Genomic DNA, 72,089 nt, shown 5'->3' on the forward strand with positions numbered 1-72,089 from the left:
ATAGACAAATGTACAGTCACTAGTATAGCCATGCCATAAGAAGTGCAGCACCAAATTTGCAGTCCAGGGGGAGGGGGAATTATGTTGGCTTTAAGGTCCAGAAGCTGGAGGTGCCCCTTCAGGCCCATCTGTGTTACCACAGCCTCCTGTGACTGCCCTAGGGGCTGCACTGGTGCCTAGAATCGCCACAGTACTGTATTCTGCAGCTCTACCCCACCCACCCCTTCCCAACTCAGACCCACTGCTAGTATGACCCACACATCAGGGCATATGAGGGGGATGTCAGGAGGTAGCCTTGTAACAGACTGCACTAGTATCCTGGGAACTGCACTAGTATCCTGGGAATTCTTTTTCTGGATCAGTACGGTTTTTAGGATCTCTTTATGTTGCTCCAGCATGCTTAACCATGGTAAGGGGCCAGAGTGGTGGTGAGATTCCTGTTTGAAAATCTGTTATTCAGATTTACCTATATTTACTATACATATAATGCAAAATAACAAAGTCCCTTAGAATAATAATGAAAGTGGAAAACCATGCAATCTGATGCTTTAATTAATATTAGGCTCACTGTGGGAGGTTGACAATGTCAATTTCCATTGCCTCTATCTGAGCTGAGCTTGGAGTCTAGCCCACAGATACGTGAATTAGGTCACCAGAGAGTAAGGGTACATCTACACTACCCGCCGGATCGGCGAGTAGCAATCGATCTATTGGGGATCAATTTATTGCGTGTAGTGTAGACTCAATAAATTGATCCCCGGTTGCTCTCCCGTCGACTGTTGAACTCCAGCTCAGTGAGAGGCGGAAGCAAAGTCGACGGGGGAGCCGCGGCAATCAACCCCGCGCCATGAGGACGCGAGGTAAGTCAAACTAAGATATGTCGACTTCAGCTTCGCTATTTTCGTAGCTGAAGTTGCGGATCTTAGGTCGACCCCCGGCCCCTAGTGTAGACCAGGTCTAAGATATAGATATAGCTAAACAAATGCCACAAGAACTGTGGGTCAGATTCATTGTTTGATATTAGATTTGCACGTGAATTTGCATATATCGTATAATACTATTCTTCCCATTTTGGGAGGAAGATAAGCAAATCAAGCATCACCCATTCCTGACTAGTCCAATTCACATGCCTTATCCTGTATATATCTCACTTCCCATGTGCACACAGACGCCTCATTTCTACAACAAACTTTACATTTCCAAACTGCAACAGCCCATAACAGTCATATCCAATTTTGTGCACTCACTCACCTCCTTAATTCCAGAAATATTAAGATATCGTACTCATAGATACACTTATTTCAAGTCTAATTTGTTATTATTATTCCCAAATTGTGAATTGTGTATGTGAGAGAGATTTACAATCTATGTGTAGAGGAGAGCAGTTTTGGATGGGACATTTGATGATCAGCTAGACCTAATATGGTCCTTTATCCCATAAACTGTACAGAAGGGTCTTGACAGGACAACATCAAGCTGAATGTTTTGATAGAATAACATAGCCATACAAGAATAAAAATAACTGGATGCATTATCAAGGGCATTTGCTAGTTTCAATAAATTGCCTATTTCAATTATCAAAAAAATTTCCTCTGCTTCTTCAATCATGCCTTCCTAGCTACAGCAATACATTTGAACAAATGCAAAAAAGATGCCATTACAACTTGTCTAGGATGCCTTCACCAACATTGTTGAAAATCTCATCATAGCAAAAATATTAATATATGGTGACTTACTACAGTCAGTTTTTCAGGTTAGGCATTTAATGACATGACTAAATAGAAGTTGAGTCAAGCAAGTCTTTCGCTGAAGATGGTATCTTGCCTTTAGCAGTAACTAAACCTGATGCCATAAATTACCTTGAGACATTCTGCTGTTTTATTCCAGCAAAAAGCAATGCTGATATTTTTACAGTATTGTCTGCATTTTAAAACTTTTAAGCAGATTAAAAAATATATGAACTTTATCTGAGTAAAATCCACCTCTGTTTCTTTGATAATATTCTCAGCAATGAACTAAACTCATGAATCCTATTGTTGCTGTATTATTTACTGTTTTAACATAGTGACTATTTTTATTTTTGTGATCTTTTTTGCATGTTTTCTTTTTAATGAGCATTGTAAGTTTGTTTGTTTTGGTGGCTCAGAGCTTTACATGTCATTTAATAGATTACAAACTTTTCATTGTCTTTGTCCTCTGAATGTAAAGCACATTTTATTCTGTGCAACTGCAGCTTTCATTAAGTATATATTACAGCCAATTATTTCTCATTACAATATAGCTGTCTACTTATCTCAAAGCTCATCAGATATAAGGTCCTGGGCCCCAGGAGTTCAAAATAATTTAATACAAATGTAAGAAAAATAAATATTGAGTTTATTTTGTTTTACTTTTTAGCACAATTTCATCAGATCAGAATAAAAGAAGGCCAGGAACACACTGAGAAATTAGGATGCTGTTCTCATAAAATCAATTAGAATATAGTCATGTCTCATGTAACTTGATGCAGGACAGTTAGAATGTTGGGAGCATCATTCATCAAGCTAAGCATGGCGAGGCTTGTATTGGATGTAGAGTATAAAACAAAGCAATTAATCATGTTACATTTTAAAAGACATGCTATTTTGTGTCGTATATGCTTTACAGCCCATGTTGCCTAAAACTGTTGCTGGCCTACAAGGAGGATTCCGGGCTTTCAGGGGAATTTACACTGAGTTCCACTAAGTACCTTCAAAGCAGACAGTTACTGCAGGGTATAAATGCTTTTAGGCAACATGTTTTATATGTACCTTATGTAGGGCTAAATTGAGCCTACCCTTACTATGTCCATGGAGGGGAAAAGAGGAATAAAGGATTCCACCTTATTTTGCATTATCATGATTTTTGCATGATCATGTTTATATAATATATTAGATATTTAGATAATATATTAGATAATTTATTACATATCTAAATCTAATAAAGATATATATAATCAAGGATATAGCTATATATATATCCTTTATTCCCTGCATATATATATATGCAGGGAATAAAGGATTCCCCCACTATTTTATATTTATATATATATATATATATATTATTCCCTGCATAGCTATATCAGGGCTAGATTATGTGCATCCCTGATATAGCTATGCAGGGACTAAAGGATTCCCCACTATTTTGCAGGTCCATCAGGACTTCCCAGATCATGGCTCCCAGTATTCTAGGGAACACAGGAACTCTTCCAGAGATGCTCCTGTAGTGGGTCTAAAACAGTGGTGGGCAAACTAAGGCCCGTAGGCCGGATCCAGCCCATCAGGACTTTGGATCCGGCCCGCGGGATTGCCACCCCCATAGTGCTGCGGGTCCCGCACCGCTCCCAGAAGCGGCCGACACTACGTCCCTGTGGCACCTGGGAGACTGGGGGACAGAGGGCTCCGGGCACTGCCCTTGCATGCAGGCACTGTCCCCCACAGCTCCCATTGGCCAAGGAACCACAGCCCATGGGAGCTTCAGGGGAGGTACCCACAGGTGAAGGCAGTGCATGGAGCACGCTTCCTCGCCTCCCCCAAGGGCCACAGAGATGTGGTGCAGGGCCAGGGCAGGCAGGCAGGGAGCCTACCCTGACACCGGTGCATGCTGCTACCACCCTGGAGCTGCTCCAGGAAAGCAGCGCCGGGCCAGAGCCGCACCCTGAATCCCTGCTGCACCTTTTCTGCCCCCTACCCACAATCTCCTGCCCTGAACCCCCACCGTACCCTGCACCCTCCTGAACCCCAACCTCCTGTCCTGAGCCCCTTCCTGCACACCACATCCCCTCCTACACCCCACACTCCCTCCTGCACCCTGACCTCCTACCCCACCCCTACATGCAATTTCCTCACCCAGATGTGGCCCTCAGGCTAAAAAGTTTGCCCACTCCTGGTGTAAAGGGTGAAGAGTGAGTGGAGAGGGATGGGTAGTAGGTAGAGGTATGGGTTTTCCTCCCAATAAAGAGCAGGACTGACTGGGTGAATGGGAGACCGGAAGTATGCAGCACACCTTTAAGAGTGGTCGCAAATTATTCTCTCCCAGGTCAACAAGGGAGCCCTGGAAGGACTTGTGACTGTGAGGGTTGTCTCCAAGACATACTGTTGATACATGACCAGGTTGCTTATGCATCAGGCTGCGAATATTTCACAGAGGTCATGAAAGTCACAGATTCAGTGACTTTCTGGGACCTCCATGACTTCTTCAGCAGCTGGTGTGGCTGAGCCCCAGGCCTTGCCACACTGACTACTGCTTGGGCAGACCCAGGGCCAGCTGCATCGGCTGCTGCTCAGGTGGCCCTAGGCAGCTGGTGCCAGGTGCTGCCCTGGAGCAGAGGTCTGGAAGCAGTGGCAGGGCACCAGGCTGTCCCCCAATTGGAGTAGCAGGAGCAGTGGGGCCCCAGGCTTCCCCTCTCCTCTCTCCTCCCCCCAGGGGCAGCATCAGCATCTGCTGGAGCGCCTCCCTCCCCCCCAGCATCTAAGATTTAGTTAGGGATATTTATAGTACAAGTCATGGACTGGTCATGGGTCGTGACTTTCTGTTTATTACCTGTGCCCTGTCAATGACTTTTACTAAAAATACCCTTGACTAAATCATAGCCTTACTTATGAACAACCTAGTCCACAGTGGATAATAATTACAGATTGTACTTATATATTAGTGCTCATTTAATAATAAATTCAGTTTCACACTATCCTGGGAAGATTTTTTTTATCCTTATTGGTGGGGCTGGGACAGACAGATCCTAGGGTAATATTAGGTACTACAGTTTGAATTATGAAAACAGTACGTTAATATAACCAGATTCTAAATCAAGGTAGTTTAATATTATTTTAAAGTTTACCCTTCTTATTTATAGCTACTGGTTTATGAGTAACATAGTTATCTCTTGTCATTTGTACTGCTCCCTTTTCTGAAAACTAAGCCATCGTTTCCAGAACTGCTTACAGAACACAATACTTGTACAAATGGAATTACAGCATTTAATGAAGTACAGCATTAAAAGATACTTAATGGCACAACTTTCATATCTGGGGTTTTAAATGAGTAGTTTTAGGTATGATACTGATGATTTTTTCATACCTGGCCCAAACTTCTTACAGCATAACTGCTGTCCTGTCCGCCTCTCCCCGGGTGAACAACAACAGACAGACAAAAGGGGAGTCTTGTTTCAATTTTAGTAAATTCTAGCCTTCCCATTGGCTCTTTTGGCCAGGTGCCCACTCGCTTCCTTTTACCTATGCATAGCAGTGAGGCTTTTTAACCCTTTACAGGTTGAGCAATTAGAGAACAGCTTCTAAGAGGGATTTTATAGCTACTGGCTGGCTGGGTGTCCATAAAAGGGAGCTACCCCCTCCTCCTTTCATCTATCACACCCTGCCACAGTGGGGAAGGAGGAACGGGAGAAATGAGGGAGCACATACAGTTCCTGGCATGTGGTGGAGGGGAGAATGAGAGACACACACAGTCCCTGGCATGAAGGGGGATGCAGAAAGTGTATGAAATAGATGGAGGTGGAGGATAGCCACAGGGAGCTTGTGGGGTGGGATGGAGAAATACAGGGAGTTCCTGTTGTATACAATGACTTTAGCCTGCAGAAGCTATGAAGTGTAAAACTCCCTAATTACATATATTTATTATGTATTTTTAAGGAACAGATTAAAATCAATGGGAAACTAAGCTAAGAGATCTCAGTGTAGCCCTGATGTGGTGACGATTGATTGGCTGGTTATCGATTGCTTCACTTTGTTAGAGTTGTCTTGGCATTGCTCCAGCCAGAGAAAGCACGTTCCTCTACATCATTCACTAGTGGAAGAAAGTCGAGATTTACCCCATTATCTCCCTTGTGAATAAAAGTCATGAACATAGAAACATGAGATCTGTAGCAAGCTGTCTGCAACAAATTATTTCCTCCAGGCTCATATCTTTAGCTCTTATGCTCATGATGAAGGCTGAGCAAAAGTCAAAGCAAAATGCTAGAAAATGTCAAGTTGCTCCAAGCATGGAAGCCAGTGATGTTGCCAATGCAGAAAGGGGAGTACTATATGTGATAACATGCAGCAGCTGTGGAGGATTGGAATTGGTGACCTTGGGGGCGGGGGTTACCTCCTATGCTCAACTATTGTGATACAGAAGTGAATAGTGCAAACAAAATCCATACATCACTTCTGCATTCAAAGCAGGATTTCTGTTATGGAGTGTGATGCAAGCTCTACCCACACTGGTGTATGTCAGCAGAAAAAGAAGAAAGGGAAACACATGCTGTGAGCACCAAAACTCCCAAAATAGCACTTTCAAGTGCTGAAAGACAAAAAGGGTGGGAGGAAGATAACAGGAGAAGTAAGCACAGAAAATATCACACACAGTGCATAGTCAGAGGATAGACCTATAGTGAAGCACTTTGAATTTTAATGGGAAGCGAGTATGTACTTGTACACTATATCACATTAGTATCACTAGATTGGATATACATTGTACATCCATAGGCAGAAGCAAGTGTTAATTTGCTGTAATTCGTAGTGCTTTCTTTTTTTTTTTCCTTTTTAGCTGACATTATTTTTAAATTCCTCCTGGTTGTGTTCACTTATGTATGTCTTTCCCATGTCTTTCCTCTTCAGTCTCTCTTTCAGATGTTCTAGATATGGCAATCTTGTGGAAGTAGGGAGATGATGCTACTTTGGCATCTCTCAACAGCCAGCAATAAGCAGAACATTACTAGCAGTGTCAGGCAACACAGTGTTATATTTTTCTCAGGCATAATAATTTCATATTTGCTGCTGCTCTTAAATGTACATCACTGAGGCTGATCTGGCATTGCATTGCAACAGTAAAAAAATGCTCTCTCTATATCAGCAAGCAACTCCACAATGTTGTTGTTAGTGTATGTTTAGTGATCCAAAAGTGTCCATGGTGTCTCTCTATGCGGCTGTGTGTGCTGTTTCTTCGGAAATGCAGTAGCAGAGATGGAGAAAGTTCTAAGCAAAAGATCTACAGTAAAGCAGAAAATGAGAGAGAGACAGAGTACCTGAGGTGAAAAACCTATTGTTCTTGTTCTAATAAAGTTCCTTGTTCAGTGTTGGGAAAAAGTGATTCTTTCTGTGAATCTTTGGCACATGACAAAGTCCGTGCCTAGAAGAGTTTAAAATCCATGGACCCAATTCTGTCTCCCTTACTCACAACGAGAAGTATTTTAGGCTGTCAGTGATTTCAGCGGAACTACTTAAGGGGAAAGGATTACACAGCAAAACAAAGTGATTGAATGTTTATTGTTGGCTTGTTAGTTCCATGGCTTTTGCTATTATTTAGCAGGATTTTTTTTTTTTGTTTATTTGGTTTATGTTACAGTGTGACTGTAGACTCTCCATCTCCCACCTTACTCAGCCCTTATCATTCCTGCCTACTTGCCTATTGGTCCTGCAAGTTTTGTCAAGTATTTTGTATGTGCACATCATTTTTGTTTGCCTTTGACATACTTTATCTCCATTTGTATTTGGTTAACTCTGACATTTTTTGTCTTTATTTTCTTTATTCTAATTCTTTTATATAGCAGAGTCACCCATTCGACAACCAAGACTAGAAATCTCCATTACTCTGTGAGTTAATACTCCAAAAAGAGAAAAGATCGATAGTCACTCTGCTGCATCCCTCTGAGGTTATGTTTTGGCAAAGAACTCTCAAGGTGTTTGGGTAAGAAAGATGCTTTTTTCAATCAAATTTGCTCATGTTGTAACCAAAGCATTAGTGTGACTGTAAAGGTGTTAAAATGCATCTACATGGGTGTTGAGAGAGCTTTTCAGTCACATTCAGCTAACTTGATTGAATAAAGCACCTTTTTTTGGCCTGCGTGCATAGGCCGAGGACTCCCATATTTTCCTTAAAGTAAAAAATAATTACTTTGCAAAGAAGTGTAATATTTTATCTCCAGGAAGGAGAGATCCCTACCACATCATTCTTACAGCTTGCCTCATGCCTTTGCAGTACAATCCATAAAGCAACATTTTCCTTAATGTTTTCTGTGCTTTCATTGTCCGGCTATACCGAAAGAAGGACAGGAGACACTTACTCTTACTCTACTCAGAAATGGGTTTAATCAGGCTGCAACTTTATTATTAGATGTCTTGGACTACCCAGAAGATAAAAGTGTACAGTGCAGGTAACCCCCTGTTTATTCCTTAATTACCTGGGGTGGGGGGCTTCCACCAGCTCCCTCTCTTTTTCCATTCAGGTCCCTCCAGCACATCCATTGCTGGGCCCATACCATCCAGGGCCCTAAAGCCCCGCACTGTTCCATTCCGTTAACCAGTACCTCCTTTTTAAGTTCTTTATCAGGCCATTTATCTGGTCATTGGATGCCTTCCCTATGAAGTACCTGCACCTTTACAGGTACATGATAACATGTACCACTGCCATGTTGTCGCACCAGAAACACACCCTTTTATCCAGAGGGAGCTGTAATATGTCTGCCCTTGTGTCCCGTTCGATCCCCAGGTATGCTAATGTAGTGGAAGGGCCCTCTGTTTTGTCTTCTGTGAAGGGTGGTACCCCCAAATGTTTTGCCAGGGTATGTGGTCTATTCCACTGTTAACGGAGCTGCCTCGTGGGTATGAAAGATGATATATTAATCATCTTTAATCGTTAATCTGATACTTGATATATTAATCGATATTCCCCTGGGCTGCTGTTGGGGACTGAACCCAGGGAGGAAACACTTAGGGTTCCCTATAGGTAATTGGTTAATTGGCCCTGTCATCCTACCCTGCCTCTTTTGACATTACATGGGTTCTACTCCATGAAAAAGGTATCTGAAATCCCACAGTAATCCTCCTCACGCAAATATGCCACATGTGCTTTATTAGGGTAATCCCATAGGAAACTCTTAACACCGTAAGTCTAACTGCCAATGATGTCCATGCCCATTGGACCACCCTGAGCTTGACTTCCTCTCCTGTTCTGCACCCCATGAGCTGCTTCAGCTGAGCCAAACCTGCAGTTGGCATTCGATCCACCCCCAATCCTGTTTTCCCCTTGTGACCGTCTCCTACCGCTCTGGCAGGAATGGGCAAAATGGGTCGCAAAGCATATCTTGCATGTATGCTTGAATTTACAGGTGCTACAAAAACAACCATTGTTATTAAATGCCCAGGAAATATTATTATGTGACTCGTGCCTCTCCTCAGCTTGTAGTGGAAGGAACAGGTCACTATCCGTGTGAACGCCTGGTCCTCGCAGAGTCATCCACTCCAACCACAGTGTGTGATGAGGTATGTCCCACCGGATGCCAGTTTGTGTTACTGCCCTTAATCGAAACTGCTTGTCATAATTAAACCAAGACATGCCCCCAAACGTATTATATGCCCGCCTGATTATATCCATATACTTAAACAAGGCTGACCTTCTCTCTGGGTAAGCCTGTGCTATAACACCTGCATAGATAAGGAAAGCAGCCTCCCAATTTCCCCACATTCTAGGCACCCTTGGCTGCTTGGGTAATTCCCTATTCTGTGTGCTCTGTCCCAGCTTACTCTCTGTCAACACCTCTCTGTGCAAGAGGGGTAATATTTCCATGTATTCCCCTCTCAGAATTTTATCCTTAGTTGTACTGAGTAGGTGAACTCACATTGGGTCAGCCAGCCTGGCATAACTGTACTCGGGACTGACTGATGGGGCCTCCTCAGTGCCCTTTTCCTCCACAGCCCCACCAGGAAGCTCAACTCTGTTCCAGGAGGTCTTAATGACCTATCTTAATGACCGGTGAGTCAAAATGTGCCCAGGGGTTTCATCCACACTGCTGCCTGCCCCCCACCCATGCAGGAGGTCTGCCCCACCTGCCTGTCTCCCGAATCCCAAACTCGTGCCCATGCTGGGTCTTCCCTGGAACCCAGGCCAGACCCCTGACCACAGATGCCTGAAGCTGTTGCAACAACTGTAGATTAACTTGCAGCAGCTGCCCAACACCATTAATGTCCTCTGCAGGGGCGCACACTCCAGATGGGTCTGATACAGATTCTGGGACTCTCATTCCTAGCCCTGGCCTATTTATACCCCAAAAGGCCCACTCCCATCCCCCTCAAGCAAACTCTGAGAGGGACAATTTGAGCCTGGACTCTGCACCTCCCTGAGGCAACTGCCACCCATTGCCACACTGCAAGGCAGGATATCACCTGTGCCACCTGTCTCCCCAACCTCTGTTGCAGAGCACATCCACATCTGGAATCAGCCTCACCCCCATCTACTGGGTTCCGTGTAGAAGAACATCCTGGTTCTGGGCGACCCTGTACACTTTGGAAGCCCGGCAGTGCTGTAAAAACAACCTGACTGACCACTTGCTGCAAATGGCTGTTGACTAACCCACCAGCAACCACAGCCTGCTCACTTGCATGCGTGGTTGCTTCCCCTGGAGCATCCCCCTCCCCCAGTGCACGAGGCTGCCCTGGGTGATCTAACACACCACAATGGGCTTCTCTAATCCCTGTCCTGGTAACATCCCCTTACCCCTGGTGCGATGAGCCCACCCCTGGGCTACCATTTACCCTTCAACCCCATTAGAACTGTCCTGTGCAGTGTTTGTTACACCCCCTGCCCCCAGTGAAGGTACATTTCTGCCAGTGCTAATCTGGCCACAGCAGGAATGAAGTGAAGGCCAATTGGTTCCCCATGCCTCTGATAACAGCAGGATTGGGATGAGAGGGAGCTAAACTACCTCCCATCTCCCGCCCCCTCCCAATGACTGGCGATCTGATCTGATGCTGATCAATTGCACTAGCTGACTCACCCTCCCTGTGAGCTGCTTCTACCCTGACTGTGTCTGTCCCACTCTGGAGAAAGGGGGAGCTTCCTGCGACCACATGGAGCCATGCTACCTAGCGTGGCTGGATCCTCTGCTGCCTTGCCTACTGTGTGGAGAAAGGGGTTTCCAATGCCAGGGCTTGCACCTTTAAAGCATTCCGCCCCTTACATTCCCAGTGGGTGAGTCAGCACTGCAAAGCTGACCACCTTTTTGTAGCAGTTTCTGACCTTGTATTCCCTCCCCCACCCTCACCGCCATAAGGCACTACTGCCTTCCTCTGGCAAGCCTGCACAATGTCCCCTCCTGCTTTAGGTGCGGTGTGATCATTTGCATGCCTGTTTTGCCAATGGCTCTTGACAATGATCACCAATTTTTGAAAGCTATTGGGTCAATGAATGGCAATAAAAAGAGAGCCACAAAATAATTTATTACTGGCAACTCAACATCATTATGTACTATTGATGCAATGCCATGAACATAGTGTCAGTACATCTGTTAGATATTGGTTTGTAGTTCTTAGCAACCCTATTTGCCACTTTTATACTCCTACTCTCAGCTCCTTCACTCCTCCTGCTGCCTTCATTATTTATTCTCCCCCTTTCCAGCTCTTTGGAGGTATGGGAAAGAATCTTGGATTCCATCATCTGTTTGCTCAATGATACCTGAGCTGCCCCATCTGTGGAAGCAGAACTACAGGATGATCACCTTTGTGAATTATATTCAAAACATATACAACTGTAGAGCGTCAGATTGGGTATCACTGAATTAGATTTTGCTCAGTGTTTTCACAGGTATCTTAAATGATACATCTTATTGCCACTCTCCTTGCTGTAATCTTTGCATACCCAGTGTTAGTGGTTCTGTCTTTCCCAAAGCTATTTATTTGAATGTAAATAATATATTCAAAATAGTGTAAAAAGCCATATGTGAACTGAAAAATGTGAAAATCTTCACATTAGCCTCTCATTGTGAGAAGTTGACACATAACTTGATATAGGAGCGTTGCTGATGCAAAATGCATTAGCACCACAGCATGGGCTGTAGACAAGACAACAGCAAGGGGTTAAACTTTATGGACCAAATACTACATTCACTATCATGTGAAATTTGTTAGTAATACAGTGAAAGTTTGCTAATGTTTAATTGCTCTCACTGTTACCTACTGCTTTAAACATTTCATGTTCTCATCTATATTGAATTTTGGATTCCACTGAGACTAATTTACTGTTCATTTACAGTGAGTGAGGCATATGGTCCACCCATTAAGCAATTGTTTTTCCTACACTTATTGATATTGAATAATTTCCGTGCCCACTCATGCAGTAAATTAACAGCGCTAGTGGTGGATAACCTGTTAAGGGCATAATTTTCCTCTATGAAGATGATAGTAGTATTCTAATGTGGTAGTTATAATCTAATGTGATCTGTGTATTGCAATATAGCACATTTTATATAACCTGGAGAAGGGCCACCAATTCAGCTTTTTCTTGAAGGATTAAGAACTGGCATTTAAAAGATTTTTTTTAAATCTGATCAAATTTGTTCATATATTTCATAGTTTTCATACAATATATTTAAATAATTATTTAAATTCTTGCTTTTTCAATAGTTTGTAGTTTTATTACATAATTTTTTAAAAATAGGCTTAAAAACCTATATTCAAAGAGATTATCAAAGCTATAGATGCTTCTTTGTAACAATAAAGGATTGTTTATACCAAAGAATACCAAAGAAAGTGAGAGAGATTTTTGCCTTATAGGACCAATCCTGCAAGAGTCTGAGTGCCCTCAATTCCCATTGAAACTGTTATCAGTTCAATTTATAATTTCACTGGGGGATTCAGCATGTGGCCGGATTGGACCATATTATCAGTTATAGAGTTGCATGTTAATGCCTTCTTTAAAAGTAGCAAACTTGCTGATAAGGAGCATGTTACAAGAAGATAGCTTTAAATGAATAAAAAATTATAGAGAAGTTCTATGGAATCAATTTATGAAACAAAAAAATGTGACAAGTTTTTTCAGAATTTTTATTTGCAGTGCTGCAACCATGAAAAAGTTTCTTCTTACTTACATATGTTTACAAGAGATAATGTTGACAGCATTTATTATGGAAATTGAAGTGTTTCATACTGCATAATGCATTTGCAGTGCATTCACATGTCCATTTTAAAGAAAAGTCATCTTCATTTTCTGCTGCAGGGGAACCATATTAATCATGTCATGTAGTTGCCTAACATGACAAGAAGGTTAAGAATAAATAAATACATATACCACCATTCCAAAGTCTCTGTTTCAGACATGCCCTTCCCAAATAATATTAGTTTTAGCAGGAAGAGGAAACTGATACATAATATTTCGGATTAAAAATATGTTGGATTATGTTTGTAGAGCCTATCTTGCAATTCTAATCAGAACAGAAAATTGGAACAAAAACAGTTAACAGGTTTATGCATAAAGAACAGGAGTACTTGTGGCTTCTTAGAGACCAACAAATTTATTTGAGCATAAGCTTTCGTGGGCTACAGCCCACTTCATCAGATGCATAGAATGGAACACACAGAAAGAAGATATTTATACATACAGAGAACATGAAAAGATGGGAGTAGCCATACCAACTGTAAGAGGCTATCATTTGATGAGCTATCATCAGCAGGAGGGAGAAAAAAACTTTTGAAGTGATAATCGAGATGACCCATAGAAAGTGTGAGGATATTTTAACATGGGGAAATAGATTCAATTAGTGTAATGACCCAACCATTCCCTGTCTCTGTTCAAACCTAAGTTAATTGTATCTAATTTGCATATTAATTCAAGTTCAGCAGTTTATTCATGTTTGTTTGTTGGTTTGTTTGTTTAAAATAGGGCATTCATTGACTGTAGAGAACAGCCGTGGTAACAGAAAAAGCATCATAAAAATGGCCTCTGCTCATTATTTAAACTACTACATAGAAGGATTTTGAGCACTAGTAAAAATATTTCAGACAAAGATTTATAAAATAAAACTCTGAAAAGAATTGTTACCTTTTAAAAAAAATTCAAAATTATTAAAATATTCTCTCCTGTTGATCAGATAGAGGCTGGCATTATTGGTGAAGTGAAGGCAGGAATCAGCCTTGCACTGAGATAATAGGTAAAGGCTAAATTGTTCAGGGCTTTGACAGTAAGGAAAAGAAGTTTGCATTTGATGTGGTAGAATTGGGAGGACAATGAAGGGATTTAAAAGGGGGGTAATGAGCCAACCTGTGACAAGCGACGGAGATTTTTGCAGTAGAATTTTGAATGGACTTCAGAGGGACCAAGTTTGGAAGCATCAAGGCTATGCATAGCCAAGATGTGAGATGATCAGAGCTTGGACAGAATGTTGGCAGTGTGAGCAGAGAGGCAAGGTCTAATCTTGGGGATCTAGTACAGGCAAGATTTAGACAATTGTCTGAGGTGTAGTCAAAGGAGTGGGGTGAATCTAAGATAAAGTCAAGATAACCATCTGGAATGATTGGTAGGATGGTGGTGACAGCGAAAGAGTGGAAAGCCTTGTGGTAAAGATCAGGAACTCATTATAATCAATGTAAGATTTACTATTGACTTCAATGGAGCAGGACTGAGTTGTTCAAAAATAAGAGATTGACTTCTTTATGTTGTACTACATTGTAATTCTAGCCTGAGGCAATTGTTTGTCTTAGTATGTTGCTTATTACTGAGCACTCAGCCCTTCTCAAACTGGTTTGAGGACTTTTAAATCTGATTAGATATACCTTTCATCTCACATATTATTTATCTGTATGTAATGAACATGTAATCTGAAATTCCACATTTATAAAATAATGAAAAGGAATATGCAGATTAAACTGTTGGGATATACCTCATGGGCCTAGACCAGAGCATCTCTTTGGCAAATCACAAATTATTTGTCTACAAAAAGGTGTTAATGATACTTACACTGTAAATGTGCCTTTGTCTATTTTAATTTCTATATATTTTCAGATGTTTACTATGGAAAACAACATTTAACAGAAAACCAGGAGTGTGCTTGTGGAGAGGTGTGGGAGGGTGAAAAGGGCTTTTCACTATTTATATGTCTTACTGCAAAACAATTTTATTTTCCCCAAAATTAAATATAATAATAAAGTGTGTGAAATCAACTGGCTAAAAATTCCAATTGAGAATTTCACTAAATATTTTTCACCAAGTTTTGCCAATCCCAGGGTTGTCTTAATATAGAAAATTGGCCTTATTTACAATCAAAAGTTTGTGAAACATGTAAAGGTGAGGTAGGAAATAGGAAACTGTGAAGAGGTTAAAAGGTGGATGTGGCTGGTTTATTTTTTGTTTCTAGCATTGTTTATTGTCATGTCCTGTCATTTTAAATGTTCAGGGGGCTCTAAGCTCTCCCTATGATCCCCGGTGAAAAGCCTCACTTTTGTGTTAGTTTCAGTTTTGCAGCCAGAACAATAAAGCAAGCACACCAGACAGCTGTGTTTACATCAGCTACCTCTGTGTCTGTTTTTCTGTCTCCTCCTTTGCTGGCTCCAGAAATATAACACTGGCAGAGAGGACCTTCTATCCCATGAGTGTCCATTGCTCCCATTTACCTGAACAAAAAGAAGAAAAAGTAAGCAAATAATGCTATAATAAAAGGGGACTGAAGCTCATCTAGAGGCACAAGGTGACAGACTGCTGATTTTGCCGCTGGGACAGTGTCAAGGTTCCTTCCCCACTCTATACTCTGGGGTACAGATGCGGGGACCCACATGCAAGACCCCCTACGCGTATTTTTTACCAGCTTAGGTTAAAAACTTTCCCAAGGCACAAATTCCACCTTGCCTTGAAAGTATGCTGCCATCACCAAGTGATTTAGACAAAGAATCAGGGAAAGGACCACTTTGAGTCCTATTCCCCCAAAATATTCCCCCAAACCCTGCACCCCCTTTTCCGGGGAAGGCTTGAGAATAATATCCTCACCAATTGGTACAGGTGAACACAGATTCAAACCCTTGGATCTTAAGAACAATGAAAAATCAATTGGGTTGTTAAAAGAATAATTTTAATTAAAGAAAAGGTAAAAGAATCACTTCTGTAAAATCAGGATGGTAAGTACTTTACAGAATAACAAAAGATTCAAAAACACAGAGGATTTCCCCTCTAGGCAAAACTTTAAAGTTACAAAAATGGGGATAAACCTCTCTCTTAGCACAGGGAACATTCACAAGCTAAAACAAAAGATAACCTAACACATTTCTTTGCTATTACTTACTATTTCTGCAATATTAGATGCTTAGCTTAGATATGGCTTAGGGAAATGTATTTTCCCTGCCCTGGTTCCTTGTTGACTCCGGGAGACACAGACAAAAAACCTTCCCCCACAGATTTGAAAGTATCTTCTCCTCTTATTGGTCCTTTTGGCCAGGTGCCACCCAGGTTATCTGAGCTTCTTAACCATTTACAGGTAAAAGAGGAATTATCCCTTTATAGGGTAAAGAGGGATTTTATGCTACCCTTAGCTGTATGTTTATGACAGACAGTGTGAGACATTTGCCTATCTCCCCCATCTAGAAAGGGGGAGGTAGGCAAATAAAGCTAGAACAAAGGAATAGATGGCTGCCTGGAGCTTGTACAAGCAAAGCAGTGAAGTGGAAGCAAGAGCCACCTTCGTTGACCATGAGCAAACAGGCAGGCAAACAGACTTAACCTGCACTGAAGGCCTATAGCCAGCAGAGGGAGACCAAGTACATCCAAACAGTGCATAAGCACATAGGCAATAGAGGGTAATCCAGTGCAGATAGTCAAGTGCACAGTGAAAAGGAAAAAGAAAAGAATTTCCCTGTGGAACAAAAGGTGTCTAGGAGGCCTGAAGTCCAACAGGTTAACAGAGAAATGGCACCTTTTCTGGGCGTTAGTGAGTTCGACAAAAATTGCAAATCCTGGGTGGTATACCTTGATCAATTTGTAGCCTGCAACACCATTCGAGAGGGATGAGTTTCAACCCTGCTGACAGGTTCTGAAGGCATACAAACTGTTGCATCACCTATTGTCTCCAACTATGCCTGGAACTGCCATGTGTGCCACAATTACTGCAGTGATGCATGAACATTTTTCTTCAACCCCATCAACAACAGCAGCATGATATTGGTTTCATCATTGACATCAAGGAAATGGTGAGTTGGTAGCACAGTTTGTTGCTGCTTTAGGGAAGTTGTCAGAGCATTGTCAGTTTGGACAAACATTAAGTGATCCTCCTGAATGACCAGTTTGTCTGACACAGTAACCAGGTCTGGAAGAAGTTATTGACTATCAGTGCTTACATGGAAGAAGGCTGTTGAAGTAGTGTACAGGGAAATTTCGGCAAACCAGCAAAGTGCCTGAAACCACTATTGTTTATTGCTAAAAGCAGCCAAGTCAGCAGGCTGTAAATTGGCCATGCAGCAGCCTCAGCTTAACCAAGGCAGGAGGGGACGGGGGTTTGGGTGCTACAGAAAGGACAGCTTGACCCCACATCCTTCATGATAAGAATTGTGTTAAAGTTGCTGATACATGCATTTTAGAAGAGCAGGATGTGCCCTCAGGAATGTCTGTTAGGGCCTCAAGGCTTCAAACTCTGGGAAAAAAACACACCTGGTTAATCAATAATCAGAAGGAAACCTCTTGCTTGACTGCTGAAACTGCTTTCTTCACAGATTTCTCCATCTACCTATCACCAGATTTTATCACAAGTTCCTCTGGAAGAAACTTCCACAATTTTGAAGATTTATGCTGGAAAAAAGTTAGTTGCAAAAGGGATACTCCAGGTGAAAGTTCAACTAGATGGACAATCAGTCATTTTATTTTTGTGTGTGATTGAAGGAAAGTATCCAACATTATTTGGCAGATCTACATGTCAGCAAATTCAGCATGATACTGGCCCAGCTAGTCTACACCCTGGGTTAGGGCCTCAGACGTATTGATATTTTGATACCTCTCCTTGATATGTATTCATGTGGAATTTACTGGACTTTAGAAGGTTATATGTTTTTGGTTGTAGTCAGTGCCCATTCAAAATAGCCAGAAGTTTTCAGAATGACTTCTGCTTCAGCTACTAAGACCATCGGACATCTTCATACCTTGTTTAGCCAGTTTTGTTTCCGTTACAGTTGGTCAAGGACAATGGACCTCAATTCTGTTTTGAAGAATTTCAGAGGTTCCTAGCTTTAAATGGGATTCAGCACATATACTCAGCTCCTTACCATCCTGCTACAAATGGACTAGCAGGATGCTTTTACTTAAGCATGCCTTAAAAGCTAAGAAGTCTATTCTGAGTCATTAGCAAAAATTGGATAACACATGGAACACAACACATGCTACTATCCAGGAGCCACCTGCAACTCTTTTTTTAAAATGATCTTTGTGTACCTACTGGGACATGCTACATCCTGATATTGATTCACATTTAGCCAAATCCCAAGCTATGCAAATTAATCAATTACATGAAAATCATCATCATTCTTTTCAAGTCAGAAACTAGTGTGGATTTGTAACTGTGGTTCTGGAATTAAATGGGTACCTAAAGAGCTTGTAAAATACATGGGACCTGTTTCGTTCATGATAAAACTATTCCAATGGTATTTTATGGAAATACCATAAGAACCAGTAGTAGCCTTGACTACTACTGAAGTCCAGAAATGTTCCAGTAGGACTTTCTGTTCCTACAGTCGAACCTCCTTCCATTATAACTCCCAATTTTGATGATCTGGTGGAAGAAACTTTCGTACCAGATTCAGTTGATTCCTTACCACCGACTGTTCCCCTTGTTCAAGACACTGCCACGACATCATCACCACATTCTCTCAAGAGAGTGTGAAAACTAGTGTGCGCCTGACCTTATACATTTTTTAGTTAGCAAGTGTTATTCCAGGCAGAATAATCCATTGTAATTTACAAGTCTGCGGTAGTCCACCTACAACTTTTAGTTAGGTTATATTGTGTTTCATGTTAGCCATGCAAATGATAATGTATATGTGTTTGGAAAGTTTTTTAAAGTAGGGCGATGGAATGTAATTCTTGTCCCTTTAAATGTTCATGGACCTCTGTGCTGTCTCCCCCACCCTTGCAAAGCCTCACTTTTGTGATAGTTTCCGTTTTGAAGCCCAGGAGCACAACAGACAGCTGCGTTTCCGTCAGTTCCCTCTGCGTATGTCTGTCTATCTGCAGACTCCAGAAATATAACACTTATTATCTCAGATGGAAAAAATAAAATCAGAGCCCACCACAATAAAATATATAATGAACCTAAAAAGAGCAGCATGTTGTGTTTTTTTTAATCAAGTGCTCATTAAAATCTAACAGTGAAAAATGAATCTTTAAAACAAACTGTGACAATTGTTCAAATAGGTTCACAAAAACACCCCTCCTTCGTACGGAAAACACTTCTGATCATCACCCACTTTGCTGGAATCCTGATACAAAGAAACCATGAAAGCAAGTTCATTTCCAGTGGGCACAGCATCTGTATTGTTTAAAATTGCCTGAAATGAAAAAGTTACCCTTTATATGCTAATTGGCTCGGTTTAAAGAACAACTCCGTGGCTAAAAATTTGATCAAAGTGAAGAGAGGGGAAGGGAAGAATTATGAGAGAGACTTTGTATTAGGGAATAATAAAATATGTGGCAATAAAAAAAGGAGAAGTTGCCCAGCCCTCATTAGAAACCTCTTCTTTCAGCAACTCCTAGCTGGAGGGAGGGCAGCCAATGGAAGAAAACTAGATTACTTTTTGTCACCTCACTGATCATGTCTGACAGACTAGTTTGTCAATACAAAATGTGAAATAGTAAACATATTTTAAGGGCCATAAGCAATTTATAAATGGCTGCTGCAAACAATCTTTTACTCTCTGGGTGAGTCAGGAGGTTAATTTCCTGCAATCCTTGTTTTTGGATTTCCACTTAATGTATATACATTGGTTTAAGTATTTTACGTTTGCCTATGCAATACCTATCATCAGGGCAAATAAATCAGTGCAATTAGTCTCAGCTAACTTTTTTTAAAGTATTTTGAAAATTGTAATTCTTTTTTATGGGCCTTGAGATAACATATCCTGTTATATCTCCTGGAATGGAATACAACATAGTGAATGCAATCAGACAAAGCGTGGTGCTTTCCTGATTAGTATTGTTTTAAGAAAGACAGGTTTAAATGCTCTCTCCATTATATTTTACTAGCATTTACCAGTCCAAACTTGAGACTAAGGGGAGAATCCATGACTGCCACTGGAAAAAAAAGTCTCATTCCTCTTGCTTACTCAGGATTCCAGATTGTCACTGATCATTCGGTAGCACATTCAGGATGAAACAATTGTGTAATGATGACACTAGGCAGACTTAGGGCATGATCTTCCTGGATGCTGAGGGTCCATGATTTTAATGGGAGTTGTGGTAATTGTCACCATTCAGGACAGGGCCCTTTGATTTCAATGGAGCAAGGCTGATTGACCCCAGATGAAGATCTGGCCCAGACTCTGGGTATTAGGTTTCTGAACTGTTACCATGAGACTAGTTTTAAAGAGGATAGGGAAGTGGTGCTGTCCTTCCTAATTAGAATTCCAGCCATTTCACTGGAGTTGGTTTGTCACCCTGTGCCTGAACTAAAACTAAACGTATCATTAAAGTTACTGTGAGCTCCTTTACCCAGGCAAACAAGAGCACAGCTGGGGAGTGAGAATGGATGTTAAATTGGCAGCTTTTATGTAACCATGGTTAAGTATGCATATATAACATCCTTCCTTGCTGACTCCCATCAGTGGTACCCACTTGTAAAGTGTGACCAGACCATTTACTTCATTTTGTATGAACGAGGATTATGGTGAGGAATAGACCTTTTTTGGTCTATTTTAAAAAATGAAGTGTAATGTTGTTAATTTGGGGGTCCCTGTAGTCCCTTTCTTTTTGATAGGGAGAAGCCCAGCTTTGTCCAGGAAGTTGCATAGCAGAGTTAGGGTCTGATGCAGGTTTATAGGAGAGGGGACATAGGGGAACAACAGCTGCAGCACGTGGAATAAACATTGTCCTTTAGAGTCATCTTCTCACCGACAAGGTGTTTTATGCAAAAGGCCTTCAACAGGGGTGACACAAGGAGTTTTGCATATTCCTGTTACAGGATCAGGCCCATAATGGAGAAAGGAGAAGGAGGAATGCCTTTGTCTTAATACAAGTTGCAATGTTTAGTGCAGATGGTGCATTGTGGGCAAACAAATGCATTGTGTTGTCATTGAAAACATTTCATATTCCAGAGCTGCAAACTTCTTGAATGAAGTAGTTTATTCGTAGGAGTACTATAAATGTGCTATCAAAAAATGTAGCAGCACACTTGTAGAGGAAAAGAGGAGCATTCATCATCTTGCCTTAACATTATGTTGATATAAAACTACTAGGAGACCATAAATCTCTGAAAGAAAGGAGCCTGTTTTATCAGCTGGGAAATAATAAATGTCAACACATAAAATAACAAGGCAATTATATTTAACAGTCTGTTGACACTGATTGGCAGAAATAGTGGCAGAGATTCTTAAGCCATAATGACCTATGGGTTCATTTTGGAAAGCATCATTTCAAAGACTCATATTTGTCTCTTCAAACGATAGAGAGAGCAATAATGAAGTTCCTATTCCTTGTAATAGAATTAAACTGGGTACATGCTCAATGACTCATACACATATCTTTCTCCTTGGTGAAAGGTAATTGCAGCTGTGCCATGAAATTTCTACTTGATTTCACCTCACCACAAGAAACATTTTCTGTGTATATGTTTAGCTCCATATGGAGCTAAGAAACATTTTCTGTGGCTCCAAGATGATCACTAATAATTCTTTTCTATTTAGTGATTCTTCTGGCTAAATTCATTGCCCATTTATGAGAGGCATTATCTGTTATGGTAAAAGCCATGGTGAGGGATAGAATATGAAAAGCTAAAAGATTTAACATTAGTTTGGAGAGAAACATAAGAGATACAACAGAGGCATATACAATAAGGAAAGATAGAGGAAAAATTAATGAGGCCGAAGTTCAGGGCTGTTAGATTCTGTGACTTTGGAGTGCTCCATTATATAATAGTTGGCCAGCTATGAAATTCAGATCTGTATCTGTGTTTGGAGATAATGGGCAGTTCAGAATCCGAACTTTGGAGTATAGAGATCGGGGTTAGGTTTTATTAAATTGTTTTGATGCATTACTGAGGGTTTTGGCAGGGGGAGAGGGAAGCATGAATACAATTGTTATTATAAATCAAGTGGGCAAGTACATTTTCACTTTCCTCTGAAACATATAGGTATCCTTTAGCAGTCTTAGATACAGGCTACCATTTATCTGGTGCTGTAAGGAGATTCCTAATTCCTATTCAATATGAAGCAGGCTAAATGAAGACACTGGAATGTACTCCTTCCCCAAACTTGCTAGAGTCTCTAACTTATTTTTTCCAGAGCCTGTCCTGTAGGCTTTGTATTCTTTTGCTAAAGCTGATGGGTGATAGTGTCAGTAAATTCTGCAGTAAGCAGCTTTGCTTTTATAAGGATGAAAATGTACTTATGTTCCTAATTCCTCTGAGGCTATAATATTATTCTGGATTGTCTTTCAATACACTAGTGTTATAGATACAGCTGGTTGTAAAAAGAGATGTCCCTCCTCTCTGGGAAGATTTTGAGGGGAAAACTATTTTAATTCAAATTTTCTTCTGAAAATTTCTAGTGTTAATTGAAAAACTGAAAACTTTAATTTTTTTTGTTTTTCATTTTTCTTACAAAAATAAATAAGTAAATATTTTGAGGAAAGCAGATGCTTTCTGGGTGGGCAGAGGGGTGCACAGGAACCATACAGCTGAGTCAGGAATTGAACCCAGATTTTTATTTATTTATATTACAGTAGTTCCTATGTCTAGAAACCTCACCTGAGATCATGGCCCCATTGTGCTAGGCACTTTGTGAGTATAGTGATGGTCCCTGATGTGAAGAACTTACAGTCTAAATAGATAAGACATAAAAAAGGTGGGGGTTAGAAACAGAGGCATGGAGGGATTAAGTGATTTGTCCAAGGTCACATAGTAGGGTAGTGATACAGCTAGGAATTGTACCAAGGCCTGCTGAGTCATTGTCCAGTGCTCTAGCCAATTGACCATCTTCCCACCTATTTACATCCCTAAGAGGGAGGACTAGTGACGTTACTTGTGCCCAGAGAACACAAAAACTGATTGTTCCGCCACTGATGCTAACCTGAAACACAATTTCTGTTGTTAGCTGCCACTGAAGGATGCTTCTGCACTGCCCATCTATGCTGGGACTAAGTCTTAAGGACATAAAATAGCCCTTGATTAAGAAAAATAAAAATAAAGATTACCAGGTATTACAAGGAGAGTCAACAAGATGCTTTAAGGACATATAATTCCATTGGCATTATCTGTTCCAAATTATATTTCAACAAGAGATTGCTTAGTAGAGGAAAATTCCTCTCAGTCCCCCCTGCCGTCCCTCCTCGTTCTTTTTATTTGGGAGAAACGAGATATTTCTTTAGGAGCACTCAATCCTACACAGTGTGGAATCAAATAGTGCTGCTGCCAAATAAATTACCTAGATTTAATTTCTTACCTCGGCTTCTAAAGTTGATTCCTCCCTTTCCTACATATTCATGCTCAAGAGAGCTGTAACAAACGTAAGCAACTGACCATCTATTTCCCTTAATGTTTTCAGTTCAAGTAATATCTATTTTATTTTTAATTGGTTGAAAGAGAAATTTCCCCAGCAACCTACATCTCATTGGAGAAATTGCTGTTAATCACTTTATCCAAAGATAGTCAAGTGTTCGGATACTACAGTGATGAGCAATATAAAAATACCTATAATTAAGTCCCATGGAATTAAGCCTTGTTAATCTGTCATGTCTTTGAGATCCCTTCACCATTAGTCTAACTACAACATGAATTGCTAATTTGTAAAGATCATCTCTGATCTGCCATCAAAGCTAGTAAGCAGTTTAATTTTGTTTTGAGTAAGGGGCAAGGGAGAAATTTCCTGAGCAAGTTTTTTAGTCCTATCCAAATATCCCAGGGATCCACAGACACACAGAGACATTACATACAGAGTCCATTCTATTGTGCAGGAATAGAGATGCATCAGCTGCTTCCTGTGGCCTGGTCTACACTATGACTTTAATTCGGATTTAGCAGCGTTAAATCGAATTAATCCTGCACCCATCCACACAATGGAGCCATTTATTTCAAAATAAAGGGCTCTTAAAATCGATTTCTGTACTCCACCCCCACGAGCGGAGTAGCGCCAAAATCGATATTGTCATTTCAAATTAGGGTTAGTGTGGCCGAATTCGATGGTATTGGCCTCCGGGAGCTATCCCACAGTGCACCATTGTGACCGCTCTGGACAGCAATCTGAATTCGGATGCACTGGCCAGGTAGACAGGAAAAGCCATGCGAACATTTGAATTTTATTTCCTGTTTGCCCAGTGTGGAGAGCACAGGTGACCACAGAGAGCTCATCAGCACAGGTAACCATGTAGGCTAATAATCGAAAAAGAGCACCAGCATGGACCGTACAGGAGGTACTGGATCTGATCGCTATATGGGGAGAGGATTCAGTGCTAGCAGAACTTCGTTCGAAAAGACAAAATGCCAAAACTTTTGAAAAAATCTCCAAGGGCATGATGGAGAGAGGCCACAATAGGGACTCAGATCAGTGCCGCGTGAAAGTCAAGGAGCTCAGACAAGCCTATCAAAAAACAAAGGAGGTCGGTCCGGGTCAGAGCCGCGGACATGCTGCTTCTATGCCGAGCTGCATGCAGTTCTAGGGGGGGCTGCCAACACTACCCCACCTCTGACCATGGATTCCGAGGTGGGGATAATCTCATCAGCTATACCTGAGGATTCTGTGGATGGGGAAGAGGAGGAGGAGGAGGAGGAGGATGAGATTGCGGAGAGCACCCAGCACTCCGTTCTCCCCAACAGCCAGGATCTTTTTCTCAGCCCTCCCAACCCTCCCAAGCCAGTATCCAAGACCATGACCCCATGGAAGTGACCTCAGATGAATTTACCTTTTAAAATATAAAACTTGTTTTAAAAGCAAGCATTTTTTAATGATTACTTTGCCCTGAGGACTTGGGATGCATTTGCGGCCAGTACAGCTACTGGAAAAGTCTGTTAACGTGTCTGGGGATGGAGCGGAAATCCTCCAGGGACATCTCCATGAAGCTCTTCTGGAGGTACTCCAAAACCCTTGCCACAAAGTTTCTGGGCAGTGCAGCCTTATTCCGTCCTCCATGGTAGGACACTTGACCACACCATGCTTGCAGCAAGTAATCTGGTATCATTGCATGACAAAGCCTGGCAGCGTATGGTCCCGGTGTTTGCTGGCATTCAAGCAACATCCATTCTTTATCTCTCTGTGTAATCCTCAGGAGAGTGATATCGCTCATGGTAACCTGGTTGAAATGCGGGAATTTAATTAAGGGGACAGAGGTGGCCATTCCTACTGGGCTGTTTGCCTGTGGCTGAAAAGAAATCCTTCCCTGCAGTTAGCCAAGTGCGGGGGGGGGAGGGGGAATTGGCCCAGAGCTTTTCTCGTTTGGCTAGCAGGGATCTTCCCTGATACCAGCCACGTGGTGGGGGGAGGGGTAAAGCGATCATCCCAGAGTATTCATGGCGGGGTGGAGGGTTTTAGTTTGGTTCCTGTAGGGATCTTCCCTGATACCAGCCACGCGGAGGGGGGGAGGGATAAAGCAATCATCCAGAGAATTGGATTGGGGGGGGGGTTAGTTTGTTTTCTGCTGCTGAAGGTTAACAGGAAAACTGCAGCACTCAATGGGCTTTGCTTGGTATGTGGGAAAGGAGGGTGCAGAAGCTGAAAGACAATGGCTTACCATGGCCACATGCAAGCCGAATTCTGTTGCCCGGACCTGCGTCTGTGATCTCTAGCAGCAAAGCCACAGCGCTCAATATTAAGAGGCAAAATGCGACCTTGCACAGAAATCACATGTGCTATGTAATGTGAATAGTGTTGGTCACCATGAAAGAGTATAAGCATTGTTCTGCAAAATGGCTCTTTTAAAAAAATTTTCTCCTTTTTTCCCTCCCTCCAGCAGCTGCAAATTTTTCAAGCCTTCCTCCTCCGTCCCGAAGGCTATCTCAGATAAGGCATCGGAAAAAGAAGAGGCGAGACGAGATGTTCGCAGAAATCATGGAATCCACCCACAGTGAAAGAGCTCATCTGAATGAGTGGAAGGACACGGTTTCAAAGTATAGGAAAGAAGCCAGTGAACATAAGGACAGAAGGGACCAACGTGAGGACATGAGGGACCAACGTGAGGACAGAAGGGACCAACACGAGGAGAGGAGAGATGCTCAAGATGAGAGGTGGCGGCAGGAATATCAGAGGAGGCAGGATGCAATGCTGGGGCTGCTGCGTGAGCAAACAGACATGCTCCGGCGTCTGGTGGAGCTTCAGGAACAGCAGCAGGATAACAGAGTGCCGCTACAACCCCTGTATAATCCCCCCTGCCCCCTCCCCATGTTCCATAGCCTCCTCCTCACCCAGACGTGTAAGAACACGGAGGGGGGGGGGGCAGGCTCCGTACACCCTCCCATTCCACCCCAGTGGACACCCGGGTTCTCTCCCTCTTTTTATAATCAATTAATAAAGAATAAATGATTTTTAAATGTTAGTGACTTTATTTCCTTTGAAAGAAAGCTGGGGGAAGGTGGAGAGTGGGTTCCTTACAGAGAATGAGTCAATAAAGGGAGCGGGTTTTCATGAAGGAGAAACAAACAGAAATTTTACACTGTAGCCTGGCCAGTCATGAAACTGGTTTTCAAAGCTTCTCTGATGCACAGCGCTTCCTGGTGTGCTCTTCTAATCGCCCTGGTGTCTGGCTGCGTGTAATCAGCAGCCAGGCGATTTGCCTCAGCCTCCAACCCTGCCATAAAGTCTCCCCCTTACTTTCACAGAGATTGTGGAGCACACAGCAAGCAGAAATAACAACGGGGATATTGGTTTGGCTGACGTCTGAGCGAGTCAGTAACAATCGCCAGCGACCTTTTAAATGGCCAAATACACATTCTACCACCATTCTGCACTTGCTCAGCCTGTAGTTGAACAGCTCCTGACTCCTGTCCAGGCTGTCTGTGTATGGCTTCATGAGCCATGGCATTAAGGGGTAGGCTGGGTCCCCGAGAATAACTATTGGCATTTCAACATCCCCAATGGTTATTTTCTGGTCCGGGAAGTAAGTCCGTTGCTGCAGCCGTTTAAACAGAGTAGTGTTCCTGAAGACACGAGCATCGTGAACCCGTCCCGGCCAGCCCACGTTGATGTTGGTGAAACGTCCCTTGTGATCCACAAGTGCTTGCAACACCATTGAAAAGTACCCCTTGCAGTTTATGTACTCGGTACTCTGGTGCTCCGGTGCCAAGATAGGGATAAGGGTTCCATCTATCGCCCCACCACAGTTAGGGAATCCCATTGCAGCAAAGCCATCCACTATGACCTGCACATTTCCCAGAGTCACTACCTTTCGTAGCAGCACCTCAGTGATTGCTTTGGCTACTTGCATCACAGCAGCTCCCACAGTAGATTTGCCCACTCCAAATTGATTCCCGACTGAATCAATTTGGTAGCTGTCTGGCGTTGCAAGCTTCCACAGGGCTATCGCCACTCGCTTCTCAACTGTGAGGGCTGCTCTCATCTTGGTATTCTAGTGTTTCAGGGAAGGGGACAGCAAGTCACAAAGTTCCATGAAAGTACCCTTACGCATGCGAAAGTTTCGCAGCCACTGGGAATCGTCCCACACCTGCAACACTATGCGGTCCCACCAGTCTGTGCTTGTTTCCCGGGCCCAGAATCGGCGTTCTACGGATAGAACCTGCCCCATTAACAACATGATCTCCAAAGCACAGGGGCCCACAGTTTGAGAGAATTCTGTGTCCATGTCCATGTTCATGTCCTCATCACGCTTGTCGCTGCGCTGCCGTCGCCGCCACCTCCTCGCCTCGTTTTTCTGGTCTTGGCTCAGCATAAACTGCATGAGAACGCGCGAGGTGTTTACAATGTTCATGACTGCTGTCTTGAGCTAAGCGGGCTCCATGCTTGCCGTGGTATGGAGTCTGCAGTGTTCACCCAGGAAAAAAGGCGTGAAATGGTTGTCTGCCGTTGCTTTCATGGAGGGAGGGGTGAGGCTGTATCCAGAACCACCTGCAACAATGTTTTTTGCCCCATCAGGCACTGGGATCTCAACCCAGAATTCCAATGGGCGGGGGAGACTGCAGGAACTATGGGATAGCTATGGGATAGCTACCCACAGTGCAACGCTCTGGAAATCGACGCTAGCCCCGGTACATGGACGCACACTGCCAAATTAATGTGCTTAGTGTGGCTGCATACATTCGACTTTATACAATCTGTTTCCAAAATTCGAATTATATAAATTCGGATTAATCCCGTAGTGTAGACATACCTTTAGTTGCATTTTCTGCTTCCATAGGTCTTGCAGTGGCTCCATGGTTCACAGGAAGCAGGGAAGATTTGGGCAGGGAAATAGCCAGGTTGGAAGCACAGTGAGTAGGGTAGGCCCATTGTCCCCCCAGTAACATGGTTCAAGTAAGCACAGGTCCAAGGATCTGCACTGGTAGGGGAGGAAAGAGAGAGTTCCAGAGCTGGTGTAGTGATACAGGGACTCTACTATAAAACTTGTGCCTTCCCCAGGCACCTCCTCCCTGATTTCCTTCTATATTTTCATGCCTAGTTCAGTATTAGTGTGGTAAAGGACTATCATAGGCTTAATGGTCCATTTTCATCTCTCACCTTTGGGTCAAATTTAACATGTTAGTCTCATGTTAATCAGTTATTACCTATTGTCTTCTACTATTCAGATTTTTCATAGGCAACTCTCTCATACTCTGGGGTCAAACATAATTCTGAATAGAACAAAATATATTTATTCTATATTTTGGGTCCTGTAAATTTCTTAGAATCGTGTTTTCATTGTTTCTGCAAACCCCTTTGACTTAAATATCTTATCAGAGAGGAATTCAACAAACATGAGACTCAAATTCATATATGGCACTTTGACTTCACATTTTATAAGAGCTGACTCTTCAGTTTTCTCTGGTGTAGTTAAGGGATCATTAATTTCCATTTTTTCAGGCTTAGTGTATTGCATTCTGTCTATCATAACACTATCAGTGAGGATAGAGGCTTACTGAAACTAAAACAGTGTATCAGCCTGGATACAATTTTAACACATTATTGTTAAGACACCTTGAATGGCAGATTGGCAAGAAAAAATACTTTAACTAGAGGCAGGAAAACCAGATTCAGGTTTAGTGAAATGTCTAAAACTTTTGAAAGGTTCTGGAATTTTTAAAAGTCTTCTTGAGTTTCACTAAACTTTTAATCTCATAATATAAAATTATTTGTTTTTCAAAGGGAACTTTATTTTTTAAACAATTTCTGGTTAAACAAACATGAGCTACACAAATAATAATTATACATATTTTAATGTAATTCTTGTTCTTTGTCAAGAAAAACTAGGGAAGAATATAAATATTCAGCACCCTAGAGCATATACTTTACTAGGACCAAATGGAATTCAAAGACTTCAAGTTCATCTACCTTGGCTTAATCCTGCAAATATTTAATACCAGGTGTTGTTGAATTAATCAACAGTATGTTCATAACTGAGTGTTTGCAGGATTAGTTCCTTTATCTAGAGCCCATAACTTTCAAGAGGGGTCTAAAGTTTGCAAAATGAGTTTTTTATCCCAAACATTAAAGTTATTTCAGCTATTTACTAAATATGTCAGTTGGTTAAGCCTTTAGAGTGACTGTGGATGTTAGTTATTGGAGTACATTAAAGCTTAATTGGCAACCTTAAATCAGGATTTCCTTGATTTTGTGGGCTTATGTCTCAAACTACCCATTTTTTAATAATGTAATATTAAAATGTTTATAACTCCCTGTACAATTGTCTGTCACTGTATCAGATCAGCAATTTAGCACTACAAAATGTGGCATACAGTGAAAAATATCCCAGCAGCCCAGTCCTTATCAAAGGCGCTGATTATTCTCCTTTTTAAAATGTATTCTGGTTTAGCCTGCCAATTGTGATCTAAGTGACATAATCTACACCATGGAGACTCTTTTGTAACTTCTACCTATACTGGATAATTCTATCTGTTCTATTAATGATCTTTAACATCCAAAAAATATGTATATACCAACCAGCTTATGCAAAATATAAAAGCCAAAATTAATACAGGATTTCTCTTTTCTTTCCTCATTCAGTCAGAGAAGCTTTCATCAGCTGCCAGTTCAGGAAAACTCCATGAGGTCTATAGGCAAAGGGGCTCATTAATTTAAATCAGGAACATTCTGCACATTCACCTGATTGCACAGAGTACATGCTATTATAGTACTGATATGTCTTTGGCATGGTACTGTAAGTTATTATGTATTGCACGCTGCCTATCATAACACAATTGTGAGGAAAGCAGCTTACTAGAAGAGAAAAAAAATCAGGAATGGGCTGTATAAATTATGCCTAAACAATTAGCGTGCATACCCACTGAGCAAACAAAATCACGTAATAAAATAATGATAATGTATAATAATATTTTACACTTATGGGACCTGAATTTCAAAACATTCCATTTGCCATTCTTGAGTAATATGGTCATGCCAAACTCATACTGATAAAATGTTATATTACACCATTATATAGTGTCTCTCTCTCTTTAAACCTCCTGCCTCACACAAACACACACTCACACACACACACAGGGCTAACTTTTCAAATAGTCTTGAACCCAGCTTCAGCTTGTTATATACTCAGCTTTTCACTTGAAAACACCTTGGTGTGTACTTTCCAAACACTAACATCTTAGCAGCACTGTTAATTAGTTTTAGATGTTTAAATTCTACCACCTGCATAGGCAGATGTTATAAATCTATCATCATAGAGAGGAAATCTTTTGAAAAAATTGGCCTAGTATTTCCTCTTTATTGGCAATGAAAATCAATTTTTTGGGTGAGGCTAACTGAGTCTAGGAACCCAATCCTACAAACCTTTCTCACGAAGCATTTCCTAGTCACGCTCAGTGAAGGCTAATTATACAACCAAGAATCTGCCTTTCCAGTAGTATATACCATTTGATTTCATTCTTTGTAGATCCCAAGATATTTGGTGTTGTGTCAATGGGACTACTCATGTGAATAAAGATTGAAGACAACACTCTGTTTTAGATATTCAGAGGTAAAGTACCAGATACATTTTTGACAAACCTCTAGTGCCTTGTTGGTGTCACTAGGCATGGCTACCAGGTAACTCGGGGGAGTGGAAGGCCATAAGTGCTGATGAAACTCCTGCGCTCTGGGTCTAGGTGAGCCACAATAACTCCATCTTGTGAACTCTCACCTAATTCCATGCTAACTGCTTACATGCTGTAGCAGAAATGTAATAGTCAGCTTTTCTAGCAAAACTTGTAGTGATAATGCGGGGGAAAAGGGGGAGAGAAAGACTGTGTAAGACTGCGTGCGCATGAAACTACAAGGTCAAAGATAAGCATACGGACGGGAATCTTTCTAACTGTAACGGCTCGAGGAGGGCAGGGTAGGAGGGGTAAAAGGGAGTAACAGAACAAAGGCTTGCACAGAAACAGCTTGGAATATGGGACACTTGCTTGTATTTGCTGTGCTTGATTTGAGACATGCTGGTCTCCTAGTGCCTATTCAGAGCTCTTGAATAAATTTGGTTTGCTTCTTCACCTCGGTGTCTTCATTGGTGCAAAGCACACCGGGCAACGAACCTCACTGTTGCTCCCCTTGGGCCCTTTTGGGCCGGCGTCCCTGGGTGGGCTCGAGGCTGAAATTTAGCCTTGCCCAGATCCCTCCTGGCAGCCGACGGATTACAGCGACGACCGATGCCCAGCGCGCACCGGTGACTTCATTGGGGGCCTCGGCAGAGACGTGGTTTGCTTGACCCTGGCGGGCACAACGGTGCAACGCACACGGATAGTGGAGAAGCAATTGGGGGCGACGGTGAGGAACCGGACCCTTGGATAAGGTAGGAACTGTCCAGTGGGGACTTTACCTGTTTTGACCTGGGGATGTCCAGTGTCTCCCTAGAGTATGGGGCAGGGACAGAGTACAGCTGGCAGGGTACAGTGTACACCCTTAGAATGCATTCTGGTGAACTGGAAAGTGTTTGGATCAGACCAGTTGATTAAAAGTAAATTGAAAGGGTTCTGTACAGTTGATTGGCCTCAATATCAGTTAGAGTGCCAAGAAAGGTGGCCACCGGAAGGATCACTTAATTACAACACGATCCTTCAGTTACTTTTGTTTTGTCAGAGAACAGGTAAATGGAATGAACATCTCTATGCATATATGTTTATGATATTAAGAAATAGGCCTGATATTTTGCACAAGTGCTATTTGACTCCAACAGGCTCGGTAGTAACTGCTGCTAAACCCCAGCACCCTCCCACAGTTGTAATGGCAGAATCGGTATCCCCTTCAGCTCGAGCACCCCCACAGGCTTCAGAGAGTACCCCCTTGGTGGGATTGTATCCGTTGATTACTGAGAATGTGGTAGCCCATCCAGGAACACAGGATCATGCAGCCCAGATTGTGCCAGTGTATTCTCATGTGCCTTTTAACCTAGTACACCTAGCTGCCTTTAAGGCAGAAGCAGGGGAATTCTCAACGAATCCAAGCAAGTTCATTTTAATCTTTGAAGGGTGTCTAGCAAGCCATAAGCCTGACTGGGATGATTGCAATATACTTATGAGAACCTTGTTGTCTGAGGTGGAGCAGAATCAGGTTATAGCTAAGGCTAGGGAGGAGGCACAGAAAAGGCATAATGAGGACAGAGAAGGCAAGCCCCTGCCTGAGATCGCTGTCCCTACAGCGGACCCCCAGTGGAACCCAAATGAGGCGAGGGATTTGAGGATGCTTAACTCCTATAAGGAACTGCTTATGCATGGCCTCCGGCACTCAGCTGTCAGACATAACAATTGGGCCAAGCCGTATGAGCTAATCCAGGACTCAAAAGAAAGTCCAGTGGCTTTCCTGCAGTGTATTCGGGATACCATCAGGCAAACTACTAGTGCAAACCCAGATGATCAGGCAACTGAGGCAATTATAAAGGGTATCTTCACCAGCTGTGCGGCCCCTGATATTAAAAGGAAATTGCAGAAAAAGGAGGATTTAATTGGAATGTCTATGGCTCAGATCTTGGAGACTGAAAATAGGGCTTATACCCTTAGAAAGGGAGAAGGAAAAAGAACAGAATGAGTTAACTGGAAAATATAGCTAGCAAGCTCAGTCATGCTGGCCCTATCCAAGGACATTGTTCACAGCTAAGACTTGGCTGACAACCAAGAGAAAGGGGGGCCTGAATGTGCCCAAGCACTATGAGATCTGCAAAATACTGCCAGGCATAAGGAAGACAACAGAAGGGTTAAAAAGCAGCTTTGCTGGATAGTATTGGCCCAGGGATTTAAAAATTCCCCCACTCTGTTCGGCCAGGCTCTGGCCAGAGACTTGGAGGAGTGGAATAATTCAGACAAAGCCCTCCTCCTGCAATATGTAGATGATTTGCTAATTGCTGCTGTGGGTCTAATCCCTTGTCTTAAAGCTACTGTGAGTCTACTGAACTTTGCTGGACTCCGAGGATACAGGGTAGCTCGAAGCAAGGGTCAAATTGCGCTCTCTGAAGTACAGTATCTGGGATTTCACATCAGGCAGGGAGAGAGAAGGCTCTCAAATGACAGAAAGGAGGCTATTTGCCAAGTTCCTATCCCTAGCAACCGTAAATGGCTCAGAGCATTTTTGGGCATGGCAGGCTTTTGCAGAATATGGATCCCAGAGTTTGGACTGTGGGCTAAACCTCTGTATGAATGTGTTAAGGGAACAGATCATGACCCCTTTCACTGGTCCCCAGAAGCGGACAGGGCATTTAAAATCTTGAAAAGGAAGCTGATGGAAGCCCCAGCCCTGGGTCTGCCAGATCTCTCTAAGCCATTCCAACTGTATGTGCATGAAAGGAAAGGGATGGCCCTGGGAGTGCTTTCTCAGTTATTAGGTGCCTGGAAACGTCCTGTGGCATATTTCTCTAAACAACTGGATCAAGTTTCAAAGGGGTGGCCAGCATGCTTGAGGGCGGTCACAGCCACTGCCCTAGTGCTTGGGGAAATTCAAAAACTGACACTGGGAGGAACTGTGCAAGTGTATATTCCCCATATGGTCCAAGCCCTGCTGGACACTAAGGGTGGTCTTTGGCTCACACAGGCTTGGGTTGCTCGGTACCAGGCAAAACTGTTAGAGAATCCTGAAGTTACCATGCAAACCTGTCCCTCCCTTAATCCAGCTACCCTGCTCCCAGAAACAGAAAAGCAGGAACATGACTGTCTGGAAATCATAGATGCCCACTACTCCAGCCGCCCAGATTTAAAAGATCAACCACTCCCAAATGCTGACTTGGAATGGTATACTGATAGCAGTAGTACTGTTGTGGATGGGCAAAGGAGGGCTGATTATGCTGTTGTGTCTCTCCATGATACCATGGAAGCTGAGAGTTTACCTGCTGGGACATCTGCCCAGCTTGCTGAACTAGTGGCCCTGACTCGTGCACTCGAGCTGGCAAAAGACAAACGGGTTAATATCTTTACTGACTCAAAGTATGCTTTTGGGGTATTGCATGCTCACGCTGGTTTGTGGAAGCAAAGGGGAATGCTAACAGCCCAAGGTTCTCCGGTTAAGCATGAGTCTCAAATTCTCCAGCTGTTAGAAGCGGTACAACTCCCTGCAGTGGTAGCAGTTGTACATTGCAAAGCCCATCAAAGGGAAGATTAAGATGTAACCAAGGGCAATGCCAGAGCAGACAGGGAAGCCAAGCACGCTGCTACCCTGAAGTCACCAACAGAGGAGAATGCCCAAATGCATGCCCTTATCCCATCAGTAGGTGAGCTTGCAGCTCCTCAGTACTCCCATGATGACAGAAACCTGGCTGACAGGCTGGGTCTCCAGGAAAAGGAGGGATGGCTTTATTCCACAGAGGGAAAAATCCTCCTGCCCAAGGGCCTGATTCGACCAGTGTTGCAGAACCTGCATCAAACCACACACGCAGCCAGAGAGGCTCTTACCCAGCTTATGAATAAGTATTTTCTAACCTCTAGACTTAAACCGCTAGCATCACAGGTACAGGCTGAATGTTTGATCTGCCAGAAGAATAACCCTCGACCAGGAGTAGCAGTGCCACCAGCCACCTACCCCAGGCCCAGGATTGGTGTGGCAAATAGGCTTTACTGAGTTTCCCAGGACCCAAGGGTACAGGTACCTCCTCGTCTTGGTGGATCGATTCAGTGGATGGCCTGAGGCCTTCCCATGTCATAACAACACTGCCAAAACAGTAGCTCTTAAGTTTGTCAAGGAGATCATTCCTCGCTTCGGCCTCCCGCAGTGGATGGAATCTGATAACGGAACACACTTCACATCTCAAGTTGTTCAAAAGATATCAAGTGCTCTGCAAATCCCCTGGAAGCTCCACACACCATGGCGACCACAAGCCAATGGAGTAGTGGAACGCACAAATCAGACACTCAAGCGACACCTCTCAAAGGTCTGTCAGGAAGCCTCTCTTAGGTGGCCTGATGCTTTGCCCCTTGTGTTACTCCGCATTTGTGCTCTCCCCTAGGGCAGGTTAGGGCTTAGTCCCTTCGAGATTATGTTTGGAAGGGCATGGCCTCTGAATGGTACACCGGCTCTGGCAGGGGAGTGGGAAATGAGGTGTGGTTTTTTGTCTCAGTACATGTGCTCTCTGTCTGCTGTTCTTTCTTCTCTTCACAGATACACCAAAGATTCACAGCCTCTTCTGCTGGATGCCCCGGTCCACTCCTTACAGCCTGGTAACTCCGTTCTCATGCGGACCTGGAAGGACGAGCCTCTCCAAGAGAAGTGGAAGGGACCCCACACCGTCCTGCTTGTCTCCCACACAGCGGCAAAGGTCGAAGGACACAAGAACTGGATTCATCACTCTCGACTGAAAGCAGTACCCATTCCTGAACGGTGGACTGTCCAGCCTGCAGAGAAGACTGCTAACAACGATTTGGGACGTAAGCTGTTATTTAAAAGACAGTAATCGTTGGGAACGCCTGGTGATCTCTCTGAACAGCCACAGCACACTCCCCGCGAGAACCCTGAGCATTGGTTTTATCTATTCACAGAAGGCCGACCTAACCTACGGTACTGGTCCTTTTATTTATTTATTTTTTTTATTTGTTTGGTATCAATAATTCTTATCTTCTGGGCATTTGGGTTGTTGTAATCACAATATGGGTTCAGATTTAGGGTCTCTCACTGTTCCTGTACTAAATGCCACCGGTTGGCAAACCGGCGCTGCATTGTTTGCCCTGTTCCCACAAGCCACCCTACAGGACCTACAAGGTAACAATGGAAAGGCTAGTTATGGTGAAGCATTCTGGGTTTGTGATAACAGTGCCTATAAATGGCTCCCTCATGGTTGGCATGGTAGCTGTTACAAAGGCTATCTCGCTCCTCCCCTCCGTGTTCTCACCCAGGATCCCTCAGGTCACCCTAGGTACTATCGGTCCTTGAGAGCTCCATTGAACCCATCGGTGAAGGAGACAGGTTTGGGATGATATTCCTCCCTTCCTATGGGGTGGGACGACTAACCCAACTCTACAGAAGACTGTCTAAATTTCTCACTCAGTTTGCCAATGATACCCTGGCCATAAAGAAAAGCATAAATTCTGAGCTGTACCAGCTTCGACTGCTGGCTTTGCAAAACCGCCAGGCCCTAGATTATGTGTTAGCCTCACGGGGCGGGGTCTGTGCCCTTATTGGAGAAGAATGTTGTACCTATGTCCCAGAATTTTCACAGGATATTAACAAGCATATCTTGTCAGCTGAACAAGCCTTGAACCAGTGGAAGGCCCAGGAAGGGGAACCCACTATTTTTGATTCCCTTTGGGGTTGGTTACCTAGTCTAGGAGGACTAGGGGGAGGCATTGTTCGCATCTTGCTCACAGGTGTTGTAATATGTTTTGTCCTTTTCCTTTTGCTCGCTTGCTGTAAAGTGCTCATACGTAAGATTTGTACCTCCCATTCCCCAGAAGTTCCTTTATACTCTCTCAGTGATGATTCCAATTGCATGGAGCTTAATCGCATTTTGTCTTTAGAGTATGAGAAAACTCTGCCAAAGGTTTGTTGAGTGTTCTCAAAGGAGGGATTGTTGGTGTCACTAGGCATAGCTACCAGGTAACTCGGGGGAGTGGAAGGCCATAAGTGCCGATGAAACTCCTGCGCTCTGGGTCTAGGTGAGCCACAATAACTCCATCTTGTGAACTCTCACCTAATTCCATGCTAACTGCTTACATGCTGTAGCAGAAATGTAATGGTCAGCTTTTCTAGTAAAACTTGTAGTGATAATGCGGGGGAAAAGGGGGAGGGAAAGACTGCGTAAGTCTGCGTGTGCATGAAACTACAAGGTCAAAGATAAGCATACAGATGGGAATCTTTCTAACTGTAACTGCTCAAGGAGGGAGAGGTATGAGGGGTGAAAGGGAGTAACGGAACAAAGGGTTGCACAGAAACAGCTTGGAATATAAAATGGGACACTTGCTTGTATTTGCTGCGCTTGATTTGAGACATGCTGGTCTCCTAGTGCCTATTCAGAGCTCTTGAATAAATTTGGTTTGCTTCTCCACCTCGGTGTCTTCATTGGTGCAGAGCACACCGGGCAACGAACCCCGCTGTGGCCCCCTTTGAGTCCTTTTGGGCTGGCAACAGCCTTATTCATCATTTTGTTTCACTGGCAAACAAGCACACAACTCCCTCAGCATCCTCTTCTATTTAACCATCCATGAAAAAATGTATTGGCATGAATAATAACATTTTGAGGGAAGATAACAGAAAATAAATTAGTGTTACCAGTCCAATAATAAACTACGCAGAAAAACTCTATTCCTTTCTTAACAGTTTTAGTATGATTTATTTTTATATTATTAAAAGTGATAAATAGTTGTTTAAGACCTTGGTGTAGCAAAGCACATTAGCCAGTGCATAGCGTTAATACTTCAATAATTCCACTGAAGTCCATGGGACTTCTCAAGGGATTAAAGTTATGCACATGCTTAAATGTCTTGCTGGACTGTGGCCTAACAACCTTCAACATTGGTTCTAAGTCTACTAGGGGGACACTTTGTGATTATTGCAATGAGGTCATAATTGCACAAAAAAGCTTAAATCTATCTTTAAACTATGCTTATACTTTGTCATTTTCTTTTTCAGCAACTCTTGTTTCATGCCATGAAATTTACTCTTATGGAAATGCTTTTGTTTTCCTATAGTTAATAAGAAAACCACAACAACAAAAAACAGGTGAATGAAACCATTAGCATGTACTAAAGCTGTTCCCAAATCCGGCTCTAAAATTATTCTTCTTGTTTATACACAAATATTGCGGGTCTGTAACTTCAAATAAATTAACCAACAGACAGTTGTATTGTCCCAGGTGTTTTTCAGTAATTTCATACCATATGCAGCCATTTGTCTATAAACAATATATCTCAAAACCTAAACAGATTGCAGATATCCTGCTGAGGTAAAATGTAATCAATTATTTTTAACTCTTTTCCTCTGAGTTTGGTGAAGGTGGGCACTTTTTTACAGATGGACAAAACATCTTAGAAATAAAACTTGGGATACCTGCTATTTCCAGACAGAGAGAGAGAATTCAGTTTGAACTTTCATAAAAGCTACAAGACTTTTTCTAAAAATTCTAGTCGTCTGTGAAAATGTCCCAGAATTTAAAAAACATAAAAGCAAAAAATCATTCTTCACCTCTCTTTATCTCACTTCCCTCACACCCATCAGCTAAACTTCTATAATCAAACAATATGAGCCAAATGAAGAAAAACATTACTATTTCTTTGAATGAAATACACCACTGCACAAGCCCTGCATAAAGCACATATAATGGATTCTTCAAGATTTCAGCCAACTAATTAGGTTTTCTAAAAGGAAAACTTTGTGCAGCAAATTTTTCAAGGGATGGTGTGACCGGGATCCTAGTGGGGAGCCAGCCAAGGTCACTCAATTAGGGTGAACTGCAAAGAATGGGGCAGACAAACCCCAAAGCTTATAGATAATTCAATACTTAGATTTACCAAGCAAGCACTAAACAGCTTCTGTTATACTACCTTACTGGTTACTCTGAAGTACAAACAACACAGTTTCCTTGAAGTAACCCAGCCTCAGGCCTCCATCCAAGTACCCACGTCAAATATGATGAAGATTTCTGAAAATCTTATTTCATCATATAAAAGAAAAGGTTCTACCAATCCCAAAGGATCAGACACATTACCTGCCAGGTTAATGAATATTCCAGATGTCAGATATCAGATTTGTGTCCATTTATTCTTTTGCGTAGAGACTGTCCGGTTTGGCCAATGTACATGACAGAGGGGCATTGCTGGCACATGATGGTATATATCACATTCGTAGATGTACAGGTGAATGAGCCCCTGATGGTGTGGCTAATGTGATTAGGTCCTATGATGGTGTCATTTGAATATGTGGACAGAGTTGACATCGGGCTTTGTTGCAAGGATAGGTTCCTAGGTTAGTGTTTTTGTTGTGTGGTGTGTGGTTGCTGGTGAGTATTTGCTTCAGGTTGGGGGGCTGTCTGTAAGTGAGGACTGGTCTGTCTCCCAAGATCTGTGAGAGTGAGGGATCATCTTTCAGGATAGGTTGTAGATCTTTGATGATGCACTGTAGAGGTTTTAGTTGGGGGCTGAAGGTGACGGCTAGTGGCGTTCTGTTATTTTCTTTGTTGGACCCGTCCTGTAGTAGGTGACTTCTGGGTACTCTTCTGGCACTTTGGAGCGTACCTGGGTACCTAAGGTGGAGCAGGGCTGGGGAAAGGCAAGAGGAGCTGGGGAGCTCCGGCCTGGAAACCCCCCACGCTGCAGGCCTAGGGTAAGGCCAACTGGGTACTTGGGCTGCGAAGGGGCAACCCATGGGTAGGCAGAGGCAGCAGGTCTGAACCCCTTTGCCTGTGATGAGTGGCTGATGCTGCAGTCTGCCCCAGTGAACGGGGGCTAGATGGAGACTGGGCAGTAGCCAAGACTGAGGCGAAGTGGGGATAGTGGGTGGGGGTTCCCCTGGGAGGGGGAGACCCAGAACTGTGGGGGCACTACCAGGGGGCAGCACCCAGAGAAAGGGGCACTGAGGTCCTGGGAGGGACACGGGGCCAGTGGCAAGGCAGATCACTGGCCTGCAGAGGGCACTCCAAGGCTGGGAGAGCTAATTCCTGAGCAACAGAGAGTCCTGTGGCACCTTTAAGACTAACAGATGTATTGGAGCATAAGCTTTCATGGGTGAATACCCACTTCGTCAGACACATGCGTGCGTCTGATGAAGTGGGTATTCACCCATGAAAGCTTATGCTCCAATACATCTGTTAGTCTTAAAGGTGCCACAGGGCTCTCTGTTGCTTTTTACAGATCCAGACTAACACGGCTACCCCTCTGATACCTAATTCCTGAGGACAACCAGCAGGAGGCACCGCAGGGGTGAGTCCACACCCTTACAGGGCGTTAGGGGATGAGAGCTCAGGAAGCATTGTTCTAAGTCAGCCATAAAAATGTTGGCATACTGTGGGGCCATGCGGGTACCCATAGCAGTGCCGCTGACTTGAAGGTATATATTGTCCCCAAATGTGAAATAGTTGTGGGTGAGGACAAAGTCACAAAGTTCAGTCACCAAGTTTGCTGTGACATTATCGAGGATACTGTTCCTGATAGCTTGTAGTCCATCTTTGTGTGGAATGTTGGTGTAGAGGGTTTCTACATCCATAGTGGCCAGAATGGTATTTTCTGGAAGATCACCGATGGATTGTAGTTTCCTCAGGAAGTCAGTGGTGTCTTGAAGATAGCTGGGAGTGCTGGTAGCATAGGGTCTGAGGAGAGAGTCCACATAGCCAGACAACCCTGCTGTTAGGGTGCCAATGCCTGAGATGATGGGGCATCCAGGATTTCCAGGTTTATGGATCTTGGGTAACAAATAGAATACCCCCGTCAGGGTTCTAGGCATGTGTCTATACAGATCTGTTCCTGTGCTTTTTCAGGGAGTTTCTTAAGCAGTGGTGTAGTTTCTTTTGGTAATCCTCAGTGGGATCAGAGGATAATGGCCTGTAGAATGTGGAGTTAGAGAGCTGCCTAGCAGCCTCTTGTTCATATTCCAACTTATTCATGATGACGACAGCACCTCCTTTGTCAGCCTTTTTGATTATGATGTCAGAGTTGTTCCTGAGGCTGTTGATGGCGTTGTGTTCAGCATGGCTGAGGTTAGGGGGCAAGTGATGCTGCTTTTCCACAATTTCAGCCTGTGCACGTCGACGGAAGCAATTTATGTAGAAGTCCAATCTGTTGTTTCAACTTTCAGGAGGAGTCCACGCAGCATCCTTCTTTTTGTAGTGTTGGTAGGAAGGATTCTGTGGGTTAGTTTGTTGTTCAGAGGTGTGTTGGAAATAGTCTTTGAGTCGGAGATGTCGAAAGTAGGATATAGGTTGGCATTTCAAAGTTTTAACCTATTTACCATGAATGGCCCTAATTACCATTCGCATACTCTTTTAACATGACTTTAAAGGTGGGCTCTGGATCATTCAGCCTGCAAGCTTTAACCCTTTCTGGCCATGAGTTATATTTCGTATAAAATTTGTTGCAATTATATAACAGTGGTAGCAATAATGATTTGCATGGTTATATTTTAATTAGACAACATCACAGATGGGTAGGACAGAATCCTCTGTTGATCCTTCTGACAGCCTATGGGGTAGAACAGTTATCACATCCCCTATTTACACCTTTGTAGCAGGGTGGAGCACACTGTAAGTTCCTAACGAATAATATGAAGGGAGAGTGGAGGGCTCTTGCACAGTTACTCAACTTGTGCTTTGTAGTAAAGTTGTCATGATAGTGTTAACTTGATTACTCAGGGTATTATAAGATGGAGCTATGTGCCACCCTTCCCTTAGTTCCTGGTTTAGTCAGTAGAAGTTTTCCCACACTCTGTTGTGATGTATTTAAATAAAGCAGCAAATTCCCAGTCCTGTAAGTAGACTTATTTTTTTTGCAATAAGCAATCAGTTTACAAAATGTTCTCTCCACCCCCACCCCCGCTCCAGCTGAGGCTTTAGTGGGCCCTCTGTTCAGGCCTATTTGGATAGAGAGAGAATAGCTTCCAAGAAATGCATGTTTCGAGAATTAATGCTATGCTGGACATGATCTGTATCTCGGCAGTGTGGAGACATCTGCAGGATCTTAGTAGTAGTCATGAATGTGGTACAGTGAGTTTATTTACTTCCCACAACAGGAAGTCCTGAGACCTGGCACAGAATGCTATGGGGTGAACTTCAATGAGGGCCCAAATCCTGCTAGTCTTACCCATGAAAACAGTCTCACCAGTTGGACCTACTCATGTGTGAGCCAAACGGAATTTGATCTAAGATAAATCTTCAGTCTTTGTCTTCATTCAATATCTCTGATTGGAGTTTTAATTTTGTCTTATTACAGCCTATATGTTTTTATATCTGTACATAAGGGTACGTCTTCACTACCCACCAGATCAGTGGGTAGTAATTGATCTATCGGGGATCGATTTATCATGTCTCGTCGTGATAAATCAATCCCCGAACGCGCTCCCTTTCGACTCCGGAACTCTACTAGAGCGAGAGGCGGAAGTGGAGTTGACAGGGGAGCCGCAGCCGTCGATCTAAGATACGTCAATTTCAGCTACGCTATTCTCGTAGCTGAAGTTGCGTATCTTAGATCCATCCCCCACCCCTCCCAGTGTAGACCAGCCCAGAGAGATGGAATGCAGGATATGGAGATTCAGACGGTGCCTTTACACAGGAGGAGCTTTGGGAGGCTCAATGGAGGAACATTAAAAAAGTGTGCTCACTGCATCACTCCTGAAAGGTGCACCCTGAACTTTCCTGCACTATGGGCTATGTTTGCCAAAGTCCTGCCTGCTCTGCTCTGCTCCCCTCCATGTCTCTTTTTAATAGATAGTGTCTGTGGGAGCACTAGGATGGAGCAGTCCCTGAACTCAGAGGGTATCATAGAGCTTGAAACTGAGCTAAAAGAGGGAGAAAATCAGCAGGGTTGCAATCCATAGTATTCTGCTCAGACTACACTACCTAGTCAACAACCCTGACTACTAAAACACAAAATAAAGTAATGGAGACCAGATACTGTTATAATGTTTGTTTTTGTCTTCCAGGGCACGTTTGATCCTTTCCATTCTGCACTCTCTTTTGATTGCTAGTACCCAGGCCTAGATTGGTAGGTGACTCAGTTCATTTCTGTTCCGAGCAATCACTATTTTTATTAACTTGTTCATTAGTTGGAATTCTTTAACTAACAGCTTACAACCATATTTAGATACCTCAGAGTTCCGTACTAGAACTTATATTGCTTAATATATTGATTAATAATCCACAAAATGACTTTGCAGATGGGTGACAAAGTGTTTAGCATAGCTTGGTCTAGGGGAAGGCAGTGCTACTGCTGAAGGGTGTGGTCACCTATTTTTTTCCTTCTTGTTAGATTACTGAATCAGTAACAGGGCTTTGGTTGGTTTGGGCTTGTTTGTGAAACTACTTTATTTAACATACACAAAATACTGAGGTATGAGGTATCTACCAAACACAGTTATTGAGTAAAATCCTCCTCATACAGCAGTAGTCCCCAGGTGCTGATCAACCATTCTCAGTATAGAAATCTTAGTCCATGACCTGAGGTTAGAATATGTGCAAATATGTCTAGACAAGGAATCTTTTTTATGTTTTAGCCTCTTCTCTGCTGCCTCTGCCTTCTCTTCTCTACACTGCCACTCATACAAAGCCAGATATTTTGAAAACAATCTCTTAGTGTCTCCCTGCCTCCCAACAACTCCATTTACAAAACCACAAAGCCAGTATATGTAGTAGTGGCCATGAGAGCATGTCCAGAACAAATGAATTTATTTGCACATGAATAGTCTCATCCATATATAAATGCTATTATTTGCATGAATAAAAGCTCTTCCCAAATATCCATTAAAAAAAAAAAGTCACACACATTTTTTGTAGAAATGCAAACTAATGAGGTACAAGCATACTCAGACTGAATCACCGGTCAGACTTAATAAACATATTAAAGAATAACTCTTTCCCTATTCACTAAGCTGTAACAGCCCTCATAGGCATGCACAAATCTCGTATTCCTATCAAGATATCAGCAAAGAGGGTAGGATTTTAAGAATAAATTTGGGTTGGAGAAGGATATATCCTCTACACAGTTTTATAATATGGATCTCCATAATCAAAACTGATAAATTCCAGGTAGCAAATTTGTCAGAATCAGAAAGCAGGTATTCAGATCTATCTCACAGGTATGGAAGTAAAATCCATCTCGTATGGTAAAACATGAATAAGTAATGATAAGAATGAAAAAGAACACTTTATTCCATTGTTAATCAACATGCAGACATCAACTGGAGTGATAACATGGAGGAGGGAAATTGTGTTGCCATATGACATGCAAATTTCAGCGTGCATATATTGAAAATGAGAGCAGATATTTTTGTAGGTGTTGCTCTATGTGGCTAACATTGCTGTATTGTTAGGTTTCAGAATATTCCTCTGACGGGCCTGTCAATATGAGTAGGCAGGGGAGGTACAAATATTCTTTTTACCTATAATCCTGGAACAGTAAATAGGTAGTTTTGGCAATGTGTGAGCCAAATATATATACAGTAGTATTTTATGTATTATTGCTAATTATGATCTTCCTCTCTTCTCCTCTGCAATAATTCAAAATGACAAGCCTAGCAAATGACTTTCATGAAGTTATTACTTAGAATAAGGGATGCCTCTCAGACAGCATCTGAGGGGCAGCAGTGCTATTGAGGGGAGAGGACTGTTATTAAAAAGACAGGATCACTCTGATTCTATGCAATAGAGAAAAAAATCCTGTCTCTTTAAAAAATGATACTTCCAACAAACAACTGAGTCAACAAAGAGCACTTTCGCCTTCTGTTCATGAGGCACTGAACAATATTAAGGGTACATTATAACTACACTCTTGTAGGTGAACGGAAGGCAGTATGTGAAGAGGATGCAGGGAGCCTCTTCCTCCCTCATGGCTCCCATGAAGTTGTCTATTTAGGGGAAGAGGAGGCTAGCACTGCCAACAGCAGTTATTGCCTTAGAAGGAAGGAGTCTCAGCAGGCACTGTGGCTGTATCCCTTTCCTCCATTTACTAAGTGATATCAGGATGGGTGTGCTGGTGGGAGCAGCTCTTACATATTTTCTACAGGATCCTTGGTCACCACAGCCTCCCTGGGACTTTTCAAGGCATTATAGAGAGACTAGTAGCTGAAACTGCAGAACTGGAATTAATTTGCAAACTTGACACCATAAAATTAGGCCTGGATAAAGACTGGGATTGGCTGGGTAACTACAAAAAGTAATTTTCCCTCTGTTGATACCCCCACTTTCTTGTCAACTGTTGGGAATGGGCCACATCCACCTTGAATTGGCCTCGTTAGCACTGACGCCCCACACTTGGTAAGGCATTTCCCATCTTTTCATGTGCTGTATATTTATACCTGCCTACTGTATTTTTCACTTCATGCATCTGATGAAGTGGGTTATATCCCATGAAAGCTTATGCCCAAATAAATGTGTTCGTCTCTAAGATGCCACAAGGACTCCTCGTTGTTTTAGCTGAAAAGTGTAATTCGTGAGTGAAAAAGCTTAAAATGGCTGAGAAATTACAAATTGGATTATAGACTACAAATCCCATGCTGGTTATGTTGTTGTGTGGGTAGTTATGTTGATTTATATTTAGGGGGGATTGTACCAGGAGATTTGTGTGGGTGATGAATCAGACGTTGGTACTGCCATGAAGGGCTATGTGTGTTTGGGGTTATAAATCCATGGCACACCCACATCTTGAATACTGAGTGCATATGTGGTTGCCTCATCTCAAAAAAAAGATATATTGGAATTGGAAAAGGTTAAGCAAAGGGCAACACAAATGATTTGGGTATGGAATGGCTTCCATACGAGAATAGATTAATAAGGCTGGGACTTTTTAGCTTGGAAAAGAGATGACTAAGAGGGGTATGATAGAGATCTACAAAATCATGACCGGTATGGAGAAAATAAATAAGGAAGTGCTAGTTACTCCTTCTCATAACACAAGAATTAGGAGTCACCAAATGCAATTATCAGGCAGCAGGTTTAAAACAAACAAAAAGAAGTATTTCTTCACACAACGCACAGTCAACCTGTGGAACTCTTTGCCAGAGGATGTTGTGACCAAGACTATAACAGGGTTCAAAAAAGAACTAGATACATTCATGGAGGATAGGTCCATCAATGGCTATTAGCCAGGATGTGCAGGGATCTTGTCCTTAGCCTCTGTTTGGCAGAAGCTGGGCTTGGATGACAGAGGATGGATGACTTGATGATTACCTGTTCTGTTCATTCCCTCTGGGGTACCTGGCATTGGCTACTGTCAGAAGACAGGATACTGGGCTAGATGGACCTTTGGTCTGACCCAGTATGGCTGCTCTTATGTTCCTATTGTGTATGTTGGTTGAGTTGTTGTGTGGGAGACTCTGTTGATTTGTGTCTTGAGGGGGCAGGGCTGTGGGGGAAAATGTGCCAGTGGTGAATGAGGATTTTGTGCTGTGGTGAGGGGTTGTGTATGTTTGGAGTTACTGTGTGTGTTGGTTGTGTTGGTTTGTGTGTGGATTGTATTGTGCAGTGAGAGTTCTGTGGATTCGTGTGGATGGTGAATGAATGTGTGCTGCAGTGAGGGGATATGTGTGTTTGAGGTTATTGTGTATGGCAGTTATTGTGTTATATGGGTGGGTGTGTTGGTTTGAGTCGGAGGTGTGCTGGGAGATTTGTGTTGATTTGTGGGGGTGACAGTTGGGTGTACGGATGTGACAGTTGGGCTAAGTAATCCATCATCTGTGTAACCTCCCTCATGCAACCAAGGTAATTGTTGCATGCAAATTAGATGTTGAGTAAGGGTGGTGATTGGTTGAGTTACCTTTGATATCATAATGGTCGGGGCTCTTCACATGTCTTTCAGTAGCTGTACACCTCACGGGTGAAATGTGTAAAGTCAAAATGGCTGAGAACTTAAAAATTGTAACAGACCACAAAACCCAGTGATGATTGTATCTACTGATGTTCTGAACAAAAAGAGCTTTCGTGTGTAGCTGCTTCTATCACTTCATACCGACTCAACAGACATTTTAGGCTTCAGAGTGACACACACAATTTCATTCCTAGAATAAATTCCAGTATTACAGCCATTGTTTGATGGGGTACCTCCTCCATGCCATGTTATGAGACACAGTTTGGTCTTATATCTGTAGTGAAGCAAAACTATCAATCTCACATTAGCTAGTAGTGAGAAAGCAGCGTCAGGGGTCAGAACTGGAGCAATATACCATAACTCCAACTATGACTTTGTTCTACTCTGGTACAAATAGCAAGCATTTAAAATGAATATACAAGCAACCATAGCCTGTGGTATAATAAATTGGAAATGAAAAGCCTCATCTCTTTGCATTTATTTCTAAAGAAAAAAAAGAGAATAATCGAAGTTTATCACTTTGTTTTACATCCCTTTATTGATGTGGCCATGAACAACAATAGATGATAAAGCTGGGAAGCTGGGACTGATTAGGTGTGGTGCTGACCTCCTTCAGCTTTCACTTACTTCAGTGGGCAATTGAGGATGCTCAGGACCTCCCAGGATCAGACCTTTAGTAAATAAGTCAGTGGTGCATTGCCAGCTTTTGAACTTAGTCAGGGTAAGGATATTGTATGCAAATGAGGCCTTCACTAATTAACTAAATTAAAATTCTTATTGTGGAAAAGCTTATTTCTACTTTTTAAAATTAATTTGTCACACTGAAATAAAAAGCATATTATCAGGAGACTCCCATACAGTGTAGAGCATAAAATAATTTTACGAAGTGGTATTCCATTGGGATTGCTAAGGACCAAAAATTAACACAACTGAATGTCTGCTGGTCATTCACGAGGAGCATGGAAGGGGGAAAATATGGGGAAAGCATCAGAATGCATTCAGGAACAGATGAAATCCTAATCAACCAAAATCTTATTTTCATTCATGTCCCTTAGAAATTCTTTTCAAATGGGGAAAAGAAACACATACAAATCTAGAATATTTTCCATAATGCAGCAGCTACAGGTTGGTTAATAAAACTGGTTACAAAAACGTAACCAGGCAAATTCAGGGCCAGATTCTGACCCACACGTCAGTCATTTTGCACTGGAACCCCTGCACAAAGAAGTATTAATCTTAGTGGCTCATGCTACCTGACAATTCACCTGCCTTGGGATAAATTTGGCAAAAAAGTGATACACAACATTTTTAGCTTGTGATATGTCACAGAACAAAAATGCAATTGGTTTGTTATTAATTTTTATACAAAATATTGGCAATGTTTATACATCACTGACATATTTTGAGAGGCAAAACTAAACACACAATCAGTCCTTTGTCAATGACTCGTTGAAAAAAAATCTATTCCAAGTACAAATTTATATTTCCCCATTTAAAGCCAGTGAGAGTTTGGAAAGTTGTGTAAAAGTATGATTTAAAAAAAAATGCCCACTCCTCACATTCACATTTTCCATAGACCCAGTCATGGAGTATTACTCAATTTTAAAAAAAATCATAGATGTAATGATTCTAAGGCCAGAAGACACCACTATGATCATCTAGTTTGATCTCCTGTACAACACAGACCAGAATTTTCTCCAGAACCTGGATTAAAGATGTCTTTTATAAAGATATCTAATCATATTATAAAGATCCCATGCAGGGGTGCGTCCACCACCATCCCAAGCAAGCTGTTCCAATGATTAATCACTCTCACTGCTAGGAAACTACACCTTATTTCAAGGTTGAATTTGTGTAACTTTAACTTTCAGACACTGGATCTTGTTATGCCTTGGTCTGAAAGACTTAAAAGCCGCCACTATCAGCTGTTCTTTCCATATGTACATATCTTTACACAGTGATCAGTTCTTCCATTTACTTCACTGGGACTAAAGGAGGACATCAGGATTGGCCTCCATGTATCTGATAACTACAGCCCACATTAATTATTAGTAGTAGTATTATACATTGTACTGTAATAATGACTGGAAGTCTCACTCAGGGATCAGGGCTCCTTTGGGCTAGGCACTGTACAAAAATATTTTTAAAAAATATGGTTATTGTACTTACTTCTACTGTAAATCCTTAAAAAAAAGGTTGTTCACAAAAGCATGTGTGTGATTGAGTCATGTGATGTCCCAACATGTGCAAAATCCTCATTCTAGATCTGTAGCTATGTGCCTACACAACCTCAGTGTGTATGCACACTTTGGAAGATTTGCATATCTATGAAATATGTGCACTCATTTGAAAATTTGGGCCTTTGATTTTACAGTTAGGATTTGTACATTTCCTTACAGAACACAAGCTTCAAGTAAACCTTGTATTCTCTCAATCTTTAAATAATTACAGCGTAATGGAAAGAGGGATTCACAGAGTAAGCCCACTCAAAGCAGTACAAGGCATTACTAACATGATGATATGCATTGTGTCCATAATATATTATATACTCACTGATCTCATTGACATCTTCATCAATGCCACTAATTAAGTTGTTTCTATATATTGACTTTTTTCATTGACCCTAGCAAAACGTTAGCAACTCAGTTAGAATCCTATTAGACCATAAATTCAATGGCTGAGTAATTTGTTCAAGCTATCTGACATTATTGCTTGACATTATTGCTCAATGCATGTACATTACATAACAAGTTATCTATACTCATAACAAATGCTAATCAAATTGTAAAGTCATTTTTGGCAGTATGCTTTGAATCTTAAAGATTTATGTCAATAAGATGAACTTTATAATTCTTGCTTACATGGTATTTAGATGCTAAGTTGATTAATAGATTTTATTTATACTGCATAGTTTTTTTAAGTCCCTGCACAGTCCTTTTTATTTCCCTTTGGCTTTAACTAATTGAGGATAATTGTTCCACATATGCCACTCACAGCATTAAAAATAAAAACTCCCAGAGTGGAGGAAAAAGTCCTTGGAGTTTTGTTTTGATTTTGCTCTACAGCGTTATTTGTTGCTCTGAACTGTATGGGAGTTTTTCTAAAGTGTTACAAGGTGCAACTTACTGTCAAAATAATAATAATAAAAAAGTACTTCTCATTTCCAAAATGTATTCTGCCCATCTAACTGATACACTATCAATCACTGAGAACATTGTATTTGTCAAATATGTACGATGCTCAAAGCAGGAGTGTGAGGGTATAAGGGATAACATTCCTTTGGGGTCGGAGGCCTGCAGCTAGCTGGCTGGCTCACTAGCCCTGCCCACTGCTCCTGAGAAAGATCTGGAAATTATTTAATTTACCCTTATAAAAAACCCTTACCAGCAGGAAATGGGGGAGGAGACTACAACACTTTCCAGAAGCTCAGGGGGCAGGTTTTGTGCTCCCAATGGACTGATGTGGGAGCTACTGCAGAGAGGAATTGCTCCAGGAACCAAACAGACAGAGGGCACACTGTGTGAAATCCATAATTGCTGAGGCTTCGAGGTAAGAGTCAGGAAATTTGGTTACTGAAGTCAGTGGTGTAAGGGACATACTTGGGGAAGGTACTACTCAGCTTGCACATACTTTGAGGGAAGAGTTTGCATGTTTATTACTTATTATTTATTATTTTTGTTTGTTAAGAAGGCTTCAAATAAAACAACTAATCCTGCTCGAAACTGCTTCCCTGGATTCCCTTAGAGAGCGCAGACAGAATTAACCAAGGGAGTGAGCTGACTCAGACAGAGCAAAGCTTGGTCTGGTAGGAGGAGTGTGCTACAAGATAGGTCTCAATCGTTTTACAAAGGCTTATTACAGACTTCAATTGGAATGGCTTTCAATATGAAAACAGATTGTTTAACACATTGTAGTTACTTTCTTGATTACTTGGAAGTTCACCACAGTCACATGAACAGATTCTTCAAAAAAAGACTTAGGGTATGTCTACACTACGAAATTAGGTTGAATTTACAGAAGCTGGTTTTATAGAAATCGGTTGTATACAGCCGATTGTGTGTGTCCCCAAATAAAATGCTCTAAGAGCATTAAGTCGGCGGACTGCGTCCACAGTACCGAGACTAGCGTCGACTTCCGGAGCGTTGCACTATGGGTAGCTATCCCAAAGTTCCCGCAGTCTCCGCCGCCCATTGGAATTCTGGGTTGAGATCCCAATGCCTGAATGATGCAAAACAGTGTCGCGGGGGGTTCTGGGTACATGTTGTCAGGCACCTCCCCCTCCATCAGAGCAACGGCAGACAATCGATTCACGCCTTTTTACCTGGGTTACCTGTGCAGACAACATACCATGCCAAGCATGGAGCCCGCTCTGCTCAGCTCAGCTCACCATCACCATATGTCCTCTGGGTGCTCGCAGACGTGGTACTACATTGCTACAGAGCAGCAGCTAATTGCCTTTTGGCAGTAGACGGTGCAGTATGACTGGTAGCCTTCATCAGCGATCTGGGTGCTGGCAGACGTGGGGCTGCATTGCACACAGCAGCAGCCCCTTGCCTTTTGGTAGAAGATGGTGTATTATGACTGGTATTCATCGTCGTCGTATTGCAGTGGCTGAAACTACGTATATCCCCCAGTCGCTGCCTTCCCAATGACGATGATGGCTATCAGTCGTAGTATGCTATTTTCTGCCAAGCGCCCAGTATTTTCTGCCAAGCACCCAGAAGATGCCGAGGGCTATCAGTCATGCTGCACCATCGTCTGCCAGCTTAAGATGTAAAAAATAGATTTGTTCGGTATTCATTTGCTTCCCACTCCCTCTGTGAAATCAACGGCCTGCTAAACCCAGGGTTTTGAGATCAATTTTTCGTGGAGCCATTCTGTGGACAGTTGTTTGTGTTTCTCCCTGATGCACAGCCACCTTTGTTGATTTTAATTCCCTGTACCTGTACGCCATGTCGTCACTCGCCCCTCCCTCCGTCAGATACTAGTTTTGCGCCTTTTTTCAGACCAGACGTCATAGCACTGGGATCATGGAGCCCGCTCAGATCACTGAGGCAATTATGAGCACTATAAACACCACGCGCATTGTCCTGGAGTATATGCAGAGCCAGGACATGCCAAAGCAAAACCAGGACCAGCCAAGGAGGCAATTGCAGCGCGGCGACAAGAGTGATGAGGAAATTGACATGGACATAGACCTCTCACAAGGCATAGGCCCCAGCCCTGAAAAGGAGCACAGACGGGTGGGACCGCATCATGTTGCACGTGTGGGACAATTCCCAGTGGCTGCAAAACTTTCGCATGCGTAAGGACACTTTCATGGAACTTTGTGACTTGCTTTCCCCTGCCCTGAAGTGCCAGAATACCAGGATGAGAGCAGCCCTCACAGTTGAGAAGCGAGTGGCGATAGCCCTGTGGAAGCTTGCAACGCCAGACAGCTACCGGTCAGTCGGGAATCAATTTGGAGTGGGCAAATCTACTGTGGGGGCTGCTGTGATCCAAGTTGCCAGGGCAATCAAACACCTGGTGATATCAAGGGTAGTGACTCTGGGAAACGTGCAGGCCATAGTGGATGGCTTTGCTGCAATGGGATACCCAAACTGTGGTGGGGCGATAGACGAAACCCATATCAGTATCTTGGCACCGGAGCACCAAGCCACCGAGTACATAAACCGCAAGGGGTACTTTTCAATACTGCTGCAAGCCCTGGTGGATCACAAGGGATGTTTCACCAACATCAACGTGGGATGGCCAGGAAAGGTACATGATGCTCGCGTCTTCAGGCACTCTGGTCTGTTTCAAAAGCTGGAGGAAGGGACTTTCTTCCCGGACCAGAAAATAGCCGTTGGGGATGTTGAAATGCCTATCGTGATCCTTGGGGACCCAGCCTACCCCTTAATGCCATGGCTCATGAAGCCGTACACAGGCAGCCTGGACAGTAGTCAGGACCCGTTCAACTACAGGCTGAGCAAGTGCCGAATGGTGGTGGAATGTGCATTTGGACATTTAAAAGCGCGCTGGCGCAGCTTACTGACTTGCTCAGACCTCAGCGAAAAGAATATCCCCATTATTATTGCTGCTTGCTGTGCGCTCCACAATATCTGTGAAAGTAAGGGGGAGACATTTATGGAGGGGTGGGAGGTTGAGGCAAATCTCCTGGCCGCTGATTACACACAGCCAGACACCAGGGCGGTTAGAAGAGCACAGCAGGGCGCGGTGCGCATCAAAGAAGCTTTGAAAACGAGTTTTGTGACTGGCCAGGCTACGGTGTGAAACTTCTGTTTGTTTCTCCTTGATGAACCCTCCCCCCCCCCACCCGGTTCACTCTATTTCCCTGTAAACCAACCACCCCACCCCACCCTCCCCTCCCCAATTCGAGCACCGCTTGCAGAGGCAATAAAGTCATTGTTACCTCACGTTCATGCATTCTTTATTAATTCATCACACAACTCGGGGAATAATTGCCAAGGTAGCCCGGGATGGGTGGGGGAGGAGGGAAGGAAAAGGACACACTGCAGTTTAAAATTTTAACTCTTATTGAAGGCCAGCCTTCTGATGCTCGGGCAATCATCTGGGGTGGAGTGACTGGGTGGCCGGAAGCCCCCCCACCAAGTTCTTGGGCATCTGGGTGAGGAGGCTATGGAACTTGGGGAGGAGGGCTGTTGGCTACACAGGGGCTGTAGCGGCGGTCTCTACTCCTGCTGCCTTTCCTGCAGCTCAACCATACACTGGAGCATATCAATTTGATGCTCCAGCAGCTGGAGCATTGACTCTTGCCTTCTGTCTGCAAGCTGACGCCACCTATCATCTTCAGCCTGCCACTTGCTCTGATCATCCCGCGATTCAGCCCACCACCTCTCCTCTCGTTCATATTGTGCTTTTCTGTAGTCTGACATTAACTGCCTCCATGCATTCTGCTGTGCTCTTGTCAGTGTGGGAGGACATCTGGAGCTCCGAGAACATATCATCCCGAGTCTGCCGTTTTCTCCTTCTAATCTTCACTAGCCTCTGTGAAGGAGAAACATTTGCAGCTGGTGGAGGAGAAGGGAGAGGTGGTTAAAAAAGACACATTTTAGAGAACAATGGGTACACTCTTTCACGTTAAATTTTGCTGTTCACATCACACAGCACATGTGCTTTGGTTACAAGGTTGCATTTTTCCTCTTATATTGAGGGCCTGCCGGTTTGGTGTGAGAGATCACTCATGCAGTGCCAGGCAACAGATTTCGGCTTGCAGGCACCCATGGTAAGCCACAGTCTTTTGGCTTTTTTAACCTTCTTAACATGTGGGAATGGTTTCAAACAGTAGCGCACTCATTTCCCATACCAAGCACCCATTGGGTTGGCCATTTAAAATGGGTTTGCAATGTAAAAATGAGGGGCTGCGGTTTCCGGGTTAACATGCAGCACAAACTCAACTAACCCTCCTTCCCCCCCACACCCAATTCTCGGGGATGATCACTTCACCCCTCCCCCCACCGCATGGCTAACAGTGGGGAACATTTCTGTTCAGCAGAGCATGAACAGGCACCTCTGAATGTCCCCTTAATAAAATCGCCCCATTTCAACCAGGTGACCGTGAATGATATCACTCTCCTGAGGATAACAAAGAGCAATAAGGAATGGATGTTGTCTGCATGCCAGCAAACACCAGGACCATACGCTGCCATGCTTTGTTATGCAATGATTCCAGACTACGTGCTATTGGCCTGGCTTGGTAAAGTGTCCTACCATGGCGGACAGGATAAGGCAGCCCTCCCCAGAAACCTTTTGCAAAGGCTTTGGGAGTACATGAAGGAGAGCTTTCTGGAGATGTCCCTGGAGGATTTCCATTCCATCCCCATACACGTTAACAGACTTTTCCAATAGCTGTACTGACCGCGATTGCCAGGGCAAATTAATCATTAAACATGCTTGCTTTTAAACCATGTGTAATATTTACAAAGGTACACTCACCAGAGGTCCCCTGTGTGCCCTAAGGGTCTGGGAGCACGCCTTGGGTGAGTTCGGGGGTTACTGGTTCCAGGTCCAGGGTGATAAACATATCCTGGCTGTTGGAGAAACCGGTTTCTCCGCTTCCTTGCTGCTGTGAGCTATCTACATTATCTTCATCCTCATCTTCCTCGTACCCCGAACCCGCTTCCCTGTGTGTTTCTCCACTGAAGGAGTCAAAGCACACGGTTGGGGTAGTGGTAGCTGCACCCCCTAGCATGGCATGCAGCTCCGCGTAGAAGCAGCATGTTTACGGTTCTGCCCCGGACCTTCCGTTTGCCTCTCTGGCTTTGTGGTAGGCTTGCCGTAGTTCCTTAATTTTCACGCAACACTGCTGTGCGTCCCTGTTATGGCCTCTGTCCTTCATGGCCTTGGAGACCTTTTCTAATATTTTGCCATTTCGTTTACTGCTACGGAGTTCAGCTAGCACTGATTCATCTCCCCATATGGCGAGCAGTTCCCGTACCTCCTGTTCGGTCCATGAGGGAGCTCTTTTGCAATCCTGGGACTCCATCACGGTTACCTGTGCTGATGAGCTCTGCATGGTCACCTGTGCTCTCCACGCTGGGCAAACAGGAAATGAAATTCAAACGTTCGCGGGGCTTTTCCTGTCTACCTGGTCAGTGCATCTGAGTTGAGAGTGCTGTCCAGAGCGGTCACAATGAAGCACTGTGGGATAGCTCCCGGAGGCCAATAACGTTGAATTCCGTTCACACTACCCCAATTGCGACTCGCTAAGGCCGATTTTATCGCTAATCCCCTTGTCGGAGGTGGAGTAAAGAAACTGGTTTAAAGGGCCCTTTAAGTCGAAAAAAGGGATTTAGCTGTGTGAACGTGTCCAGGCTTAATTCGATTTAACGCTGCTAAATTCGACCTAAACTCGTAGTGTAGACCAGGCCTTATTTTAATATGCTATCCACATTGAATTTAGTTCTGTATGTGCTTTTTTAGAAAACTACAGTATTGTATTTATTTCATCTTAATGTAATGCTGATCACTGGAAAATAAAAATAACAGTAGAGCTCTTAGCCACTAACCTACTACCTTTCCGGGGTTGAGTAGCATTAGTACTCATAAGCGAGCTGTTAAGTCAGGAAAACACAGTAGCAATGGGAATTAGTAAGAGGAAGTGAAAATAAAGAGGGGTCTGCATTCCAGAAAGAGAGATCTTGAAGCAGAGAATGAGCTTCCAATAGAACAGCAAGGCGAGGAGCAGTGAGAGAGGTAACTAGCAGCACAAAACAAGAGAGAGCATGAGAATACACAGAGATGGGGAAGGGGAGAGGCCACTAACCCACTTCCTCTACAACAGAAGCCTCAGTGCCAGCCAGCACAGCAGGGGAAGCTATACCAAGGATAGGGCTCTCATTACTTTCACACCCCATGGAGGGAGGCAAAAGTAGGGGCTGAATTGTGACTGTCATAATTTCATAGAATCATAGATTCATAATTTTTAAGGTTAGAAGGGGCTATTTTGATCACTTAATCTGACCAACTTCATAATACAGGCCATAGAACCTTACCTAGTAATTCCTGTTTCAAGCTCATAACTTCTGTTGGAGCTAGAGCATAACTTTTAGAAAGATATCCAATCTTGATTTAAAGAATGCTAGTGATGGAGGATCCATCACATCCCTAAATAAGTAATTCCAATGGTTAATTATCCTCACTGTTAAAAATCTGTGACTTATTCCTCATCTGAATTTGTCTAGCTTTAGTTTCCAACCACTGGATCTCATTATGCCTTTTTCTGTTAGATTAAAGATCCAGTTACTATCAGAAATCTTTTCATTATGTAAATATTTATAATCTGTTATCGAGTCACCTTCTAACCTTTTCTTGGTTAAACTAAATAGATTAGACTTCTTAAGTCTCTCACTATAAGGCATGTTTTCCAGACCCTGAATCATTTTTGTAGAACTCTTTTTAACCCTTTTCCAATTTTTCAGCATCTGCCCTACTTGATATTACCCTGCTTATACATCCAAGGATCACATTAGCTCTTTTAGCTGTAGCATCATATTTGAAGCTCATGTTCATTGATTATCTGTCATAGGAACAAAGTCCATTTCAGAGTCTCTGCATTCCAGGATAAAATCCCCCATATCCAGGATCTGATCTACTCCTTGAGTAGCTCCCCTATGTGCTACTCAAAAAGAACAGGAGTACTTGTGGCACCTTAGAGACTAACAAATTTATTAGAGCATAAGCTTTCGTGGACTACAGCCCACTTCTTCGGATGCATACAGAGTGGAATAAATATTGAGGAGATATATATACACACATACACAGAGCATAAACAGGTGGGAGTTGTCTTACCAACTCTGAGAGGCCAATTAAGTAAGAGAAAAAAAACTTTTGAAGTGATAATCAAGCTAGCCCAGTACAGACAGTTTGATAAGAAGTGTGAGAATACTTACAAGGGGAGATAGATTCAATGTTTGTAAAGGCTCAGCCATTCCCAGTCCTTATTCAATCCTGAGTAGATTGTGTCTAGTTTGCATATCAATTCCAGCTCAGCAGTCTCTCGTTGGAGTCTGTTTTTGAAGTTTTTCTGTTGTAATATAGCCACCCGCAGGTCTGTCACTGAATGATCAGACAGGTTAAAGTGTTCTCCGACTGGTTTTTGAGTATTATGATTCCTGATGTCAGATTTGTGTCCATTAATTCTTTTGCATAGAGACTGTCCGGTTTGGCCAATGTACATGGCAGAGGGGCATTGACCCATGGATCCCCCATACTACTAGTATAAGAGTCTTTTCTTGAAAAGTGGATTCCATTGCATTGCATTTTTGAGGGCTAGAATGTGAAGTTATCATAGCTTTGAGTAAGGAGTAGCACATATGACAGGTTTCAGAGTAGCAGCCGTGTTAGTCTGTATCCGCAAAAAGAACAGGAGTACTTGTGGCACCTTAGAGACTAACAAATTTATTAGAGCATAAGCTTTCATGGACTACAGCCCACTTCTTCGGATGCATACAGAGTGGAATAAATATTGAGGAGATATATATACACACATACAGAGAGCATAAACAGGTGGGAGTTATCTTACCAACTCTGAGAGGCCAATTAAGTAAGAGAAAAAAAACTTTTGAAGTGATAATCAAGCTAGCCCAGTACAGACAGTTTGATAAGAAGTGTGAGAGTACTTACAAGGGGAGATAGATTCAATGTTTGTAAAGGCTCAGCCATTCCCAGTCCTTATTCAATCCTGAGTTGATTGTGTCTAGTTTGCATATCAATTCCAGCTCAGCAGTCTCTCAGCAGACCTGGCAGGGCTTATTGATCTCAGGGACCTGATCCTATAGCACTGCCCTGGTATTGCCTGCTGCTTCTGGCCTTGGCCCTCTAGAATGAACTCAGGCCATGTTCTCAAATCTCCTCTACCCAGGCCCTGGCCTCAACCTGTGCCTCCATAGCTGCAGTCCTGACAAGCAGCCCATATCTCTATTACTAGACGTTTGATTAACAAAGGCAAGAAAATATCTCCTCAATTATCACCAAGTATTCCTCATTTCCCTCTTGATTTTAAGATCAGAAATAGAAGATCTGGTGATGAGGACGATATAAGTACATGGATAAATAAGAATTCAGAGGACTTAAAGTGCTATGAGTGGCTATACTATCCAACTGATATTTCCTTTCAACTCTTCCCTGCTTCCCCTTACCCCTAAGGTGTCCTATACACTGTGCTAGTATGATGTGGAAAATTCTTTGCCTCTCAGACAGAAAATGCCTTTCAGTTATGAAATATTTAATAGTATGCAACAAGAGAAGCTCATGTATCAAGAATGTTGTATCTATTTAACCCGATCTTCATTGCTCAGGTATTCTATAGGCAGTTGAACCAGACAGACATGTTAAGTGACACAATGAATTTAAGCAGCATATTCTTTGAGTTTCTTTCCTTTTTACCACCAGCTTCACATTTTCACAAGACATAACAAGTTACCCTGTTGAACAGTGTTAACAGAATTGAAATTTTGAAAGCTAAAGCAGTACAATTTCACTTGTGTTACCAGTCCCTGTGCTAACAGAGGAATGTCTGGCTAAGATGGTGGTTGTAGTTCATTATATTAAAAGGGTCAAGCCTAGTAAAATATTAATGTTCTTTTCATTTTTAAGAAGAAATAAAGTAGAATTATTCAGAATCTCATCTGTACCAAAGAGGCAGCACACTAAGCCCTGTTGGGAGAAAGGGCCTGGAGATGTCATTTTTATCTTGTGGTGCTCCTGCCTGTTGTATCTATCTGTTGTCTTACCGTTGGATTGTAAACATCTTGTCTTTTTGTTAAGTTTGTTTGCACAGCACGTAATATAGTGTAGCTCTGGTATGTGAATGAGGATCTAGACACTACTGCATTAGAAATAATTATTAATAATTAAAGTTTCTCTGCAGAAATATTCTCTCACTAATCTAGAAGTGCACTGATGTTGCTAAAGAAAGAGCCCCACTCACTGTCCTTCAGTTATAGGGAAGTTGTTAAAATGTGAAGCCTTGGTGAAGGGGAAAGGGGAAAAGATCTTCACTAAGACCGCACCCTACACTCTTTGTGCAGTGGGAATTTCAGGTGTTCAAACACTCCAGGATTTGTGTGGCAGAACAGCCCCTAAAATAGGCTATATTTAGTATCATATTCATTTTACATAAACTGTAGACAATTGCAATCATCAAGGAAGCAGATGGGGGAGGAGTCTGTACTGTATAGATGGTTTTATGCTCTGGTTGTTGCTTATGTTGGTAATATTGTGAACATTTCTGCTCATTAGCAGTATTGAAAATTAGAAATAAAAAAGCTTCCTTTATTTGTCGCACTCTCCGGAAAGATTACTGTCCAGTGCCATACAGCTGTGTGATTTGTTCTCTACAGATACACCATAACATTTGATTATTAAGGAGAGATAGACTTTCTGGTGTGAGGGTATTAACTTTGCTCTAACCCCATTTTGTGATCCCTTTTTCTTCTTAAAATTCATTTCCCCCCTGAAAAGAACATAAGTAGAACTGAATAATGTCTATTTCTAGGTTAATTTATTATCAAATTCAGGCATAGATTATTCAGAATTTTATCAAGGCCTGTAATGTGATTGATGGAAATCTATTAGGTTAACCATTTATTAACATAACTATATACCAGTAGCTAGAGTATTTCATATATGAAAATGCATTTTATGAAAGAAGCAGGAATAGTTCATGCACTTTATCAAATGACATTAGTAAATATCTTCCTCTGGAAGTGGGGTTTACAGCTATGGTTCTTGAAAGCCTTTTGAGAATATCCTTCACATAAAAATGAAGACTCATCGTTCATATCTTTAAAAAATCTATTTTACAAAGCATTCTTCCAAATTTTCTTGATGAGCCATTTTCCATTCTCGCTGAGATATTCTGATAAATCGTCTCATCTATACATGAAAGAACAATGTGGAAGACTTTCAAAACTTCAAGAAAAGACAGTTTGGAGCAGTAAAAAAATACTCCCACTGAAGAAATCTTTGGATCTATATATTTTTTAAAAATGCCCGAGATCAGAAAAGCAATAGGTTTGCTTACAGAGTAAACCACTACCACTGTATGAGGAAAGATGGCAGAATTGGGCTCTCTGTAAAGTAGCTACACCATAATCACCTGCTTTCTTATTTATTTTATTTATAGTAAAGTGTCACTGGAGTCTCCAACCAATAACTGGGTCTTGTTGTGCTAGGTACTGTACAAACCCATAGTAAGAGGCAGTCCCAGAGACAAAGGAAAGGGAAACAGAAAGATGAGATGACTTGTTCAAGGTTACACATAGCTCAATGGCAGAGATCAGACTAGAACACCATACGGCTGAGTCTAAGCCCTAATGAGAGGTCTGTGTGTTCTGACCCAGAGTCACTAATACTCTCAGAACCAGTAGTCTGTAGGCAGACACCCACACCATCAGTGCACCATTTGCTGATCACATCTACCCTCCCAGGTATTAGAAGACATACAGTACCAACAGCTCCGCTAGTGGAATCTGAGGATTCCTACTCCTCCAGTGAGCTCAAAGCTGGATACAGTGGCCCCTCTGCCCATTCCAAGGCATAATATTAGCCCTGACAGTGTTTTCCCGGGCACCTTTGGAATCTGCAAAACATACTACCAGGCTCAGGACCAATGGTACCCTTCCACAAGGACACCATCTCTTTACTCTTATGACCCCTTATGACCCCAAACATTGGCTTGATTGAGTTTCTTGGGATCATTACTTCAAACAATCCAAGTGGGAATTCAGACAGAGGTCATCTCATTGAGAAGAGCATCAGGTCCCTCAGCAGTGTTATGAGGAGCAATCTGAGGAGACAACCCCATTCAGTCCTCCTGTGGCACTCTCATCCTCTTCTCTGGCCCCATTGTCACCACCAAAATAATACAAATAATATTCTAGACTTCCTGAGTAGGATTGAGCAGGGGCTCAATTCTCTTGGACAAAGTTCAGGATCCCACTCACAAGTTGCTGGACATCCTCCAGACTGCAGGCCATAACAAGGTGGCATTTCCCATCAATAAAGCCATGTTGCAGCCAGCAAAGACACTCTTGCATACCCTGGCATCAATGACCGGGACATGGGTAATCATGCCCACTGGTTAGAGCAGGAGTTGGCAGCCCATGGTCAGACCTGGAGTGAGAGGCAAAATGCCAAAGCCAAGGGTCAGAGCCGAGGTCAGAAGTTAGGAATTGGAAACAAGGGTGAGACCCAGAGTCAGAGGCCAGAGCCAAGGGAACTCGTGGGTAGGTCTGGGTGGAAGTGGGGATGAAAGCCATCATTCTCAAAGAATGGGCTACATTGGGTTGAGGTGTGGATTGCATCATTATACATTAATTCAGAATAGCAAAGTATGGGAGGCCAGTCATCCTTGTGGCAGCTCAAAAGCAGCAAAGATACCGCTCCAAGGTTTGATTGACTCTCTCCATTTGCCTATTAGTCTGTGGGAAATAGGCAGATGAAGTGAGGGGACTGATGCCAAGGAGTAAAAGGAATTCCCGCCAGAATCAGGAGATGACAGAACAGGGAGTAATGGTCTCAAGTTGCAATAAGAGAGGTTTAGGTTGGATATTAGGAAACACTATTTCACTAGGAGGGTGGTGAAGCTTGGAATGGGTTACCTAGAGAGGTGGTGGAATCTCCTTCCTTAGAAGTTTTTAAGGTCAGGCTTGGCAAAGCCCTGGCTGGGATAATTTAGTTGGAGATTGGTCCTGCTTTGAGCAGGAGGGTGGACTAGATGACCTCCTGAGGTCCCTTCCAACCCTGATATTCTATGATTCTGTGATTCTATGAACTGGGGACCCCAGTACAATACAATGCCTGTCAGTAACCCATGGTAACAGGAGACATTTTCTAGGAAGACCTGAGCTGTCTATCACTGGTAGGAATAATACAGCATGGGATGAAGTGTGTCATCTTTGTTAGGAGGTTGACAACAACCAGAATTATTGTGTGTCCCTGGAAACATGGCAGTTCTACAATGAAGTCCACTGATATAGTAAACCAAAGCTGCAGAGGCATGGGCAGATGCTGGAGGAGACCTAGGAGTTTTAACAGAGAGTTCTTGATCTGGGTACAGAGGTTGCAGGACCTTATATAATCCTTGATACAAGCTTGTAGGCTTCGCCACCAGAAATTCCTTCAGATCAAACTCCAAGCCTTGAATTGGCCAAAATGGTCCATGGCAGCAAATTGTGGCATAGTTTTAATACTAGAAGCATAAGGTATCCCTCTCAAACATAAATACAATCCTTCCAATAGAAGAGGTCATTCTGCAGTCAGAACTCAGTGTCAAGTCAGGTACCCACATCATTCAGCATGTGGTGGATTGATCTGGATTACAAACAATTCATCAGAGAGTGGATGGAGGATGTCGAACTGCTGTCAACCGTCTTGTTGACAAAGTTGGACACCTTGAGCATGGGGGAAGAGGCCTCTCTGCCAGGTTTGAGATATTCATCTCTATGGGATAAGGCATCTGCGTTCCTATTTTTCATCCCTGAGCAATAGGTCACAACATAGTCAAATGAGAGAAGAAGGACCAGCATATCTGGTGTTGGTTAAAGCGTCTAGCAGTCTGTAGTTACTCCAGGTTCTTATCGTTTCTCAGAACTTGGACTGGGATTGGGTTCCTTCTAGGAGGTGATGCCACTTTTCAAAAGCCACCTCAATGGGCAGTAGCTCCTTGTCCCAAATACTGTGTATATTTTTCTGCCAGGGTTAGCATCTCAGAGTGAAAGATATAGGGTTGGAGTAGATTGTGGGAGCCAGCATGCTGAAATAATGCTGCACCTATGGCAAAGTTGGATGTGTCGGCTTCAATCATAAATGGTTTAGTGGAATCTGGGTGAATCAGGATGGGTGCTAAGGTGACAATCTATCAAAGGCTGTCGGAGACTATAGACCAGGCAAACTGGGCCCTGTTTTTGCAGGTCATGGTGATGAACCAGGAAATGCCAAGGATAACTGATGAATGCAGTGCATGAATTGGTCTAAATTTGAGTTTCTCAGGGGCTTCAAAGGGTAGTTACCTCTAAGGGAGCCATCTGGTTGGTGATGAAACTGGTCCTGTCCATGGACTCCACTAACTCAGGGGACATATTGTTGGCTTGGGTTAACTTCAGGTCCATGAAATTGCCTGAAGCACCTAAGTCCACTAGGTTGGACTAGAAGGAACTGGAGATGTATTGGATGCTGATTGCCCATCACCAGGTTACTGGCAGACAAGAATTGTCATAGTCTGCTGGGGAGAGGAGAAGGGCATCAACCCAGCCTGGACTCTCGGACTGGGACTGGGGCTTAGCATTTCAAGGGTTCATACTGGATACTGGCAAGGCAGCTTGCTGCAGTGTGTTCTTGGGCCCCATTGTATAGGCATAGACCCAATGCCAGGCATTGATTCTTCTCCATGTCAGAGTTGGGGCCAGACCTGATCGATTTGCATGGGTTCAGTGACAGAGAAGGGACTTGTGATAGCAGTGCCAGAGTCAGCAGGGCTGGTGGGATCCAGCGTTTGGTCAGGCAGTGCTCGATCTTGATGCATAGGTTGACTAAGGCATCCAGGTCGGTCAGGGATTCCACCTATGCTATTCATCTTTAATATCATTTAGGCTGAGCTGGGAATGATAATGCCTGGCAGTCCTGTTTCACTCAGTGTCTGCTACCAAGGTTTGGAATCTGCTGCATATTTACCAACAGCATCTATGCTGCAATACCTGAAGCCTGGCTTCAGCTGTATGCTTATGACTTATATCATTGACAATCACTGCCATAGCTTGAATTTTTCAAATTGTCCAAGAAGTGGGCTTAATTTTTCCAGAAGTTGAGACCCAAGACATGGTTTCCCAGTAAACAGGCTGATAATCCTACTCACTCTTGGTCAGTGGGGTACAACTGTAGGTGTAGCAGAAATAAAAGCCATGAAATTTATCGCAATCACCATTGAACTTGTCAGGTAGGGGGAGTTTTGGCTCACGGGTAGAAGGGATCAGAACTGAAGGTGGTGAAGGAACAAAATGGACACCGTGTAGAATCAAGCACGTGGGTTTATTATGCACAATGCTGGCGGAGTGTCACTTTGCTTATTAGGCTCAGAGACACAGCCAAACAATTGATTACAAATGGATTATATGGATTTTTCATAAGCGGAGGGAAGTGACGGGATGGGTGGTCCTGAGCCCCAGGATAGGTCTACCAGCAAGACAAGATAAGCACAGTTGCCAATAGTCTAAAGATTACATAATGTCCCCGCCCATAGTTTCAGGTTAACAAGTAACATATCATTAGTACACAGGTGTTTTTCTTTAAACAATGTATAAAGTGTATTAGTATAAAATATATATGTTGAATTCTGATGCGGAGTCCATAGGAATGAGGTAGCCCTTCCGATTGTCCAAACAGGCACATTCCTGGGAGTTAAAGCAAAAAGACATTGAAAAGTAAATGGCAATATAAATTGTCTTTCAAGTTGCCCATTATGCTTCTAAAGACAAACACAGGTATCTGGGAGGGAGGAGGGGTGTGCATCTGTGAGAGGGAGAATGTCATATCTCATACTGACATGCTTGAACCTCTTCCATAAACTCAATGTTGGTGTGTGGGGAGATATCTCTTTCTACAGAAGGAATGGACACAGACAGAAACAGGACCCCTTTCAATCCTTTGGTCTGTTTGCAGCTTCAGATAAGAGTGCCAATTACTGCTCCCCATCTGGTGTTTTGCTGACCATGCTTATTTTAGTAAAAAGCAAAGTTGTGTCTTGTTTGTTCTGCTTCTCTTAGCTAATATTGTTCACTATTTGCTTGGCCTCTTGACCAAACTCTGGACTTTGGGCCTGTAAAAAGAGCTGTCACAGCCTGTATCAGGTTTTGACATAAACAGAACATGGATTTTGGCCCTTCAGTGGCATGGCTTGAGGTTGTAGGACCATATTCTGTACCTGCAGGTGGCAACCTGAGCCTACAAGTCTGTAAGGATCCCACTCTATCTGTCAGAGAGATATTGGCCTTTGTAGAATCCTGCTTGCCATATCAGCTCTAGTTCTCCTATTGTTTGTGTTGGGGCTGCTCAAACTGTCAGTGACTGGGATGTGGGTGGTCATGCCCAATGGTTAGAGCCAGAGTCAGGTCTAATGATCAGAGCACGAGTCGGTAGTAAGGAATTGGAGCCCAGGATCAGAGCCAGAGTCTGAGGCCAGATGCCAAAGGTCAGACTTCAGGAATCAGAGGTGAGGGTCAGGACTGGGTTACCTGGAGTAGGGCAAGGCTGGGCCCACAGCAGGAGCAGAACTGTGTCTGAAGCAGAGCTGGGACAAGGCAGGAGCAAGCAGGCACAGGAGATGGCATATTTTGTTCCCTACCACAAACTCCCTCATAGTTCAGGCCATCTCCAAACATAACAGAGTACACCATTTTAGGTCTACTACCTTCAACAAGGGTGGCAAAAGACTAGACCTCCTGGGAAGAAAAAGTTTCTCCTCCATCAGCCTACAGTTTCACATTGCAAATTATTAGGCACTGATGTCTAAGTATGACTTTATTAACTATAACACATTTTCTAAGTTCACCAGCAAACTGCCACAGGAACTCAACACAGACCACAATTTCAAGCCATCATTAACAAGGATAAAATGATAGCCAGATCATCTCTCTACGCTTAAGTCGACACAGTGGATGGCTTCCCATTCCCTGGTAAATTTGGTTGTCATGAGATAGGCTTCATGGCTTCAATCTTCATGATTTCCCCAGGAAGTTCAAGCCAATGTGGAGGACCTCCCCTTTAAGGATAACAATCTGATTAATAACAAAATTGATGAGTCACTGCAAACCCTTAAGGACTCTGGGCAACCCTCCAATCCTTGGGTATTTACTCTCTAGCACCTCAGAGGAAGTACCATACACCCCCATAAAACAATGCCCTGCTCCTCAGTCTTTTACCATCAAAGAGCCTTTGACTCTCCCAAGAAGTGCTAAAGGAAGAAGTGCAGCAGACCACCCTGTTGACATTCCCTTCCTAGTCCCAGCCTTCCACAAATAAGCCATTTTAATGGGACCTTGAGAGTTGCCAAACACTCCCCAGCAGGGACGCTGGGAAATTTTTTATAGTGGGAGTGCTGATGATAGAAACCATGGAAATCATGTTTTAGTGTTTGTTATTACTACTTCCAACACCACTGCTCCTCAACTCTTCTGATATCTGTTTTGTTGGGTGCCTGGCCCATTTCTTTCTGGTGTGTCATCACATATCAGAAAGGGGGATCCCAAAGAACAACTCCACTGGCTACACAATAGAATTTCTCTCCATCTTTGTCACAAAACTGCCCTCCCCATTCCTCTTCAGGGACTCCTCTCATGAGAGGTCCTTAAACAGGAAGTAGAATTCCTAATCCAGTTTGGGGGAAACAACCTGTGCCACCTCAACACAAGGGAAAAGGGTTTTATTCAAAATACTTCCTCATTCCTAAAAAAAGAAAGGAGGCTGGAAACCCATCCTGGATCTCAGACAACCGAATATCTTCATACACCATTCAAGATTCAGGATGACCACCCCAGCCTCTATAATCCCATCCCTAAACAAAGGTAATTGGTTTATAGCTCTTGATTTGAAGTATGTTTATTTCCATATAGAAATTTATTTAGCACACAGGAGATTGCTACATCTCACAGTTGGCCAAAAACATTATCAGTACAGAGTTCTTCCCTCTGGTCTCTCTACAGCTCCCAGAGTTTTCACAAGTGTGATAAAAACAAAAAAACAACAGTTACCTTTTGTGGTAAATGGAAACAGATATTATTCTGAAATTCTGAAGCAGCAGTCCATGTAGCACTTGCTGATGGTCTATGGTCTGTTGGAATAGGCTGGTCTCTTATTCTTATTCCAACCAATAAATTACAGTAAAAGCAGTGAAATATATATTGAGTACTTTCCTACTTTTACTTTCCAGTAGAAACAACTGCAGCAGTCATGTGATTGTGCATGGGAGGAGTTGGTCACTGCAGCTATGAATAGGAAATAGTTCATGGGGGAAAAAAATCTTTGTGTTAAAATGTGATCACTCCTGAGGAAATATTTAAGAAACCCTGATCTAAGTATTAGAAAAAATCAGAAATTTACAGACACTTAATTTTTTTGTATACAGTCCCCTATGATGGCATGGACTAGGCCCAGAGGCCTCCTGCTGGAGGCCTCAGGGTCCTACCATACTTGCAGGAAAAGAGTGGTAGAGGAGTCCTCCAAGCTGTATAGAAAGGCTGCATAGTACATGGCCAATCAGGAGGAAGCTGCAAGGGGCTAGCCAATCAGAGGAGTGTATAAAAGGATTTGCAGTGCATACCAGAGTCAGTTGCTGCTTGGAGCCTGAGGCATGAAGTGATGCTTCTAGTAGGCTGAAGGACTGCAGCATCACGAACAGCTCAGTGTGGGCAGGGACCAAGAGAGCAAGAGAACTCCTGGCTGGCTGCAGGACATAAAGAGCCCAGAACAGGGCCGACTCTAGGCACCAGCTAACCAAGCACATGCTTGGGGCAGCACATTTTCAGGGGCGGCATTCTGGCCATCTTTTTTTTTTTTTTTTTTGCTTTGGGCGGCAAAAGCCTAGAGCCGGCCCTGGCAGCAGCAGTGGCCCGGGAGCCCCACTGCTTATCCTGACTCTGCCAGCGCCGGACCAGCTGGGGATGAGGGGGGGGAAGAGAGAGCCCAGCGCTGAGGTGCAGGAGGGGTGGGGTGGGAGGAAGAGCTCAGCACTGGGGTGGCAGGGGGTGGGGTGGAGTGGGGGAAGAGAGAGCCAACGGCTGAGGCGGCAGGGGGTGAGGGTGGGGGAGGGCACTGGTGTGTGGGGGGGTGAGAGCCCAGAGCTGGGGTGGGGGGCAGCCAAAAAAATTTTTCTTGGGGTGGCAAAAAACCTAGAGCTGGCCCTGGCCTGGAGGTAAGGGTGAAGCGTTGCTGAAGGTTGTGGCCATGGGGAAGTGGCCCAGGGAACTGAAAGCAGTTTAGTTAAAGAGACATGGTAGCATGTGGCTACTATTCTTATGGTCCCTGGGCTGGTACCTGGAATAGTGGGCAGGCCTGGGTGCCTCCTATAAGCCAATTGGACAGTGATAAACCCCCAGAAGGGGATCTGAAATGTTAAGAGGCCCAGCTGGAGAGCTGGGGCCAGAACAGAACAGACTGGGTGAATAATCTCCAGGGAGGAAGCCCTGGGGCCAGGAGCACTTAAAGACTTTATTGTACTTATACCCTGAGAATGGGTCTGTTTGAGTTGTGTTCCATACAGACTGTATGTGACTTGGACAGAGGGCTGAGACACTAGAAACCTCCACAGAAACTGCCAGAAGGGGTCACCACAAACTGAAAGAGGTTCAGACACACACCCAAGCAAGGAGGCACTTGTGAGAGTTGGGTGTCACCCATTACATCCCCATTAAACTGTACACCGATAAAAAAGAGGATTCTTTCTTTTAACAGTTAATTAGTGTTGTAAAATAAAAACACTTTCTCAAATTCATTATAATATTGAAGCCGCTTACATAAAGATGTAGTGTTTGTCAGATGTTGTTCCAGCAGGTGTAAGAAGCTGAAGATACAGTACTACAGAAGTAACCATTTATCTGGGGATTGTGTCAGACATGCTTTAGTAAAAAATAAATGGCCAAACTGATCTATTTGTAGTAATCTTAGTACTTGTTATAGTGTTTAATTACTTACCAGCCATATTTGATGGGGCAATTTGATGAGAGAAAAGCTTTTTGATAAGAGAACAAAATAAGTTTTCAAGACTAGCTTTAATGGCAGAAATCACAATTACAGCTGGACTAAGGGTGAAAAAATTATTTAGGTTCTGATTCAGCAAAATATTTAAGGATGTGCCTAACTGTAAGTGAGTAGACCCATTGACATGCTTAAGTGACTTGCTGAATCAGGGCCATATCAACAAATTATTTGACCTGTTAAATGCAGGATTTTTTTTTTTTTAAAAGTCTCAGTATCTTTGACAAATTTCATGAAATTAATTCATGTTTTATATGATTAAGTCATTGACATCTTCCTGCAATGCAACCAAGTGCAATCCAGCAAGCATAGTACAAGTCTGATTGTATTGGGAGAGGAGTGTGGGAGTGAGGGGGTGAGGGAGTCTCTATTTTATCTGTATTCGTTTTCCTGAAAATGAAGATGAAACTGCAAGAATCTTTCACTTGTGTCCTTGCAATGATTTTTTATTAGCATACCCAGCATGAGTTACATTCCCCAGCAAGGAATGTATTTGTCTCCATACTTTTTAATAAGGAAAAATGAATGGAAGAAGGAGACACTGAAAGAAGATACTGGAACAACTAAGCAGGAATGATCTACTATAGCTGTACATGTATATGCCCTTTAAGGTTATAAAAATCACATCTCTCTCATGAAATATGTATCTGATTAGCAAAAAGGCAGAATTGTTTGTTGGGTTTTTGCATCTCTATCAAATAACAAGGCTATGTTTTTAATTTAGTAGTTAACTTAGTAGTTAAAAACATAGCCTTGCTATTCAATAGAGATTGCATGATCTGAACTGGAATCTAAAACTTGAAATAATGGATTAAGATTAAATAAAGCACAGATTTAATCCTAGCAAATGGCTCAAAATAAATCTGAGGGCTCTTCAAAAGAATTCAAAATCCCACTGCCCACCACTGAACTCTCTTGACTTGTGTGCTTTTTAGATCAGATTCTGATGCATAAACATCATATTCAGACTTCAGTGAACACCAAAATTCACATTTTATTAGATCAATCTTTATTTCCGTTGAACTGCATCACAGTGCGTTGTGTGATCTGAGCTTCATACTGTTTATAATTTTTAATTTGTTTTACTTTATTTCTTTTAAATTTGCATTTAATTTTACAGAAATGTAGCCTTACAAGGGCAAAAACAAGTAATACAATATATGTTCAGATATAATTCATATACAAAGATAGAACCAATAAAGTAACAATTGGAATGTAATCTATCTTAGTTGTGACAGTGTTTCTATTATTATCTGCACATCTGATCTCTGTTTCATCAAGAAATATAATCCTTGCCTTTGATCGGTTCGCCCTCTCCTCTGTAAAAAGATAAACAAAAAATTGTTCAACAAATCAGCCTAGCCTTTCCTTTACCCCTTTCCAACTATAATTTTAGTGGACCAATTTTCTCTTTTATCTTCAGTCTAGTGTGAATATATTTGAAGAAACATTTACTATTAGCTGAAATTCACTCCCCAATTCAGTTTTCAGTTTTTCTTTCTGCCTCAAATTCTCCTTTTCCTATTTGTCTGCTTTCTTTCAAAGCAGGCTTTCCCATGCCTAAGTAGCAGACTATATTTTTACAGCCTTATTTTTATACTTGACGGGAAGGTCAAAAAGGTTTGCTAACCTGAAATTAAGGTTGAAAACACATATATCCCTTCCACAAAAATACTCTCAAGAGACGGTTGTCCTTTTTAAATTTTTTTTTAACCAAAAAACCTACAAATGCTGGAAAGTTAGGGTTCTACTACACATGCCCCTTTTCCCCCCACTTACATCCATACCACCACCACCTATTTATCTTTCTCATCACAGGATCTAAATGCTTCCCAGGTATTTATACAGAGTAATCTCAGTAAGTGTCCCTGTTTTTCTTTCGTCCAGTTGTAAGAGAAATAACTTTTACAGGAGGAGTTGTTTATGTTCGTGTCAGAGACAAGGTAACTTGTGTATCTATATTTGAGGAAATAAATGAGAAAAAACTAAGTCAAACAATGAATATTTCACTTAATGTCCTGTGAAAGAGGTGGCATCTGTGGTGATTTCATAAGAGTTCCAGATTCTGTGAAAGTTTTGTCCTCTGCAAATCATGTTGACTGCTTCACTTTTTCCATATATATATATATATATATATATATATAGTTGTGTGGTGGAGGAAGAGGTGACTCTCAGGTAGCTAGGGTCTATTCCATGGAGGGCTTTGAATATCAGGACGTAGACCTTGAATTGAATTGTACAGTAGGGAGCCAGTCAACCTTCCATCTCCCCTGCTTTGTTCCTTTCATACCATCATCAGTAGCTGTGATATTTTTGGATCCAAGAGTTTCAATAATAGCTGTCAGAAGTCACCATTCTATAGCAGGCATGCCCCACATTTTGAAAACCACGGTAATGGTACAGCCAACATACCACAAATAACTTCCTATCTTTCTGTCACCATTTTTTCCCATAAGGGCTTTAAGAAGAGCACAGTCATTAGCTACAGATATTTTAAATTTGGAGAAGATTTTGTGTGCTATATAGTTTGTATGTGGAGTTTTGGAAAACATGAGCCACAAGAATATTGCTAGGTACATGCCTCTAATAGAAATGGTAGTACTTTGCTATCCAGTTAAGCTTTGGTCAATCCATGTAATTGCCATAACATTGTCATCTTGGCCTAAGGGGTTTGATACCTAGATTCACTGCTCTGGATCCAAAAAGGGTTCACAAATATCTTAACAGTCACTCTACTGTTATCTGCTAGGTCATACTATTTGTTGTTTGTGACTATTTGATGACTACTGGTTCATTCATGAAAACATTCACAAATCCTTAGCAT

At 42.7% G+C, this 72,089-nt stretch overlaps 1 long non-coding RNA gene across 1 annotated transcript; it reads left to right on the forward strand.

The window, feature by feature from the left end:
* The first annotated feature begins 36,189 nt into the window (after positions 1-36,189).
* LOC117874040 lies at positions 36,190-49,100 on the forward strand. The gene is made up of 3 exons (XR_004644874.1): positions 36,190-36,542; positions 41,283-41,284; positions 49,088-49,100. It is a non-coding gene; the product is annotated as an uncharacterized LOC117874040 (long non-coding RNA).
* Positions 49,101-72,089: the final 22,989 nt, after the last annotated feature.

Source organism: Trachemys scripta, chromosome 3 (genome assembly GCF_013100865.1).
Source record: "Trachemys scripta elegans isolate TJP31775 chromosome 3, CAS_Tse_1.0, whole genome shotgun sequence".
Taxonomy (NCBI): domain Eukaryota; kingdom Metazoa; phylum Chordata; order Testudines; family Emydidae; genus Trachemys; species Trachemys scripta.